Source organism: Poecilia mexicana, unplaced genomic scaffold (assembly GCF_051168715.1).
Source record: "Poecilia mexicana isolate PSO_F unplaced genomic scaffold, ASM5116871v1 scaffold_4, whole genome shotgun sequence".
Taxonomy (NCBI): Eukaryota; Metazoa; Chordata; class Actinopteri; order Cyprinodontiformes; family Poeciliidae; genus Poecilia; species Poecilia mexicana.
Window position 1 is genome coordinate 9,681,854 of NW_028263373.1, and position 72,089 is coordinate 9,753,942.

The 72,089-nt window shown below is 39.8% G+C and overlaps 1 protein-coding gene across 1 annotated transcript; it reads right to left on the bottom strand.

Annotated features, from left to right (window-relative positions):
- Nucleotides 1–2,658: 2,658 nt before the first annotated feature.
- lingo3a (leucine rich repeat and Ig domain containing 3a) lies at nt 2,659–43,206 on the bottom strand. Its single transcript, XM_088004912.1, has 2 exons — nt 42,355–43,206; nt 2,659–7,461 (listed from the first exon to the last, which is right to left on the bottom strand). Exon 2 carries the CDS (start codon nt 7,398–7,400, stop codon nt 5,568–5,570), a length of 1,833 nt encoding a protein of 610 aa, XP_087861038.1. The 5' UTR covers nt 7,401–7,461; nt 42,355–43,206; the 3' UTR covers nt 2,659–5,567.
- Between the last annotated feature and the right edge of the window lie 28,883 nt (nt 43,207–72,089).

A 72,089-nucleotide genomic window follows, 5' to 3' on the forward strand; every position in this document is an offset into this window, starting at 1 on the left:
ATTCCTCTGCGCAAACTGCTAATGCGAACATTTCATTACTGTAACAAACAAGCAAGGCGTGCATCAAAAAGTCAGATGATATTTGTGACATCAAAGGTGCGAAAGCCCTTTACGCACAGTCCTCTGAGGTGAGGACATGTCACTCAATGAGTCATTCTTTGCCGTATTTGTGGACATAAGTGTGGGGAGTGTCAGAGCAATAAACTCCAACAGAGTGGCCAAAGTGTCAGTGCCCGACCCCCAGAGCGCAGGCGTTTGAAGTTTGTCACTCACTTGTTTTTTCCCCCTTCAGTTGGAACTACGTGTGCCCTGAGGAGAAAGGGTCATCTCAGGCTCAACTCAAAGTCTTTTTAGTAGGTTACGTGTCTTTATTTGGACTGAAATAGCATCCATGTGTCTTTAAAAAGAGACGTGATGAGGATTTTTGTCTGGGCCGTTTCCTGTTTTTACATATGCAAAGGTAAAAAAAAAAGATTCTTCATTTAGCAGAGGCCAACTTTGCCATGTTTGCTGACATGCACGGGTCTGAGGAATTAGCAATACAGGCAGAAAGGATAAATTATTACTTTTTCTTTTCCAGCCACATGTTTCATATCATTAAAATATTTAGTATGTGAGCTGGAAGCTTTAGACATCCATCCCGTTCTGCAGTAAAACGGAAACCTGATAAAACTTGATAAAATATTTATAGTGATATCCTTATTAACATATGAGGAGATGGAAAATGAAATTGCTTGTGTTGGAACAACCTCAATCCAAATCATTACCATAATATGTTTGGGCCTTTCTGAATGGGTGAAAACAAAATAATTTGTTGTGGATTTCCATACATGATTTCATGCGGAGGAGTTTCTTGAGGAAAATGTCAGACAATCTGTAGGAAAAAAAAGAAAAGAAAAATAAGACAAAGCAGAACTGAATCCATCAGCATGACAATTGACCAAAACACTTTAGTAACCTTTTACATGCTTGTATGGACTCTCTCCAGTGTGAGAATGTGTCCATATGTGGACATTCTTATATGGTGTGTTTATGTAAGAAACACCATAAAATTAAATCTTGAGTAGTGAGTCGTGTCTCAAGCTCTTAGCACAAGTGCTGCTGAATATCTCATTATTTTTTCCATCAGAATTGGTTGAAATAGTCAAATTCTTGATTTGAATCATTCGAATGGTAGCATCATGCCATGGGTATCTGGTAACGTACCTTAAGATAAAGAGAGTCAAGAATGAGGACTGCCTCCAAATGTTCCGACTTGATCTCAGTCAACACCAGATAATTGAAAATTAGACGGATGCGGGTTTTTTTACAGGACAACAATGCCTACATGTCATGTTGGATTTTAGCATTGATAATGATGAATTCATGTCAGGCTTGTGGAAAGGTTGTGACCTCATCTCTGATTTATTCCACAAAATCAGCCAATATCAATTCATAACACCAGTTTTGCTAGGAGTGGTGAAATACCCAAGCGTTATGCCAGAACCTTGTGGGTGACTACAAAAAGCATGTGGTGAAAGAGTAATTTTTTTAGGGATAGTTGACCAAATGTACACCTCAGTAAGTATGACAAGAAAAAAAACAATAACTTTAAACATGTGAACCCAATTCTCATATTAGAAAAATATTTAATCTGTGTCCTTCAAACTGGTTTGGGTCATTTCATAAAAGCCCCAAATCCATTGAGGTGCATGATGTGTGTAAATAACTCACCAGATTTGTGATCTCAAAGATCCTGCAGGTTCTTCTGTCGCACCATAATACAAGCTGAGGTAACCAATCAACTACGATTCTTAAGTTGGCCTTTCAGCTTTTTGTCAGAAATGTAATGCATTTTTACATCAACTATTTTTAAAAGCTGTTAGATTTGTCCTCCTCCTACTCAAATAGGACCTCAGAGGAGATCTAGAAATCAGAACTGAAAGTTTTGTTCACAAAATTATACCCTTGTGTAATTTTTTTGGTTTATTTTCTATTCTATAGACGTAAGATGCAGTAATAAAAAGCAACAGTTTGCATTTAGAGAGCTAATTATAAACAGTTGCTTCAAGGTTTTATTTATTTCTGCACTTTCTGTATCTACGAGATATATAAACATCCTGTACACTTTTTATTCCTTCAAGTCAACTTAAGTGATGAATGCTGACTCTTGTTTAATTCGTCAATACAAATTGTTAAGACTAAGACTGGCAGTCTGGACAGGCTTTCACTAATATAGTTGTTCAGATCAACAGGGTTAGACTCTTGAATTAGAAAAGACAAGAATGAGAAATGAATTAAGAAAATAAAATATGTCTGCATTATTTGTCAACACACAACATATTAAACTCCGACAGTAGTTTAATATATTGATTTCCATGTTTGCTTCAAATAGTTTTAAAGAATAGCCATAAGTAATATTTCTCTTTCACAGTTTTGAAAGTGTTTTTAAGATGTAAAATGTGTTTTTGCATTTAATTTCTTTGAAGGTCCACCCATTAATTTGTGTACATTTATTCATTGAGGGAAAACCATACAATTAACATAATATGGCATTTTTCCTTTAACATTCCTTGAGGTTGGAGCACACAGAGAGAGTGACCTTTCATCATTCCTCCAGAGTCCTCACTCCTTTCTTATGGCTTGGGTCAGAATCTGTAAAAATGCCAAGTAAACACATTTTTAGCTGACTGGTAGTCTGACTATTTTTATTTTTTTTTTATGTTCTGGTATTTGTAAAAGTTCACAATTCAACCTTCTCTAACAAGATTCCTAAAATACCTTTGGATGAAAAGTGTCACAGTAAACTCAGTGACCATTATGCACCTCATATTCAGAGATAAAGAAACAGAATTGTGACTGTAGCAGCTGAACACAGGACAGGACAATACCAGGCATCATATTTGAAAACAGTTAATGCTTCAAAAATTGTGCTTTATCATGTCAACAGTACATGTTGCATTGCTGCCAGATGCTTTAGATGAATTTATTAAAAGGGCAAGAAATCTACTGATACTGCACTAATATATTTGAAATCTTTTGCCACATACTGGACACAATTATCAGTTTCAAACTTCAAAATTAATTTAAAAGCAAGCTTTTTTGAGCCAGTGAACATTATTTTCCCCTAGATTCTGGTCAGTCATCATCCAACTTCCTTTCTTTTTTTCTTGAGACGATGGAGTAAAGGTTGCTGAAGCAAAATCCATTAACTGTTTTGTGTCAACAGAGGGCAGCAGAGCCCTGTGTGACATTTGAAGGTAGACGAACAACGCCATACCTTAAATCCTGAGTTATTTGTTTAGATTTTTATATAATGTATTAAACTCTCCCTACATGCATTCTCTTCTCTCTCATACCTCATACATCTGACATACACAAGTCAGCGTGCAGGTGTATAATGTCCCACAGTATTGCTGCCTTCTAAATATATCTAAAGTTTTTTTTTTCTTTTTCTCACCTCAGTCTCTTAATGACCGCTGTGCAAGGTCTCTAATACATTAGCATTTTCCCTCCATGTCTCTATCGAGGTCCTTCACCCTCTGCTCAGTGAAAACTCCCCACCTCGACACTTTCAAAGCCAAAAATAGGGAACTGAACTGAAACCTGCTGCACAGTGAATGTCCTTTATGATTGACGACAGCGAGCAGCCACATTTACATGACAAACATGATACACTTAGAGTCGTGTTTACAGCTGCACTGAAGTTCACTGTTTACCGAATGATACTTTAGCAGTTTAATAACGGTAGAGCAGTAAAGTCAGATTAATCACTCAACAGTACTATTAACAGTCACATTAATTTCAATATCAGCAATACAAAATATATATTACATCTTATCATACTCCGTCTGTACAATTTTGGTGATCAAAGAACACCGACGGCTGTTTGTTTTAGAAATACAAATTTGTTAAAGTATGAACCAAAGTCTGTACATGCATTTGCTTTTAAAGTTTTCTGTTTTAGACCAAGAGGGTAAAACTCTTGTACAGATTTTCCAAAAAATAATAATGAAAAAATGTAACTAGAAAATGTGTCTTCATGACTTGTCAGTGTTCATACACGTGTTCACTTGGGTCCTTAAAAAAGTATCTTGACTCCGACGTTCGCTATGAACAGATGTTGCAGGTAGAAGTAGCTTTTCTCTTCTGCACAGGTTTTACAGTAGCTGACATGTTTCTTGGCAACCCTGGTAAAGAATAAATAACCTTAAAATGATCTTTCCTTGCAGCAGTTATTTCTCACACAGAAAAATGTGAAAAAAATAATAATCTGAGCACACTAACTTAGTGGGGAGAGGGAAATCTTATATAAGGAAATCATTGTTTTTAACAACATCATTGGTACTCCTTCTTTTACTAATTTTCTACTACTAGGTATTCATAGGTATTTGACAAGAAAGCTCAATCTTAGGCTTATCTTAACAAAGCCCTTGGTTCCTGTCCCAGTAGAGTTCAACAAACTCTATAAATTTGTGTTGGTGATTGCAGGGTAGTAATTTTGCTAATATAACTCCCAAACAATCATCTGCAGTATGTTATAGAGATTTAGTTACCCTAAGATGCCCCGCTTTGCTGCACTTCTCTAACAGGGACATTATTTAAATTAAGGCTCATCCTCATGGTAAAATAAACATGAGTCCTTGTCCATGCAGGGAGTAAAAAATGGGCCTCGTTTGTTACATTTGCACAATAGGAAAAGAGAACGTTATATATTAATAATTCGAAGGTTATACACACAATTTCTAACCTAAAAAAGTATACATTTTATTAATTTGATTAAAGGCATTTTGTTTCCCAATGAAAAAAAAAAATCAACAAAAAGATTGGATTTTTCCTAAGATGTCTGTGCGAGATCATGCTTCTGCAACTAAAGATCAATTCATTTTTGGGCATTTTACAAATCTATTAACCCTGGTGCCAATAAATGTGGCCAGTGCTGTGCATGGTGCTCTATGGTCAAATTGGCAGTGATGTAGAGACTGGTACTAAGTTGGTCTATTTTCAAAAATCCATTAGTAAAATCACAGTCAGCATAAGTGAAGGCGTTGAAACTGTATTGAGCTCTAAATATGCACCAAATAGCTGGAATTATCTAAATATATATTGGCAAGTCCTTGGCAATTACTGAGCACCACCATCTAATTATGTTTTCATCAGCTTGGAGTGCTTGAGTCAGTTCGAATGGAGCAGAGATGTGGTCCTTCAAAGGTGAGGATGACGGTTCCTTTCAGGAAAGAAGTGCGTTGGCATGACCTTCGTAAAGGTTAAAGACGTGTTGGACGTTGGGGGGCTTATGTTGCTTGTCTTTAAACAGTCTGTTCAAAGTTTTGAGACTTCCTTCTCTGGAATTAAACTTATATACACAATTATATGAACAAAGCAAAGAGCAGTAGAAATGTATCAAAGCATCATACTGTAGATTGACATTTTGCATGCACGCACAAGTTTCTTTAAACAAAACCTCGTCCTAATAAAATGTCCCGTGGGTTATTGGTTTTAATGTTTCGCACAAATTTAATTTGTTCCGTTAATTTGCGTCTTAGTTTGTAACTGAAGCAGTGAAAAACACCAGGGCTTCTGCAGAATCAAATCATTTTCATGTTGAACTTTCGTGCTCCCCCTTGTCCTCCACTGGCTGCTGGTCCGTCCACTTTTCTGAAAGAATACTCAACCGAGAAGTTGTTCTTGTGCTGTCCTCTACCCCGACTCCACACAAATAGCAGGATGAAGCAGAACAAGACCACTCCCAGAAACATGATACAGCCCATAGCTGTAGATATTAGAATGGTCTTGAGGTCAAGGGTGAACTTCAAGAACACCCTGGTGTCATTCAGATTTGTGTCGTTAAGGTCCCCGGCGTAATAGGTGCGGTTGGCCATGAGTGCTGCATCCAGCGGTAGCCCACTGACTGTGAGCGTAGCAAAGTAGGTGTCATTCCCACCAGCATTGCTAGCGATGCAGATGTAGGTTCCACTATCAGTTACCTGGGCGTAGCGTATTTCTAGAGTGCCCTCTGGTAACACAGTCAGTCGCCCACTGCTCTTTGTGGTTATGCGTCGACGCTGAGGAGAAATCCAGAATATCACCGGCGTTGGCTCACCTTGTGCTCTGCAGATAAAAGACACTACTTGCCCTTCGCGGGCTGAAATTTGCTGTAATTTCCTGTTGCGAATTTTAGGCTTCTGGCAAGTAAAGTGGTCAAAAAGAGCTGAGTCGGTGAAAGCGCTAAGAGCCCGACCTTGGACTTCAACAGGGGTCATGCACACAGGGGAGGCACCATCAAAATTAAGGGTCTTTCTACGCTGAAGGATCCAGAGCAGGCGGCAGTCACAGGCAAGAGGGTTTCTGTCCAAGCGCAGTGTCTCAAGAGTGTTGACTGACTGAAAGGCTCCCTCTTCCAAGGTCACTAAGCTGTTGGTCGAAAGATTAAGAAGGCGGATTTGCCTCAGACCACCTAATGCATAAGGTTGAACTACTGCCAGGTTGGTGTTCACCAGATGCAGCTCCTTCAGTCTGATGAGATCCCGCAGACCCCAGGACTCTAACACAGTGATTGGATTATGGGAGAGGTTGAGGCTAGTGAGGTGAGCCAAACTACGAAGGGCAGAAGTGGGCACAGAGGTGATGTTGGTGTGAGTAATGGACAGCCAAGACAAATTAAGACCTTGAAGGCTATGAGGGGAAATATATTCCAAAAAGGGCCAATGATCGATCTCCAGACCTCTAAGGTTTCCAAGTTTTCGAAAGTTCTGGTCGTCTAAGGAGGAGATGCTAAGATACCTGAGTCGCAGAGTCACCAGGCTGTGCAGATAGGATAACGATTGGCTGGACACTGACGTCAGGTTGCATCTCTCAATTGTCAGCTCCTTGAGTCCTACTAATCCCAGAAAAGCCTTGTTGGAAATGTAAACCAGATCATTGTCACCAACCTCCAGGTTCTTAAGACTTTTTAGGTCTTGGAAAGTGAAGTCCAAAAGAATTACAATCTTATTTCCACTCAAATCTAAGGAGGTGAGGTTGGAGAGACGCGAGAAAGCTCCCATGGGAACCAGTTTTAGCTGATTACCCCTCAGTGAAAGTGACTGCAAGTTCTGAAGACTGGAAAACGCGTTTGGCTCCAGGACGCTGATCATGTTATCACTGAGTTCCAGTTTCTCCAGGCGTGTATATGGAAGAAGATCATCCTGTTCTATCCAGCGAAGTCTATTCCCACTCAGGTCCAAAACTTTGGTGTCAGACGGGATTCCCTCCGGCAAGGAGGACAGACGTTTGCCAAAGCAGGACACGGTCTTCAGCTTCGCAATGCAGTCACAACGCTGGGGACATCCTTGACTTTGGGTGGAGGACACTGTGATCATAAGCAGCAAGAAGAGGAAAGGCAGCAGCCAACATACACCCTGACCCAGGCAAACCCCCATGACCCTCCTTTCTGCTTCTTCCTCTGACTCCTGTGCGAGTTTCAATCACTGGGTCTGGCACCTGAGCAAAAGGATAGAGGGAAAAGATGAAAAAATAGAAAATGTGAAGGTAGGAAAGAGGGAAAGAAGGAGAGGAAGAGACAAAAAAATAAAGATGGTGAGACCAAATTCATTTAATTGAATTCCCTTTAAGCAATCAAACATTCTATATTTTAAGCTCAAATATACCTGAAACAGAGGGGAAATTAAAGATAGAGTACAATAATCCCCTACAGGTGATTTTGCTTTACAATGGTTAACTGTGTTCTGTTGAAAGCTGCAAGAATTGTAAACTAGAGAAAAACTCTTAATAGCTTTAGATTGAGTTTCATCTCAGCTATGAGTTAGTTATACATGTGAATTACAATAGGTAATGCATCTTTCTATGTTTCCCTCTGGCTTTTGAATTGTATATTGAGAAAGGGAATTTGTGGATCTCTTTAATTTATTAAGCCTTATGTGAGACATTACACAAAAAACTAAGGCACCTGTTGGCCTTCAAACAGCAAACAGAGCAGCAAATGGACTCTGTCAACTTATCAATAACATACAGAAGGGAAAACAAGAGATTTATTGCTCTACAGAAGAAAACCATAGGCCTACAAAGTGGAAACGTGTCTATGAACAACACAACACAGTCATTCACCACAGCAGAAGGTCACAACACACAATAATTCAATCCAGCCCATCATCTGCATGAGTCTCTGAGGACATGAGGCTTATCATAAGACGAACTTGCTAAGCATGGCCCACCAATGGGTTTCCTATTAGACACACAAATGTGTGAGATTCTCCTACCCAATGCCTCAGTCTGCTGACGGATGTCAACAGCAAAGTAGTAGTCTCCCCATAAACCCAGCATGAAATGCCAGCTACCAGCATGGACAGTTACTCCGTTATAATAGACAAACTGCCTGGTGAATCTGTGTCTCACACAAGCCTCACAGACACTTTTGTTCTTAATTCACAGAAAATTAAAAGGCCAAGCAATACATCACAAAAGAATGTTTCAAGTTTTTCTTTTCTTTTCCCACTTACCATTACTTAGAAATTCCCATTAGAAACATCTATAGCCCTTTGTAATTAAGGGCTTTGTTGTAAATATCATTCTTAGACCTTTAAAATTAGTTTCCTGAGGGGTTTCTCAAAAACAATGTAAGCAGTCCACTTTAAAGTACCCAACCTTTAAACAGATACTGCAGTCACTTCACTATGTACACCTATTCAATTCATCATTGACACAGACAGCTAATCAATCAATCACATGGTAGCAACCTCAAAGCATTTAGACTTCTACACAAAGTAAAAACGACTGAAGTTCAAGCTGAGCATCAAAAAATAATTAAAGGACTTCAAATGTGGGATGGATGTTGATGTCATAGACACATGTTTAAATATTTCAGACGCAGGTGATCTGCTGGGATTTCCAGTCACAACCGTCTCTGAGGAGTAAAGAGAATGGTTAGAAAAAGAGAGAGTATTCATGACTGTGAGTTATGAGGATGAAAACGTCTTGCACACGTTGAATCTTGAGGGCAACAGTAGAAAACTTCACCATGTGTCACCGTCGACAGATCAGAAAACGAAACTGAGGCTGGAGTTCACACAGGCTCACCAAAGTTTGACAAGCTGGATAAATGTTGCAGCTGAATCTCAATTTTAGCTGCAGCTTTCCCTTGTTGAATCTTTGTCATTAAGAATTAGGAAGTTCAGATGGGGGTCCAACCTGAAATTGTTGGACCCCTATCTTCTTCATTCATTTGTATAGCCTACTCTAACCCAAAACCCAGAAACACATTAATTTAATGGCTGTGAAGTGACAAAATTATGAAAAACTTAAGAAAACTTGCAAGTCCTTTTACACTCAGAAACAAATGTATTTTTACCGGTAAAACAGTTTAAGACATATAAAGTACAGACATGATTACATCTGATATTATGGCCGGTCTTCTTTAACAAGCAGAAAGATTTGTTGCATGCTTACAGAGCAATTTGATTTGGCCTACATGATAAGATCAAACCTGCATTTGTTTGCATAAAAGTGTCACTTGTGACAGTTGTAGACAGTTGTAAATGCATTACCGTCTCGGTATTAGTTCCCAATGCACAGCTCAATATTTTAACTGCTACTGTTTGTAACTTCAAGGTAATGACAGAGGGATATGTGACTGGAGGAAAGGGATTCATCTCGGCTGTACTGATGTAAGACACTGGATTCTAATAAAAACGAAAACGGAACCTGTGGCTTAATGTAAACCACAAAAGTTCCTAAGTAAAACAAAAGACAATTTTGTAAAGAAGAATAACTATGACGGCTGTAGTGCCTTTCGGTTGACAATAAAGTTGATAAAGTGAAACCTACAATACTAAAAATGATTGATTTGGCATGAGATTAATGTATGCAAAAACCCATCCAACAAGACGTGTGACTGCCAAAACCTTCATGCCAAACAAGAAGGCTTCCGCTGTGAAACTAAGCCAGACATTGGATGAAGAAAAATAGGTGTTTAAAATTGTCACATTTCCACATGTTCTGTTTCCTTCTTTTGCCTTTGTCACGATTCAAACACACTTCTTCTTAATCTTCTGTTTTTCATAACAAGCTGTGATGCAGCTGTCCAGTGTCCCTCTGCAGGGTTTCTGCGTTTGTCTGCTGACCTCTCCTGAATGTCGGGATCATCACTCATCCTCTGCACAGACGATGTTCATTTGCGCTCGGCTCCTATGTTGCCTGGTAATGGAGGTATTCAAGACCTTTCCTTTATTTCTCACTTCTGCGTGTAATTTCCTGCCCGCCACTGCATCTCTGCCTGGTAGGCTTTGTGGCAACATTAGCATCCTGTTCCCTTTTTGCATGATGCCAAAACTGTCACAATCAGACAGATGGTGGCTGTCAGTCCCTGACACAGAGAAAAAGCAAACATTAACAGCACATTCAAGATGCACATCCAGTGAAGTCTAGTGGAGAAGTTATCTTTTACTTTTTTCTATTGCCAGGCAACAGCTCCTCGTCTTGCCCATGTTCTGAAAACAGCTTTAGTGCCTGATAGAGGTGGGCGATACTGGGAGTTTTGGTATCTATTCTATACGGAGTAATTGCAGGGCCAGTATTGTCGATATCGATACCAATACCGATACTTTTTCATGTTTAAGCTTCATAGAACCAAAGGATCCAAAAGACCAAGGATGTAATTTCATCAAACATTGTACGTGACAACAGAATACCTTAGAGGGCTGACAAATGACGATACAGAAGAATTATCACACCACAACAAGTACAGTAAACGGTTTCAAACTTATTCTGTTTTTCAAGTCGAACAATACAACAAATAATGCAAAGGATAAAGTATTTCTTTCTTTCTAACATTTTAATTCAACACTATTTTAATGGTAAAAAATGTTCTTATTTTACTAAAGTGTTAAAAAGAAAAATGGAAAATACTGTTTTAATAAAACAAAATGGCTTCAGGAAAAGAAGTAAAATTAGACGACGGACAACAGAATCTATGAATTGTGTTTTTCGTAACAACTTGGCCTCAGAGCAAATGTTCTGTGTACATTTATAGCTCTAATGGAAAATCAAAGGATAAGTGCGACGGATTGAGCGTGATGTGTGAATTGTAAATGCTTTAAATGTGGAAAACGGTTTGCTAGAGATTGCCTATTTGCAGGACACGGCGTTGGAGTTTCTCTGCGTGTGTAGCAGACAGTCCGACTTCAGTGCGCTCAGAGTGAAAGACAGACTGCAAGTGAAAATCAAAGATAAAGTCCTCCTCCTGTCCTGCCCTTACTTGCAGTGCTTGAGACTGTGGATTACACTTGTCAGGTTCTTGTCAAGCTGTACAAACCTAATTCTATATGAAGCATTGAAATACTTACAAAAGACATGTTTCCTCTGTCCAACTGAGCCACGCCGGACGATGGCTGAAATATTTATTTACCAAAATAAAGCATGAAAACACTTCATTTATACGTGACATTTAAAAGCATGAATGTAGCAAAGGGCTATTATAATTCAAGCGAATATCTCAAATGCATATTAGCCTTTTTCTAAATGTTAATGAGCATGAATAAACCGTCGCCTCCTAAAAGTCACATTACAATATTTAGTGCACATCTGTTTGATTGCATCGCAGCAGCAGAGGATAGTTTACGTTCTGGAGCTGACAAAAGCAACTGGGAATGTGATGCTGTTAAAATTTCATTAAAAAAGCTTTTGTAATGAAAATGTTGATGCCTTTTACTCTCACGATCTGTCACACAACACATGAATGCACAACATATTGGAGCCGACGATGCAAACACAAGGCTCATTGTTTCATGTTTGATTTCTCTGGTCTTATTTTAACCAGAATTATGGGCCAATTTCTCTGCTTATGAGAACAGATCAGGTACCTAATATTTTCTTAATAATTTTTTTTGTTTTGTTTTGTTTTGGTGACCACCTTATTGTATTGTATGTGTCTGCAGGAGTATCTAAAATGCCTAGCATGTATATTTTATTTATCTTTATCACAGTATATATAAATTATTTTAATACAACTACACAACTCCAATGCCTGCAGAAGATAGGCACCAACTCTCCCTTGATCCTGAATAGAAAACGGATGAACAGACCGATGGATTTCCATGGAGATGGTCACAATGACACAGAGACAGATAAAAACTGAAATTAAAAAAAGCACCACTCATCAATGTTGTAAATTTTGTAAGTCACAAGCAACACACGTGTGAGGCTGCTGACTGGAAGCTGACTATTTGGGGAAATAGCAAGACGAACTATCTAGCTAATTTTAATAAGCTTGGCTTATTGTTTTACTGTATAAAGGTCAAAACTGCAAAATGATCTAATATTTTGTGCAGAAGGAATGCCACTTGTAGCTAACTAAATTCAACCTGTTTTCCTATAAATTTGGCCTAGACTATGTGATATGTGTACCATACCATGTCCTACTTTTTTGCAGCAATAGTATATTTATCTTTTTTGTTTTGAATAATTCAACTAGATTGTTATAAATTGTTTTAATTTTTTATATATATATATTGTGAATGTACGGTGCTTTTACTCAAGGCCATAATGACGAATACAGAAGGAAATCAAGTAAAAAATAAATATCAATAAATAAAACATAGATGCCATAAAATGTAAACGTAATGTAAAAGCTGCTTAACTAATAATAAATGAGAATTATGAAAACTATAACCTACAACGTGCTAAAAGCAAGGTTTCAGTGAGGTCATTTAAAACTGTTTTTGAGTTTCTCAATCAAAGAACGAATCAGGCGTCATGGGATAACTCCCACCGTCGGTCAAAGCTAATTTGAGTACGTACACATATTTAAGTGAAAACAAGACCTGAGTGTTGCTTATTTAACTTCATCTGCCATTTCCAGATTGAATTCATTTACAATGTTTATCCTACATAATTAACGACATCTTTAAAAATTCAATACCTGTTTGAACACGTAAAGTGGTAAACAACCCTGGTTTTGACTGCCGCTCTCACTCTCTGCAGCTACAGCAAACGTGGGTCCTTTTCCAATCTCTTAAGCACAGCTGGTTAAGTAGGTGATTCGCAACTGTTGTGCTCTTTGACTGCAGCCCAATTACCATCCGAACGCCGCAGATACTTAGCAAGAGAAGGAGGTGGAGCAGGGCGGCTAAAAAAGCTTAGTGCATGTTAGATTTAACTAGAAGAGCTAGATTTAGACTGTGGAGTGGGCTGCAACAGCAGGAGGCTCCAACACATGTTCTGCTACTTTACTCTTACACAAACCCCTGCATCACTTGTTTCACTTGGCTAGACAGCAAAATTAGCTCCTGGGCATCATCTAAACACTGTGTGATATGTGGATATGTGAATATTTTCTAAATTAAGTCACCATAAACACAGCATTTAAAGCACTGTGGTGATAAATGTAGATGTACAGTTAAGTTAAAGAAAAATAAATACACTAGGGACAAATAATAGCACAAATGCTTGTTGGCTATTGCTGGAAAGAAGCCATTGTGAAAATAGTTCATAATAAATCCATCCATGATCCATCCATGTCTAAATCTACAGTACGACATGAAGTGAATCTACCAGAGAGACAATCATGCTGCAGGTGTTGGAAACAACTGACAAATGAGCAGCTAGTGTGTTGTAGTGTGTAGGTGTTGCCAGAAAAATCACACAGGCTGAAGTACAACATCCAAAGAGGCTCCTCAAATGGCTGCACTCACTCGTTTCTACCCTGCCCACTCATTACACTTTACATAAACCAGATTCTGTTTGTGCTAGAGCTTCCATGTCTCTATGTGTGCGTGTGTGTGTGTGCGTGCGTGTGGGTGTGTGTGTGTGCGTGCGTGTGTGTGTGTGTGTTTGTTGTGTATGCGTGCGCTCCACTGAAGCGTCCCTCTGTGAGAAAAAAACATTAGTCATTTACACTGAGGGAAGCCATTGTCAGTGTCCACAGGGAAACCTCGAAGCTCCAGGCGGCTCAAACACACACATACACAGGGAACATTACAAACACTCAAAATCACATTGTATGAGAGAAAGAGCCCAGGGCTAAAAGTGACTGGGATGCTTGTTCCCTTTAATGTCCCTTCCACCTTGCAGTGTAGTGATGGATCGTTGTTTCTGGCAGGGTCATGCCACCCACCACAGGCAAGGACAGCCGGTCGCTGAGTGAGGAAGGAGAAGCTGTGGGTGATAGCCATCTATGTTTTATGCAGATGTGAATAAATGTGTTGCTTGGTGGCAAAGAGGAATTAGTATTTAAATCAGGGATTGTGTATGCACAGTGCCTTGTAAAGGCAATCATGCCCCTTCAACTTCCCCACGTTTTATCATGTCACAACCACAAACTTCAGTTTACTTCGCTGGGATTTTCTGTGAAACACCCACAGAACGCAATGCATCTTAGACAGTCGAAACAAGTACTGAAATAATTTAACAGATACAAAAATTGGCATACCGTGTGCATCTTTTCAGACCCATATTCAGATATAAGGCTGGTCAAAGCATATCCTGTTTGAACATCTCTTGAAGCACTGTTCGACTCATGTGATAAAGTGAGTAAGGAAAACATTAATCAGAGAAGAACAAAAATCTGTGGAGAAGTTCAAGAGATCAGTTGTGCGTTCCTCTAATCTGGCCTTACAGAAAAGCAGCACAACAATGTATTTTGTTGAAAGTAACATGTAAGAAACCCTGCTTAGTTAGCCACAAGCCACAATGTGGGCACAGAAAACACAGTGAAGGGTGTTGTGCTCAGATAAGAACAAAATTAGGCGTTTTGGACTACTGTCTACAAAACTAATTCTGATCCTGAACACATCGTCTCGACTGTGAAACATGGTAGTGGCAGCCGAATGCTGTGGAGATCCTGTTTTTTGTATGAACAGGGATACCACATAAAATAGATTAGAGGATGGTAGAGCTAAATAGAGGTATAAAAAAACATTAAGGAAATACAAAACTGGAGAGGTTTGCCTTCCATCAGGATATGAAGCTAGACATAAAAGCAGGTCTGCAATGGGAGCCTCAGATGAAAACATGTTTATGTTCTAGCATGAGGCCAGATGTAAATCTATGAATCTGTGGCAACATTTGAAAATTGCTGTTTGCAGATGTTCTCCATCCCATGTGATTGAGGTAAAACTATTCTGCAAACATGGAAATAATTTGATCGACGTAACCATAAGGTGGACGAATGCAAATGCACATCACACTTATCAGTTTAAGTGTGATGTTTTTTAAAAACATGCATTCGTTTCCTATTGTATCACAATTTTGCCCTTTTTTCCCCTTTTATTCATCACATAAAAACCCATTACATTTCGGATGATTTGAGTTACGTGCACTGCAAACAGTCCAATCAACTCTTAGATTCTCGACAGATATATCGGAAACTTTCAGAATGCAGTTGGGTTTGGATGTTCATTACAATAAGTTACAAAGAGGCAGCAGGGGAGATTCCTGAACTGCAGTTTTGTTCTTTGGAAAGCATAAACAGTGAAACCAAAGGGCACCTAGAGGTGATTAAGAATGTGCCTCGCCATGTGTTGTGAATCTTTAATGAGAGAAAACTGTTTCGGGGCTCACGGGAGAAAAGCTTCAACGAACTGAAGCTAAATAATTGACGACGTTTTGCTACATGGTCATGACCCACTGGCATGCTGGGCTGACCTCACCTGGAGCAGTAATTGCCAAAAAAAAAAACCAAAAAAACAGACAGACAGAGAAACAAAAACAATTTGTTCCACCTACAACATCATACTCAACTGTGCTGCAAACTTTATCTCCTTCCTTGTTATTACAACTGATGAAGGTTTTCAGTCAGTTTATTATTCTGAAGCTGGAGATTAATGTTGACAATTACAAACAGTTTGCAGAGGTATAATTAAAATTTATGTCCAATGGTAAAATTTTAATTAGATAATGAGTTGTTTTTTCAACATAAAGTGGAGGTTTCGAGGCATATCCCGTGGCTCATGTGTAATATATTTAAAAAGTTACATGGGGAGCTTCTGCAGATTTACAGCCTTATTTTTGGCATTAGTCTGACACTGGAAAAGGCTACTCTTTTAGAAAGATCTGCACGTCAAAACATACGATAAAAAGCATCTAGAAACACAAGCAGCAATTACTTAGACAATTCATGACTGGACGACCTTTCAAAAACATCAGCAGAAACAAATACACAGGAAAACAGAAAAGGACTGCTTTGCATATAAATACAACAAAAATGTTACACACACATATTGCAGTTGTGAAAATAACCTAACCCTAACCCATTTACCTCATTTGTAAGGTTTTGGATTCTTGGACATTATAAAAATATCATCGGATTTTAAATAAGACCAGTGCAACATCAACATGAACAGCGGCACATTCCTCAAAGTCTGTATTGATTTAACAAGTCAGAAAAAAAAAGTACTTGGTATTTCAAATGGAAATATAGTGTTAGTAGAACCTAAGTGCTCACTTTTGTTCATTTATAGTAAATTTAACATTTTGTTTATCTGGAGAACTCAGTTCTGAGGCAAAGAGGAAACTGTTGATGTGCATTAATCTGACAAAGGGTTCAAAAAGTTTGAAATGTTCTGAATGTATTAGTAATAAAGAAAGTGCCTACTGTAAGTGTTGCTTCTGAAGTTTTGATTTTGTTAGATATTTAACTAGATAGAGTATTTTATGTGGAGAAGTTCTTCACCAAAGGTCGCATTTACCGGAAGACGTGTGCAAGACGTAAAAACATGCATAAAACTTTTTTATGAAGTGACAAATTGTACATTTTGCCAAGTTAAAGTGGGTGTGTTTTCTTTTACAACGTAGTGTGAAAATGACTGACTATAAATCTGCGTATTAAATAGACAAAGTTTATATAATTGTCAGGCTTTCTTTATCAAATGTACCATAACGCCTGCATTTATGGAGATTCTATTTGTGAAATTCAAGCACAGGCAAGCAGATGGGCCTGTTGTTCATTTTGAAGCTCAATTTTCCGACAAGGTATGAGGTGATTTTTGTTTTTATATATTAGCACTGAGGCGTGTTCACAGCTAAAGGTAAAATACATAAAAAAATAAAAATACAAGCTTCGTACAAAAACACTCCCACGCAATCTGAGCCCTCCGAGCGCAGTCGGTTTGAGTTAACACAAAGAGATCTGCGGCTTTGGAGAACATCGAGTCTGATGCCACACTCTGAGGGGCCACAGGCCATCACCGTAATGGAGGGTGAGGCGTCCTCCTACAAACACGTCCGCACGCTCTTTTGAGGCTTATTGAACAATCAGCAGCGTTAGTGCTCCGACACACAACCTTGCACACTTTCATTAGTAATGTTCTGTAACAGCGACTCACTACCGTGCTCCATTAGTTTCGGCTGATTATACGGGTGGCAGACTTATTTATCTTCTGCTTGTTTATTTCATGGCTTCATGCAAGTTGAAAGCTCAAGCTGAATGGACTAATGATGACTGAAACTCCATGCAGTAATCGCTGATGGTGCCAGTTTTTTTTTTTTTTAACCATAAGTATAATTTTTTTCAAATTCATTTTGTGAGGATAATCCCAAATTAATTTTTTGCATTGAAATTATTGCTAACAGACTGGAAAATATTAAATTTTCTCCATTCTGCTGAGGCTTCTACAAATGCTAGGACCGAGTTAGCAGACAATTGGTTTGACTTTAGCTTAAAGAGGGGAAAATGACTGCTTTCCTCTCTACACGAAGCCACATGACCAATCAAGACATAACACGGCAGGCAATTAGCTGAAGAAATGCTGGTTGAAAAGCTGCAGAACAGTTACAGTCCGTGTCCAACGATGGGCTAATTGGCCCTCTGGCTCTGGTCTCATATTTGTTGGACTGACATAAAAAATTTCTGACCAAACAAGCAAGAAAAATAAGCACATTTCCTAACATGTCAAACTTTTCCTTCATTTTTAGAGCCGCTTTTCAATTTCTCAAAAAAAAAAAAAAAAAAGCCAGTGCCATTCCTTTAATTGGAAGCCATGTCCTTTTGGTAATAAAAAAAGAAAAAAAAATGAAACTCTGCCCTCTGCGGCTCTGGAACAACATGGATGTCACAGAAGCACCACCACCGCTACTGTCAGTGACCCGTCGGTGTTTTCAGCAACTCACCGTGAGGACTGACTGCCCACTAATGGCAGCTGTCCCAGTAAATGTCCAGCCGCTCACTCTGAGACCCCATGTCCTGCGTTTGTCATTCACCCAGCAGTTTTCCACCTCAAGTCCCCCTTTCAGGCTACACACACACACACACACGCACGCACACACACACACCCACACACAAAACTTTAGCAAGGATGAAAGTGACATCCTACAAGGAAACTGAGGACATAATTGGGGGCACAAGGAGAGCGGGCAACTGTTCACGCTTAGTGAAACAAAAGAAAAAAAAAGCTTCATTTGTCCTTGTTCAAATCAGGCAGAGCTGTTTGATTAAAAACAATTAGAAACCTTGACTTTGTTTTCCTCATGCAGGGAAAGTAGTAAACCAGTTTGAATGAGGTCCATGTCTATGGGGATACTGATCAAATAAAAAATTGAGTAGACGTTTCCATCCATTACTCTGTGGCTCTGTCTTCAGAGCAAATGGCTGACAGCCATCTCCGCTGCTTTGATTGCTCAGTATGCATGGCACCTGCTCAACACATCACTGTACAACACTCTCTTCCATTCCTATTATGCTGGTCTAATAGAAAGCTGGGACCAATATAAGTAATAACTCAATTACTGGTATCCCACTTTATCAGTGAGCTCAGACGAAAGCAGGCTGGTTGCAATTTGTGCACCGACAATTAATTATCTGGCTTTATTTCTCACAGAGAAATATACAAATAATGACTTATTCGAGCAATTATTCCATAAAGAAGTAAGTGAAGTGTGATAAATTATTCTGAAGACATAATGTGAAATTACTCCTTTGTAAATGGTGTTTTTATGCATAAAGATTTGCTTAATTTGTCTTGGGAGTGGAAGCCCTAAACTGGGAATAACATCATAACCCACCAGAATGCATTAGGACTCTAAGTTGAAAAAACCTGTAGGATTTTCCACTCTTTTTCGAAACTGGAGCTTCAGACTGTTAGCATTACCTAATGGAAGAACTAAAAAACACATGCTGACAAATACCTGCTGTACAGAACAAGCTTGCCTGCTAATATAATACATTCCAGAGCTGCAACTTTTACTACATTTTATCTGCCTGACTTGAGATGGAAAATATATTCCAAGCTTATGATGGCTGCACGATCAACATCTCAATGAACTGTTTAGGCTGCCATAAATATGACAAACCTGAATAATTGCCATGCTGTCAAAAACTCCATGCTAATAATATATTTTCTATATATTCGACTACAAACTAAGTTATTTAATTGCCAAAAACAGCAGATGTGGCCAGGTGTAGAACTTCTTTAATGTGTTGAGGTGAAAACAATTGTTTTTCATAACTTATTTTTTAGTCACTGCAGACTGCAGATGAAGACTGGTGAATAGTCTTCATCTATTCACCAACATTACAGCTTATCATGTTTTCCTAGTGCTTTGCAATCCGCTTGTTGGATAAAAAAAATTAAGCTTCCTGGGAACCTGTGACTCTCCTGGTCTGAGTTTTACCTTCTCATGTTGTTCTGTATTTCTGACTCAGAAAATCTGACTTCTGTGTACAAATAAAAAAAACACCAGGAAACACGATGTAAAAGGTTGCTGAGATAATTTTTTATTTGTTTTGCAAATTAGCAGAATAAATTAACACTTGAACTAATTTGTCCTTTACTTTGATTACTCAATGTGGACCATGTGGTCAAATATGATTATCAGAAAGCTGGGACAAAAAGAGCCCTGAACTCACTTTCTTGTTTCCCACTTTATCAGTGAACTCGGATAAAGCAGCCTGTTGTAATTTGTGCAGTCACAATCCATTGCTTCCAGAAACAAATTGGCAAAAAAAAAGACAATATTTAGTAAGTTTCCAAAATCGCCTCATATATCAAATATAGGACCTATTTTTTTTTCTGCTTGAATGGGAAGCTGTTAGTAACGAGAGTCAGCAGTGGCCCTCAATTCACAACTAGAGTTGTTTATATTTACAGTAAAATATCCACTGATCTGTATCTCTGAGGTCATGTATTTCCTCCCTGAAAGACTTGTCTTCCTTGTCACCAGCCATCACTTCAAATCCTGGCTCTTTTCCTTACCAACAGGCTCGGCGCTTTTGTCTCTCTAACATTGCCTGCCATCACCATGGAGGAGACACAGGAAGGAAGCATATAAGGCAAGACAAGCCAGGATTGCCACTAATTTTACTCTGGATCATTTCACTCTAAGGCAGGCGAACACAAATGATTTACTGCATGGGTTCCAGTTTACAGGCTTCTATACTGACACACACTAACAGCAATCGGCACATGAATTTAATCCCTTTAGTGCAAAAACCTGAGTTGTTGAAGAGAAGATACAGATCTGCACAACACTGTAAAATATCAAATCTATTTTGTATTTAGAGGAAATATAATTTCTTCTTCATTTTCTTTTATATTTGGTCGATCATGTGGAAGCAAGAATTTGCTTGACCCTGACTAATCCTCCTTGAAGCCCGCAGGCTTTCCGTGTCTTTATTAAGGATCCTGTCTTTTCTGCTACTCTTTCACCGCCTGCTGTAAGCTCATCAAGTGGTCCAATTACAGACAGTTAGCATGAGTCAAAAAGACGGGCCTCACATATACGTCGCAGCTGCCCTTTTATTCAAGACGCAAAGTAAAAAATCTGCTATGTTTAGCAGCGGATTAAATTAATGTTGCAGACAGAGTGCGCATGGAGGCCTCATTTCCTAACCTTTTTTTTTTTTTATACATGACTGTCAGGGTTACAGTTTCAGGTGGTAATCTAATACCGTCATGGAGGTCCCTTGAGGAAGAGGTCTGTCTAGTGGTGCAAGTCGGCGAGTCGGGAGCAAGTGAGGCAGTGTGCAAATTGAAAGTAATCTTCAGGCCTGGCCTGCGGAGCCTGTAAATTCACATCTATCCATAATTCATCACTCAACAGCCAGGAGGGGGATAACATTCTGTGTAATAAGGCAAGAAGAGACATCTTTAAAAAGGGACAGAGGAAATCAGGCAGAATCAACCGCAACGCCGCTGAGGGTCTGAGGTGAGAATGGAGCTTGTTATAAGTTGGGGACAGACTTTTACGGACGTGGCAGCTTTAAGTCTGAGGATTTCACATTGTTTCACACTGAACTATTGGACACCAAGAAAGGGGATTAGCTGGCTCAGCCATGGTCAGTCGAGTTTGAACTGCCTACAGCCCAATCAGATAACTTTTAAAGTGTACCATGTGTTGGAAAACTTGTTTTTATTTGTTTATTTAATCTTGGCTTGGTCGAGGACCGATGGTGGAGGGTTCTGTGGGTGTGGAAATGTCTGGATTGTCACACAGAAAAGTTTGGAAGTTGCTTTGGCAAAGAAGATGGAGCCATCCTTGAAAACAACATTAAGGACATGTCAATGAGCATTATGCAAGTTAGAGAATACTTAATGCAACCAGATAGATAGCTTAATTGCATGGAAAGTCCCTGTTATTGTTGTTCCTCCCTACCTATTTTGTACACATTTCTATGAGATTTGTTTGCAAATCTGCATTGTAGGCTCTGCTCTAGTTGGTGCAATAATTTCTGAACATCATCCAACCGACTTATCAGAAAGGGAACACATGGGGGGAAAAGGAAAAACAAGCAAGAACTGCTTCTATGAGTTCACTTGACAGAAACGTAAGTCATACATTTTGTGTAAGTTACAATTTGAATGGTCAATATTGAAAAATTAATAAGACTAGTTTGACAAGATTCAGTATCCACCGTATAAAATATTGGAGTACAAATGGATGGTGATTCTTTTTGCATCTTACAGCAAAAATACTATAGCTTCAACCAAAGAAGAGAGATTTGATAAATTACAATCAGATATGGGAAATGGGCAGATGATGGATGGATGGATGGATGGATGGATGGATGGATGGATGGATGGATGGATGGATGGATGGATGGATGGATGGATGGATGGATGGATGGATAGACAGATGGATGGATGGATGGATGGATGGATGGATGGATGGATGGATGGATGGATGGATGGATGGATGGATGGATGGATGGATGGATGGATGGATGGATGGATGGATGGATGGATGGATGGATGGATGGATGGATGGATGGATGGACCGGACTGACCTGATTTTTCCATAAATGAGTTTCAAACAACAGTCTCTGGCTCTGATAATTTTGAATTCATAGGCTTTGGATTTGAACCAAATGTACCCAGGACTAAAACACGAGAAGTGGAGTTGAATGCATCTAATAAAAAGTCACAAAGGATCTGAAGAGCCGAATGAAAGGAAATCAATGCCTTAAAATAAGGTTTTCCCATTGTACCACACTGCGCTGCTATCAAACAGCTCTTTCTCATCAGCACCTAAAATCAAATTGTTCTCTTAAAGTCACCAGATCTCCCTTGAGAGCATAAAATGTATAACTCTGGTGCCTCTCACAATGGTTATTTCTTTTACTGGCTTTGGTGTTTTCATAAATCAGGTCAGACCAGTAACAACTAGGTTCTTTTAAAACCTCACATTTTTAAGAGAATAGTCTGATTTTGTTTTTGGTAAGTCCTAAAAAAAATGTCACCTTCACTTCTAAATGAAGTTTCCCCAAAAGACACTAAACTAGTGTTTCTGCTGCTTTATGGGCGTTGATATAAAAGAAGCTTTGTCAGGCTCAGAGGGTGTTCAAAGATGTGTTACAAATCTCTTTATTTTGTTTTCTCAAACTTTGAGAGACCTTTTTCATATTCCTAAGGCTCATTTGATCCCTTCCTGTCGTGAAAACACGAGTTAAATCCACTTTGTCACTTTCATAACTCTAAATCCAGCTTGAAAAACTGTTTTTTTTTTTTTTTACTGCACTCCAATAAAATGTCTTGTCTTTTCAGAGCTACATTCGTAACAAACTGCAAAAGAAATTGATGTATTCACCGTATCCAAAATTAAACCCACTGCCTCACAGTAACTGGAGCAGAAAAGCCAGCTCACACTTTGGACCTTTTTTTCTGCAGAAGCCCCTCAGCAGCTTGAAGCTGACATTGTTAGATGACGGCAACAGCAATTCAAGATGATTGACACTGACAGACAGACAGACCCTATGTTATTCTGGGTTGCTTGACAAAAATAGACAAAAAAAGTGACTCTTTAAAGTAAAATGTACTTCGTGGAAACGGGAAAAGAATTACACACCAAAACCATATTCCTTATCCTTCACCAGGTATATAAAGGACATACTGTGTGGCGTCACCTTGAACACTCAGTGAAACGCCCTAATGCAGAGGCACGCACAGCTTGTCTACTGACACCACCTACTGTATACCGAGGAGGCGACTGAGGCTGTCAAGGACCTTAGCCGGTCATGCAAAAGCTGGTCACCTAAAGCTGGGACATGACACTGACTCCAGAGCCAGGGAGGAAACGGTAGACTGGAAGAAACATGGCAAAACAAATCCCACTGTGTGGGATTTGTTTTGGGATTTGTTTTGCCATGTAACCTCTACTGTTACCTTTTCATGTAACCTCTACTGTTACATGAAAAGGTTTACAAAGTCATATGAGCATTAGTGTTAACACTCTTCAAAAATTAAAATACCTTTATATGCTGAATCACCTCATTTCATAAAACAATAGTGTAAAACTGTTGGACTGGTATGGTGGGGTTTTTGTTGTAAAATGCTCACCCCTCTGTCCGATTAGCTGCTCCTATCTTACAAACATGTTTTTGAGTCCAAATGGGAGTAAATTAAATGTTTATGGATCCCTTAAGCTCTTTGAATTGTGTGTGTATACTGGGATCAGGGGTGTGAAATTCAAAAAGTGTTCAACTGCATCAACACCAGGTTTGTTACTTTTGTGTCGATGTTGATTTTAAATCAGAGGATCCACTGACTACTGAAAATTACATTTAAACAGACTACGAGTGCCTGCAAGCGATGAAATTATAATTATACAAATTAATCAGCGACATACATGCTGAGGTAAGTGAAGTGTCATAGTCAAACTGTCCATGCGACGGTCTCAAAAGTGTAGAACGACATTGCCGGAGTGTTATTTCCTGTTATTATCAAGGATAAATCCAGTACTTCTTCACAATGAAAACATTTTACTACAACACTTTGAATGCCCAATTTTATAAAACACACCATTTCTACATGGAGGATTTTGTCTGTTTATGGCCAGTGAGGACCTTTAATGACATGTAGGTGGGAAGAATAGGTCTAGGACTTTGTCAGAAGTCATAAAAACTCAAAATTTGGTAATATCACAGTATGACTTATTTTACGTTTAGTCATTGGTTGATAATATTTAGGAAGTAGAGCTGGATCAGAAGATTTTACATCTTTCATCACTTATTTGCAATGGTAAAATTTGGTTTCCAAATAGGGATTTAGAAACAGCAACAAGTATCAAAGAACATATCTTTCAACACGAGTTCTCTTCTTTGGTAGCTACTATTAATTGGCATATCTGGGACATTAACTGGTGAGCCAGACATTTAATTTTAATGCGAATCAGACTGAAATCAGTTACATCATATGACATCAGGCATGAAATGCAAATGGTTAATCAAGTCTGCAAAGAAGCAAATTTAAATTTTTAAAACAGGAACAACCTCTTTTGAATAAGTGCAATATTCCATTTTTATTATTTGCACTGATTCTTTTCGTAATTTCTAATTGACATCTTTTCTTAAATCTGGCAGTGACGACAAAGTGTTGTCTGTGACTCTCCCTGAAGTGTTTACTAGATTTTACATTTTGTGTTTATGCTACTCTAAATTAATATAAACTAAACTAGCAAAGCTACAGATATTTAATATTTAAACCATGACTCTAAATTACACCAGTTAGTTAACACATAAAATGTAAAACCCTCAAACATAAACAACAGTTTGGGTTATTGTGTAGTTATTTTGAAGCAAAGGTAATTGTTTCTGCTTGTGTTTGAAATAAAATAAGAAAACGCTGTTTCCCGACTTGGAGGCAACAGTCATTGTGACTTCTTGTATGCTTCTTAAAGTTAAGGGCTAAACTAAGCTTAAGAAAACTAAGCTAACAAAATTCAATGAAAATATTTAGGTCACATTTTCAGGTTCAAAATCTGTATGAGGAAGGCAGCATGGTGATGCAACACACAAACACACACACACACCCACACAAACACACAAACACACACACACACACACACATGTTTGCATGGCTATCTTCGAGGGGACTTTCCATTGACTTCCATTCATTTCTACAGCCTAACCTTTACCCTTATCGTAACCCAAACCCTAACCTTAACCAAAACTCAATTCACAACTTAGTCCTAAATCTAACCTCAGACCCAAAAACAGCGTTTCCCTTTGTGGGGACCAGGCTTTGAACCCCACAGTATGTCCCCACAACGTAGTGTCAGGAAAATGGTTCCCACAAGGTATTAAAAACAAACGCACACACACTAAAAATTGAATGAAGAAAGTTAATTTGCTTTTCTAAAAATGTTTCAAGTGTTTTTTTGGTCACTCTCATGACATTATTCCTCTCTACTTCAGCATCTACAATTACATGCATAATTCACCAATTCTACATAGTTGGCAATGACATTTTTCTTAACAAGAAGCTAGCAACACTAAGGAACATTGACCAGGTATCCCTTTTAAATCCACAGAAGATTAATAAAGTAGTATTGAAATTGTGTCCTAAAATGTTGAATCCAATAAAAAATCAATTTCTGTAGGAAAAAGACAGACCATTATAGAAACCCAGCTTGCAGTAAACATGCAGACGCAGTTTAATACCTCCTGAGTTCTTGTAAGCACTCACTGCAACATGTGCTGCTTTGTCAGACCCTTGGAGCGTATCTTTGGAAAGGCTAATTGCATTTTGTGTCATCAGGCTAAAATAACTAAAGTGTAATAAGGCATTATGGAGCAGAAATGTGAAACATGAAGCAAGCTGTTTCCCCAGCTTTTTGCCTTGTAACCAAAAGCTGGAAGGAATTTTTGACCTCTTCTTCACTCTCAATTTTCTGCTCCCACGAGTGACTCTGAACTGCATCGTTTCCACTAAGAGAGAAGAAATCAGTGATGATGTGTTGTTCTTTTATGCCGTGTCACTTCCTGTTCAAAGTCCCACTAGTTCCCAGGAGGAGAGACTCATCATCACCAATAAAATCAGCAAATAGAATTTAAAACGAGTCCTGTTTTTGAAAGACTAATTTATAAGCTTCAAGAATCATTGAGGGGAATTATTGGAATAATTGAATGGTAAAACGAGCAAGAACAGAAAAAAGTGTATGTTCCTATCTAGAATAACCAATTAAACTTGGGTAAAGTTAGAAAGTTTGAGAAGCTCTAATGAGTTCTTCCATTTTTATATTCTATTTTCTGTCACTTTGTGCCAAACAAAAAGTTAATTCTCCATTATTTTACCCCAGAATCTGTATCTGACAAATGATTCTCAGAAAAAAAATACTCGCATATGGGAATATGTTGCTCCCTGCTTCTTTTTTTATATTTCAACAGTGAATGCAACATATATCAGTTGCCAAGATTCTCATGGTTTAGTCACCCTTATGGTTTTACTGTATCATGATATTTGAAAAAATAACAATAAAACGAAAATGTATGACATAACTTATTTAATGGAGAGAATTTTAAAGTGTGATTGTGGAGAGGAGGCTGTCTGGTTTGGAAACATTTATGTAGATCAAAGTTTTAGAGTACTCAGGTCACCACCTTCACTGGAGTGGTTCACACCTGAGTAGTTACAAGCCTGTGACTACTTCCTGTGGTACATCAGTCATGTAAAACTGGTGGGATGACCTCAAACCGCCAATCGGTGTTGGGGCAGTTCATTTGATCTCATTCACATGTAGATCATCAAATGAAAGGAGGACCAGGAGGAGGTAAGTTAGGTCAGAGGCTGTAGCTCTGGACTGGAAAAAGAGGTGTTTTGGTATTTAGTGTCTTATTTAATGGCAGGATAAAGGATGATGTGGATAAATGTCCTCATCTGCCATAAAGTTGAAGTCCGTCACGCTGGTCAGTTTGTGTTCAGATCCAAAGAGGAGATTTGGATCATGACTGAAAGAACAAGATCCCGGGTAGAAGTGGCTGAAATGAGGGTGGCAAGCGTTAAAGACAGTAGTAAGGAGCCCTGCTGATGCTCATCTGCATGGAAAGAAGTCAGCTAAGTTGGTTTTCAGGTGGTTTATGACCAGGATGCTTTATGAGCATTAAAGATTATTCACAGGAATAATCCTTAATTCCACATACATGAGGCAAAGTCTTCATGTTCCGACATTATTTCTCAGACAGGGAGGTGTGACAAAAACTAAAGCAAGGTTGCAAAAAAAAAAAAAAAAAAAAAAAAAAACATAATCTCTTATAATCTCTGATAAAAAAGAAAAAATAGGGCACATCTGACATCAGAGCCTTGTGTGTCAAGTTGAAAATAGCAATATCCACAAGTGTCCCTGGGTAGTAATTATCCCTGTCTGACACAAATCCAGTCGGGGTAGTGGCTGGGCTAGGATTACTGCATAATGACATGGTGATGAAATGTACTGGGCAATCCAGCGATGTCAACGCTCCAGTCTGTTGTCCGTATTTCAGCTCAGCCTGTTTGACTGGCCTACTTCAGTGTCCCACCCTCTAATCCTACATGTGCCTCTGGGAACATGCCTTTGGGAAATGCTCCACTGCCCGGTCCACTTTCAGTCTCTTCTCCGCTTGGCTTTAATCTCTCTGCAGTCAAGACAGCGCAGCGAATGCAATGACAGTGGCTCTTTGAAAAAAGACAAGAAAACCCCCCCCCGAAAAAAATCCAAACCAGCCGAATGCAATAACGACACTAAAGTTAAATCAGCTTAAAATATCCTTATTTGTTAATAACTCACCAAAGTCTAATTTAGCCAAATGCATGCTGAGCCTAACAATGTGAGAGCAGGGTGGTTTGGGAGTCGGCTGTAATTATCCGACAGTGTTAATTACAGGAAGATTTCAGAGGCAATTACAGGATCTCATGCAACAGCGCTGGCAGTGGAGCGGCCGCTCCAACGGCACAGAGTCCCAGGAAGAGTCTCGCAGCAACTAACTGTTGATTAATCTTCAAACACCACATTCGCAATAATGTTTTCACAAAATCTGTGGAGAAAATCTTTCATTTGGCAATTCCCAAACTTACTCATTCCGCCTTTCATTCCCCATTTGTGCTGCTTGCATAGTAACGGGATGTTTTGTCTGGGAAGCAAGATGCAGCTTATGGCTTTGAGCCGAAGCAGAGAAAAGTAGAAGAATCCGTATCTGTGCCACGTCTTCCGAGGGATTCATTAATGCAACAACAACGAGCCTCGTGCTGGAAGAAGGCAAAGAGCCCAGGCGTTTGAAGACAGGAAGAGGGCGCGGGAAAGAGAGGGAAAGATGAAAGTGCTGACCATGTGAATGAAATAAAGAGGCATCAACAAAATGAAGAAAAATAAGACGGGGACAAGAACAAGAGTGCCTTTATTCAGCACAAGAATGGAAAATTAAATTGCAAAAAGCAGTTAAAGATAGATGAAGACAAAGCAAAAGATGTGAAATGAATTTGGGAAGCCGGCAAGCGATTATTCAACTGAGCCAGTGAAGAAGGCAGAGCTTTAGAGAAGGATTTGTCAAAAGTTAGGCGCTGGAGAGGAACATGGACTGTAACCATGAGAGTTATCTGGGATGGGCTGAGATGGTTGACAGCAACACTTTTATCTCTGAGGCGTAAAGAGGGTTTCTATCATCGAGAGCGCTGCTGCAGCTGCAACAACCCTGACTAATATGAGAGCCTAAAAGAGCACACGCATGTTAACAGCAAAACAGCAAACGCACTTGAACAAAATCTGAGAAATGTAAAAACTTTGTAGTGCACTTAGAGTGCCTTGGAAAAAGTATTCATGCCCCTAGAAACCGAAGATGTAAGTATTTTATTGTGAATTTCTGAGATGCCAAAGTATAAGGAAGATCATTACATTAAATAAATATATTAATTTTTGCCATTGTTTCATCTCCATGTCAGCCAGCGTGTGCCACAACCAGCTTTGGAAATCTATAAACTAAAATGGGGAGCATCTGGGAACAACAATGTTTAACTCTTTCCACAATTTTTTATTTGGATTTAGGGCTGGGCTTTGACAGTAGCACAAACATTTGTCTTGTTATGAACTATTTATTCTACACTTCAGTTTTGTCTTTGTCTCTGTTTGCGGTGGTTGTTGTGCTGGAAGGTAAATCTCTGCACCATTCCCAAGTGCTTTGCGGGATCTAATAAGTTTACTTTCAGGAATGCTCTTTAATTCAAATCTATTTTAAGAAGCAAAGTTCCTGGAGGTGCAGCTTGGTGTTGACAGCACCATGTTTTATCCTGGGGTGGATGAAACAAAACACCTTCTTCACCACTCAAACAAAACTCTTTATAATTGTTCTTCAAAAAATAACTCTTCTTGGCTTTCTTCTATAAAAGTCTAGATTTGTGAATAAGTTCCACCTCTCAATAATTCACGCTGAACTTTGTGGTTGCACTGAGCCAAAATGTGAAAATAAAGCTCAAAGTGTTTTACAGGGGACTGCAAAGGTGGCAAATGACTCAAGCTGTCAAGAGCGGTTAATATAGTCCTGCGATAAAGAACGAGGGAAGGTAGGAGAAGGAGGAGCAGGAGCAGAGTGAGCATGAGAGGAGGAGGAGAGAGACTCAGCTGCTCTCCCTTTCAGCCTCTTAAGGGAAGAGGCCGAAAAGGGGGATGAAGAGCCACCAAAAAGAAGGGGGGTGGTCAGTGTTTCCCTTGCTGCTGATGGAGTCATCTCGAATCCTCAGGGTTGAAAAATAGGAAGGGAAAAAAACAAAAACAAAAACAGGCCTCAGCCTAAAGGAAGAAAAGTCCAAAGAGCAGAGAAGATGAGCCATCAGTGCTCCTATAAAGGGGATCACCAAGCCACGGCATCGCAAAAATACTCCCGGAGGAGAATTACAACACTGCGTTATTTATTTATTTTTTCTTCCTGTCTTGTTAAGAGGCCTTTTTTAAGTCTCTGGTTTCAGCAACCAAGTAACTGGGCCATGTCGGTGTATTAAACATAAATATGTCCTGACATCACATAGAAGCTCAGCATTGGATTCAGTGGGATGAAACGGCATGCGGGATAGAGAAAGACTGCGCCACACCAAAAGTAAAACAAAAAAAAAGAGAGAAGAAAGAACCCTCACCCATGCATGCAGAACCACAGAAACTGACACACAAATTATTTACAGGCTCTTTTCCCACAGTGTTTACTCTGACATGTGCACGTCGCCCCTTGTTGCTCGCAGAGCCGAGAAATCTCCTTAAAGTGGTTCTGATGAGGCGTTTCACGGCGGGAGCAAAAGCCCAAATGCAAACGAAAGGATGACGAGCACATTGTTTGAAAGAGAGCTGCTATGCGTGTTTATTTAAAAGTCTAAGGGACAGAGAGAAAGGGAAGCAGGCGGGGTTGTCTTAAGAGATGAGGTGAGCTGACAGTCCGCTGTCATACAGGCGGATTGATCCAAGAGTGTCTGATCAATGTCTTTTTTTCTTCTTCTTCTTCTTCTTCTTTTTTTACTAAGACAGCAGAAAAGAAATAATAAAAGATGAAAAAAAAAATCATCCCGCAGTAGTGACAAGCAGCTTCATGGAATGCCGTCTCCCTGAGACTCATTATATATTCATAACCTTCCCCTGATGTCCAGAAGCGGCTCGTCCTCTTCACCTCAAAGTGCGACAAGCAGCACAGGCAAGAAGGCGCACCTGTCAAACTAAGAATACGTAGCAGGAGGAGGATTAAACGATTGTGTACATATGTGCGTATGCAAAGTGACATAGGGAGGAGATATTTATAGCCTCGCACATCTATAAAGGCGATCTATTCTGACAAATGTAACCCCGTCCTTCTCGGAAGTAGCGAGCAATCCTCCTCCGCGGGTAAAAATGGAGCCAAGCGCGGCACACCGAGTGCTGCGTGCTATTCTGTGAGCAGCCTCTACAGAGCGTTGGTCCAAACAGCAGAGGGAGGGAAGCCACTACAGCTGTGAGTCAGTTCAAAGCGGAGAGCACTTCTGATCAAACAGTTCTGACAGGCAAACCAAATCCGTATGCTCCCAAAGAGCAAGCCGGCAGGACGTGACGGAAAAAAAAAGGAAGGAGAGGGAGGAAGAAGTCTGTTATGAGCAATCTCATCACTCCCATCTGTCATGGTTACCCGTGGACACATACAGCTGCAGATTAAACAGATCAAATCAGGCAGAAACAGAAGCAGGGAGTGTTGTTCCTGCGAGCTTTGACGCATTCTCAATTGACAGGAGGAGGGATGTGGGGGGGGAGAAATAGTATTTCTAGAGCTGCTTTTCTTCAGAGCATCCAGAAGAAATTAATTCTTCATCAGCTTTGCATACCACTTAGACATTCGGCACAGATTTAGAGCAGACACTTACACTTTGACAGACGGATACTGATTACTGAGAGATCAGCAACTTCTCATACTGCTTAAGTCAAATTTTAATGGATACAAAGATGTAGAAATTATCATCAAAGGGCACCCATGAATGTGACAAACGCTGCAATTCAAAGCACTAAACCTCTGGGAGCGTTCAAGTAAGTGTTGAAATTTCTGCGCCACTTTTGACCAGCATTGCCTCCCTTACTCCCAGTAGTGTCAGCCCTCTCATTATCCCAAGCCCCTGCAATCAGAAAACTTTATATGAGAGAGCCACTCGTTGATTGTGCAAGTCTCACTCCGTTACACATAACCGGTCTTTGTTTAACTCGTGAAGGAGTTGGAGCGTAGCTGCTAAAACTACATCAGTCATGCCACTCAAACTCTAGGAGTCTGTCCAGATTTAGTTTCCTCACATCATTTAGCCCAAAAAAGTCTCGACCAGCTAATGGTAGACTTGAGGTGGATAAAAGGGCCAGTAAAGCTGCAGTAGATAACTTTTATAAAATGTTTTTTTTTTTTTACACATATTCATTAAAACTTTGCTGCTTAGTGACATAATAATTACAGATGATTAAAAGCAGAGTTTTCAATTTAAAACAAAAATGGGTATTCTCGGTTTTATCCAATGTATTCCAAAATCAGATCGACCTTTTCTCCAGTTTAACCACCTACTTCAGAAATAAAACCCAAACGAGAACAAAAAGACAGGATGGACGAGTTAATTAAAAGGAAAGAGCAGCTCAAGTTCATCTGCCTGTTCCACTGACCTTCACTCTGAGAAAGTGATGAGATCGACTGATTACCTGATTCATGTTCAGTGACTGACAAACAGATAAAAGTTTACTTCAGTTTATCGTGTTAACCGGGACAACCTGCGTCTACCGGCTGAAAGGAGAACTGAGGGTTGTGAACTGATGCGGGAACTCAAAGACAAACGGGGCTTTAATCTTAAATCTGGAGAGAAGCAGAGGACATTTGCTACTTAATTAAAAAAACTAAACTTGAAGAAGGACAGAAAGTCAAAGACAATGTTGAGGAAAGCTTAAGTTAGAAAAAGGGGAACAAGAAAGACCCGACAGAGAGCTATACAGAGGGTAGATAATTACCGACGTAAAGCAGCTAACAAGATTAGCAAGTCAGGATCAGTGGAGCAAACTAGGGAACAGACCAAGGGACAGGAGCAACAACATTTCAACACTAACAAACATACAACAATAAAATCATGGAGAAACAGAGCGAGAAACCATCCAAAAGTAATGCCAAGAAACAACAGAGGCGGGAAACAGGAGAGGGAGCTTTAGAAAACCAAAAGAGGCGCAGACTGAAGAGCAGGACTTGGTCTAAATGCCTCATCAGCTCAGGAATAAACGGCCGGTTCAGAGTTCAGAAGAGTCGAAGAGCCATTAGATGTTGTCAGCGACAGGAACCGTTTAAGAGTGATTCATTAATCGTGTACTTAATACCCTCAGATGGTGTTAATTGCGTTTGACCCCCAACAAAAAGATCATCAGGTGGATCAAGACAGCAAAGAAAATAATATTTTAAAACAGGATTTAAGATTTCTTGGTTTGGGAGAATGGAAAGTTGTGAGCTTGTGCTTTGCTGATCGGGTCCTTAGAAGCAGCCTTACAGCATGAAACCCCATGTAACACACTGTCACATGTGTTAATCTTATCTTGCTCATGGTTGCATAATTGAAGAGAGCTGATTACAAAGCTATCTGATGTGCAGGGGCGCGCTGGATGAAAGGAGCGTGTAACCCGAGTCAGCGCGCGGGGACGCAGCTGGCTCGACACGGTGAAGTAAGTCACGACTTTGTGGCTCAGCTCCTGCGAAATGTGCTTCATGGCAGATGAAGGGACTGATACGCCTGTAAGACTGAACAGATATTGTCCCTGGAATCTGTCACTCGGTCTTCACAAAGCAAAGAAAGTGTGAATAAGCCATTTTCCACATTCGCTCCACTGAGGGACTCACAATGATCAATAGCAAAAACGTCAGTGTAGTAACGATGCTGGATCAATGGGGGACAAAGGGAAAAAAAAAAGATGCATTTACATATATTTGCCAAAAGCTTCCAGCTACTTTTGACAGGGTTTTTTTTTAATTATTATTATTTGGGGGAAACCAAACAATGCTTGTGCAATGATCTGGAAAATATTCATGTATGAAGTTGAAAACAGCTTCAAATGTTTTTCAAGCTTATTTTCCTTCAGTTAAAATTGCTAGCTTAAGGAAATAATTAAGTTGTTTACTTAGTAGTAACAATGTTAAATAAAGACTTTTTAATCTTCTGATATTAAAATGGCCATATGTACATCCCCTTAATGCACAACTTTATAATTAAAATAATAACAAAAACAAAAACAGGATTCTAAACATTCATTTTCAATACAGGATTTCAGCATACGGGGCTCCCAGAATAATTGTTATTGTAGGCTTAGTGTGAGATTAACTTGTTTGCATCATTAAACAATATACTGGACATGGAACGAAGTACAGAACTGAATTTAGAAGCATTTTCATCCAATCTTACTGCCTGTTTCCTGAGAAATATGGGAAGAGCAGATGAGGACAATAATCCTCTACAGAACTTTAATAGGTACAAATCTCTTCATATTCCTTCCTGAAATGATCCTTTTCACTGGTTTCTTTCCATTGACATTCTGCTGTAGTCGACTCGATTATGTGGCACGCCTGCATATATCACATACGCACATCACACACTCTACAAAGCGCATAAACGAAGCAGAGGACTTAATTTGTGACGTGCAGGAATGAAATAGGTGCTGCATTCGCTACGAGGACACGCGCCAGGGATCACGTTTCACATGGAGCCGCAGCGGAGCTAATTGGTTTGAGCGGACCCAGCTGGCATGATTGGCAATCATTCTTAGCAATTGGGGCAAAGTGATGCAACCTGCGTTCAGCTGGCCATGGGAGGATAAATAGTTTGTACATTACAATGAAATCTTTGCATGAAATGCTTTCATGTGTCTTTCATTGCCAAGTTAAAAGCAAAAAGCAACATTAGTTTGATTGGTTTCGAAGTTTGGCGCATTACACTTGAAGTGGTCAAAGAAATCTGCGAGGTCCGGGTATGTTTTAATCTGGAGAAGCCACATAAGGCTTACAGTGATGTGGAATATCATGTGTAGTGTTAAAAACAACCATATTAATTTAACTGAACTGTATTTTTTTTATTTATTTCATTGATATGCACCATAGAAAATCACTGCATTGTTCATTAAGCAGCAGCCTCAAATGCTACCGTCCTAAACTGCGCCTTGGCAGGAGCCCCAGGCTGCATTTCTTCATGAATCTGAAGGCGGTTGATCTGTATTGAAGGATATTGTTTTATAGCTGTCCATTTTCCATACTTTAAGCTGCCAGCAGCAGTAAGTAGAAATAAAAATAAATGAGGCGGAGAGCTTGACAAGAGTATAAACTCCCAGATACCCAGCTCTTTATCTCATGGTCCAACTCAATCTTTGAGGCACACGGCACTCTCAGTTTCAAGCATCAACACAGGCGTAAATTTACAACCTCTTAGCGACCTTACACTCACAGAGCTGTGCTGTCTAGAGCCGTTTCATCTGTAATTCAAGCTGGTGCGAAGCTGAAGGTTTTACAGGTTATTTTGCCCATCGTATCCCTGGGAAGCTGAGAGCCAGCGTTTGCTGCAAACGCTGATCTCTGAACTCCTCTTGAGTGCGCCTGCCCCTACACTCGGCTTGCTCTGCTTTCCTTTTTTTTTTAAACTTATGTAACACTACGACTATCTCATCACACGTCCTTTCATCCAGAGACCTGAAAAACATGAAATATGCAACATCCAAAGAGCAACAAAAAAACAAAAAGTTTTCTCACTCCAGCACTTCCTCTGCCTGAGCTCTGCTGCTCTTTAGCCAATCCAGCCGTCACACAGGGACCCGTCATGGCAAAATGAGCTTGTTTTGCTCGCTGACATATTAAAAGGTTGACAGACACTTTTAGAGCGTGCAAAGATTAAACACAAAAACGTAAGAGGTAAGTGAAATGGTGAGCTTTGCAGACTATTTCTACAGAGTGATTCTGGTGGAATATAAATAGGTTGAGCACTAAAGAAAAGGAGCAGTACAGCCTGAAAATTGACAAGATGATTTACTTTACAATTTCCGTCTAGGGAATCAGGATTCTTTGCAATCCTTTAAAGTGGTCTCCAGATTATTTAGAAGCTCTTTCAAACTTGTTTTTTTTTTTTCAAACATATTCTATCGATTTCTGTCCTGTCCAGTCATTGTCACTGAGCATAATAGCTTTCTGTTCAATGTGTAACTAAAAGAGTAGAGAACAAAACAAAAAAGTGTCTGGTTCTCAAAAAAATGCATCAGAACAGCATCTGATGAAGATCTGCTAAAGTCTGTAGAAAGAAAAATAAAGACCAAAGAAGTTAGAGACGTATTCAGATGGTCGTTTGATGTTTACCACGTTTCCTGCTGACAGCTCTTCAGCACCTTGCTGCTGCAAAAAAGCTACTTAATCAGAAATCTATGTTATTTTTGGGGCATTTTTGCATTGATTGTTCTTTTAGTGTGTGAAAAAGTTGTGTCTTTGTGACAGGTTTTTGTTCATAAGCTACACCAAGGATTGTAAAAGTTATGGCTTCGATCCAGATCAAGTTTCCCATCTGTCAATTTCTACGGTTCAAACTGAGATGCCAGAAAGTGAGTCTGAGTGACTGAAGTTTTCTTATCGCTGTAATGAACACAGAGAAACCCAGAGCTGACCCTCCCCAATGTGTTACTGCACACTGCCAGTCAGCTGGCCGAAAGTTGGCTTCTACATGTTTTGCTTGCTTACAAGAAAAAATAAATGTGTCGGTTTGGGAATATTTCTGGTTGTAAAAAAAACGCAGGTACAGTAGTAGTTACGGTTTGGAAACCAATCGTATCGTACAGATTGTATTAAAAGTCGGTTCTTTGACAAGTTGACTATTTTATCTAGTTCTTGTCCATTAGTTTAGTTCAGGATACTTTTACACACATCTTATTAGTCATTAGAAAAGCCAAATGGAAATTGGTCAGGTACTGAAAACAAGCAACAAAATGAAATGAAAGAAAAGCTCTAAAATATCACATTGGACAGCCTGGAGAAATATAGATTCAGATTATTTTAAATAAAAGTTTGACTTCATGAAAGCGAAGCAGAAATAAATGATTGAAGACTTTGGTGTAGTGCAGAAAGCTCATATAAATTTAGGTCACAAGCATCTGCGGACGGTTTCATTGCTTGCATCTGTCCCATGCTGCTCTGCGTTTTTGCCTTGATCAAATTCTGTTCCAGCTGTTATAATACAATCTAGTTTCCTGTATCTCAATTAACGTCACATGAATAACGAGCACTGCAGTGTGCTGAGAAATTGCAGAATGCGGCACTTTATTGCTGCTACTCTGCCTTATTTAATTTATCTGCGGCTTCAGCTTATTTTTCACCGGAGAGACAGCTCAACAGAAACTCGAAAGGAAATTCTTACGTTTGGCCTCAATTAGGCCCAAACGCACAGGGGTCCAATCTGACAAAATGTCACTTAGAGATGTGCTTTAAGCATTACTCACTAAGGTCACTAATTAAAAGCTAGTCTAAAGGTGGAGATGGCCACACGGGGACAATGAAGTTTCCATTCCTGAGGAAGGAAAGAGAAGCAACTCTGGTATCTGTAACGAGAATGCTGATTGTTATTGACTAAATGAGAACATTTACACAGGTATGCTAGAAAGACTGTGATGCAAAAAAAAATTAAAATCAAAATTATCATTTGACAAAAATGAGTAAAATGAAAGTAAAAAGAAATACTGTCCTGGCAGTGTCGGTGTCTGTGGGGATACATTTTCTCAGTGCTGAAAGGAAAGCTGGTCAAAGGATGTTAAATGCTGCTAAAAGGGTTTGCATCGGGTGGATAGTCGTCTTCCAGCAGGACAATGATCACAAACAAAATCTACAAAAACAATTTAAAACCAAAACATAACTGTGTGCTAAAATGGTCCATGCAAAGTTCAGACCTTATTCCAACCAAGAATCTGTGACAAATCTTCAGAACAATATACACAGATATTATTCACCCAACCTGACTGAAGATATCTGAGAAGAAGAATAAAAGCTTAATTTTTTTTTAATGTGCAAAGCTGATAGAAGTACTCCAAGCAAAACTTCAAACTGCACCTGCAGCAAAATATGCTATTAGGTTATTTATTGACTCAGCAGCAACAAAGAAAACACAGAACACACAGTTTCCAAATGATTATTTGTAAAAAAAAAAAAAATGTTTAAAGCCATGTAACTTTTACTTCCAACTCACATTTGCTTTTTGTCTTTTACATAGAATACCTAAAAATAAAACAAATTAAAGTGTGTGTGTGTGTAGGTGTGTGTGCGTGTGTGTGTGTGTGTGTGTGTGCGTGTGTGTCCGTGCATGCGTGTGTGTGTGCAAAAAATGTGGATATGTCCCACACTATGATTAGTTAAATTTCATGACTATGTGAAGTGGAGTAGAAAGGTTCTTATACATTGTAACTGGTCTGATAAAAGTGCTTGGTGACTCCAAGGTCAGCCAACCACATTTATCAGAGCAAATGTCAAATAAAGCAATCATCTCTGGAAAAAACAAAACAAAAAAAAACATGTAAGGTTCAGATGCTCTCTAAGCTCTGCATTTAGGTTGCAGCCCCATCTATAATAGCATTACAGCAGTCAGAGAGTGGGAGGACAGCCAGCACACACACACACACACGGGGCCATCATTGTTCCAGTTGGACTTCTTAACAGCGACAGATGACATGCCAGCCTGCCCGCAGGTATCCGAGCCCCCTGCTCTACCACTGTATCCCCTCATTCCTCGTCCTCTGCGCTATTCTTCCCTGGAGAGCGGCGGTGCTGCCGTCTCGCTGACAGAGGATGCATCTCCGCTTTACTGCCTTCATAAATACTGCGAAATTGAAAACAATGAGGTTGTCTGGGCATTGGCAGTGTTAAGCTGCCGTAATGTCACTACTGAGCACAGATGACAGCTTTATGCACATCAGAAAGGCTCGAAATGGGAAGGTAAGAGTGGGCGTCGTAATGGACAGAACTAACAGGCCCGATTCAACAATGCTCTCTGAAGGGACACATAGACCTGTCGGTGCGCATTTCATTACTGACGCATAAATCTGTCAAAGAAGGAGGCTAAGTGGCACCTCGGGATCCATTAGAGCTGTTGCATAATTGCTTTCGCTTCAGTCCTTTATTTTTTATTTTTTCCCTTTTTGATGTCGGATCATAACTGCTCTTGACAAGTAGGTATAGGAATCCATGAGCTGAGGCGCTACGGGAAGCACATCCAGAGATATAGAAAAGGCCACACTAAGAAATGCTGAGAATTGGAAAAGACATATGTTTTGATTTCTAGTTAGAGATTACATATTGTTTTGGAGACAAATATGAGTTATATCTTAATCTAAATACCTCACCTTATTCCATCTGAGGAAGAACAAAAGATTATTTTTCCCCCCCCCCCTACTGTAACTTGCATATTTCAGCAGATATTTATCCACAGCCTAACAGAGGATCACAAGTCCAGAGTCTGCCAAGTCATACTGAAAGTTTTTGCAGTCAAGCTAAGCCAAAATGCAACTCAATTTCCAATATTCTGACTCACAGTCCTACAGTTTTCCTGGTCATTCACGGGTCAGTTCAGTTCCTCCTCAATATATTTTTTATTATTATGTAAGCAAACGAAGCACACTGAAAAGATTTTTGTATTCAATATTATGATCTTATTGTGTTTTATCTCGCAGATTTAAAACTGCAGAGATCCCGTGGCAGTGACACTTGGGAAGGATTTGTGAATGTGTGAAATGTGCAGAACCAAAGATAAAACTACAGACTTAACAAGTCAGTTAGACAAAAGCATGAAAAAAAAAAAATTCCTCCCGTGTGGCCCTTTTATCATTTTAGTAAAACAACATCACTTTTAGTGCTTACAATGTCAAAAAGGATTATCAAAGCTAAAGTATTTTTAGTAAGGAACGTAGTTATGACGATGATACTGTGATTGAATATCGAGTAAAGCTTTGCGAGTTATGTGACTTCATCATCAGAACATGCAATATTAAATTTAAGACAATAATATTGTCGGCATGAATGATGTGCTTTTTGAACCCAAGAGTCAATTTAGTCACACTTAAATCTTCAATTAAGGCCATGACCTTTAACATTTTGTTTCTTGTAAAATATAATGTGCAAACATGTAAAGATATTAGACATAAATTATTCCAAAGATAAATTTTGTCCGTTGTGAGAGAAAATTTGTCTCCGACCTGTTCCACACCATTCGACACCATGTCATTTCCATACATTATGATTTTAGCAGCATTACACACCAGTAATACAAACTGAACAATAAAAAGTCACAAATATCCATCCTTGTGATGCCTTATAGTACATGGATTGAATTTTCTTTGTCTTATTTTTCCAATTAAGTAAGCTGTTTGACATATTATGTTTTGTCATAAAAGAATCAAAAGAACAACCTTAAAATAAAATAAATTAACTCAAGCTGTTAACTCAAAATTCTAAAATACAAATTTATAACATAATCTAATAGTTTTTGTTTATTAAAATCTTGCTACTCATTTATATTTTTTAGGGTTCCTTATCTTTTTAGACCTTTGTTTTTTTCACAACTAGACATATTAGCAAACTGCCAAATTAATCTTTTATATAAATATGAGAAAATCCACCTGACCGGCAGTGTGCAGCAAAAAGGTGAGGGAGGATCAGAGCAGCACTGGGATATCCAGTAACGTAACAATACACCTGAAATGACTCATAAAAAGGACTAACTTTAGTAGTTTTGAAACCATAACTTTTACTGTTAACTGGGCCGTAGTGAAGTCTCATTACTGCCGCCCAGGCATGTGTGCTTTCACAGCCTCCCTCATCCTCCTCTCAATCTTTTCAGAGTCCTAATAGGAGCATTAACACCTGTAACTGGGAGTCCATTCATTTTTTGGATTGAATTTTCTGTCCGACTTGTCTGGCACGACTCTTTTCAGCAACAAATCACACCGTCTGGCATCTTTATCGCATAATGTGACAGGAATTGCTATCAAAAACGAGTTTTTTATATCTTGTGACTTTTTTTTGTTTTTTTGTTTAATTCCCAGCATGCGATGAAACCTTCGTCCTTGACAGATTAAAGGCATAAGTACTGGGATATTAAGGGAACAATACAACAAGGCTGACTGGGAAAAATTCTTTAAGCCTCAAAACAATGAATAAGAATGAGGTCACTGCAGCATAAATGACTGATGGAAACCTTGTTTACTTGCATAAATTTAAAATAAGTCTTAGACAAGAGTATTGCTGGGATGTGAGTGGAGAAGAGCTATAGCGTTCTGTTGGAAAGACTGACCTATATAACCAGAGGGATGAGTGAGGGGATTTGAGGAGGAAGTCTGGAAGTCCTAAGTGACTCCTAGGATGTCAAGAAGCAGTATATTATTATTATTATGCTGTTTTGGTGTTCTGTATTTTTGTGGTAGGAGCCTTTTAAACTGTCATTTCATGTCACCCACAGTTGTCCAATGGGACAAAATGAGCCAGTGAGTGAACAGTTGCCGTCTAATCTCCTACTTACAAGAAAATCCAACACATCCACCCCTGGAATGAGACCTACATCAAATTCATGAAGTCAGAGAGAAGGGCTGAACTTCCTGCAAAACCTGTATATGTTAAAAAAAAAAAAAAAAAAAAAAAAGTCTGAACACCTGAGTGATCAAGCAAACATAATCATTCAGTCACAGCGCGCAAGTATGCAGTGGGGGGGCTTGCTGGGTGAGGCGAGTTGTGACAGTTTTGTCGGTTCTTGAAAAATGTGTCAGATCTTCACGTCATTATTTATTGAATGCTGGCCACGTTAATAGAGAAAGCATGCAGTGACACTGCAGTGCAGAAACCTTGGAAGAGGTCAGAGCGTCTATCAATAAATCAAAGCAGCTGAAAAGCTGGAATTGTGAGAAAACAAGGGGACAGCTGCTGATTTATGGAGTTGAGGGCCACAGGTTAGAGTTGTTTGGTGCCTTTATCTTCTCTCTCTCTCCTTTCTGTATAACTTCTTAGGGGAGAGATGAACTCCAAAGCCATTAGAGGGAAGGACAACTGCACTCCTTGGAATAATCATCTGATTTGTTGCTGCACTCAGAACTACAGGCACACACACCAATAAAAGAAGCTGGGAGCCGAGCCGGAGATGGGCTCAGAGAGCACACGGGATTAGATGTGTCACCTGGTCACACCGATACGGCTGCAGGATCGATCGTGGGCCGCCTTCCCTTTCCTGCCCACGCCGTTTACATTATTAAATCCTAATTGAAACCTGATCACCAGAGGACTCGCACAGGCACGCACATACCGATGGAGATGAGTTGTGCACGGATGCACAAACACACTGCCTCAGCGGTGACAATAGAAAAGAACAGATGATGAGAGCTGATGTCCGTCTAAGTTACGGAGCAAATCGATCAGTGGTGGGGGGGCTGGGGGGTGGATGCTGCACCATCAGAAAGGAGCTGAAGGGGTAAAATAGTGTCACAGTGATCACAAGTTGCATCTTCTGCTCATCAGCAGCAAGGCAGAGGAAAAAAAGCAGGACGTAACACACACACACACACACACCACGTGTGTACAGTCTGTTTTTGTGAAGATGGATGCAGACAGTTACAGACAGCACATGGAGTACGCAGATGAGATAGTGTGTGCGTGTGTGTGTGTGTGTGTGTGTGTGTGTGTGTGTTTATTGGAAGTTGACTCACCCAGGACTGGAAGCTGCACCGTGCTGCTTGTTCATCTATAAGGCTGAAGATGCTCTGATCACTTGTGGCCGTTCGGGCTGCCTGTGCAGGATGCCGGAGCTGCTCCAGTCTCTCCAAGCTCACAGCCTCCTCCTCCTCCTCTTCCTTTTCCTCTTCCTCCTCCTCCTCCAGCAGCAGCAGCAGGAGCCAGTAGCTGGACTGGAGCGTATTCACTCGCCTTCCCCCGCTTTCTCTCTCGGCTCTCCCCCGCTTCGCTGGTTAATTGTCTGCCGTCTCAAGCAGAGACCCGCGGCTCTCCTCTGTTGCCTGTGAGGGCAGCAGGAACTCCTCTCACGGCTTCGAGGTGCGGAGAAGCGGAGAGGGCTGCCACCGGCAGCGGCGGGCAGAGAGGGCTGATGCCGCTCGGGTTTTCGGGCTGCTTGCGTGCGTGAGTGTGCGGCTGTCGTGTGTGTGTGTGTGTGAGAGAGAGAGAGAGAGGGATACGGAGCGTGTGGTGCTTTGTGTTTGAAAGAGGAGCCGGCTGTTGTTCATTGGGGCTCATCTGCGCTGTTGCCTCTCTCTCCTTGTCTCTCTCTCTCTGGATCTCATTCTCGAAATGCTTTATGCTGCATTCGCTTCCTGTGGGATAAATGCGAAATGTGTGGCATATGTTAAAAAAAAAAAAAAAAGAAAAATTCAGACAGCTTCAGTTTTCCAGTGGGTGGATGTACTCAGAGTTCTGTTCTGGAAGAGAAAATAGCAGAGACTGGGTAGATGTGCCGTCATCTGGGACCAAGAGGAACAAGTAAATAAAAACAGCTGAAAACAAGTGAATCAAAACAAACATCAGCAGAAGATGTAGCACCTTTAGCTCCCCACCAAAATGATAAAGTAACACCTTTAGAAAGACATGGAAAGACTCAATTTTAAGATGCGACTGTAACAGTAAAAGTAAATAATTTCATCAGTTTAAAAAGTTCATCTTAAATGGATTTAGTAAAATTTTGTGTCACTATTTCAAGCTTTTATTTATGTTAGTTTTGTGGATTATAGCTTCCAGATGATGACAAAATAACTTTTTTTTTTATTATTATCATTTAAGGTCAGTAAAAATGGATTTATAATACAGCAATGTTACATCATGGGTATTATGTGTCCTAAGCAATCATGGAGAGTTCAGCTGATTTGGACAGATGAAAGTAAATTGTGTATTTTATACTGTTTACTGAACTCACTTAACCTCTGGCACAGCATTGCTCAGCTGACAAAAACGTATAACAACAGAACCTGTCTGCAAACAAGAGCTATCACTTCAACATTAACTGTGCAAGTTGGTTAAAATGTATTCTTCTTAGCCAGAAATTGTACTCAAGTAAAAGGAGCTTTACTGAAAAATTATACTTAAATGGAAGCAAAAATAAGTAAAGGGCAAAAAAAAAGAAGAAAAACTACATATCTAATAAAAAAGATTACTCAAGTAAGTTTAAATGAGTGAATGTGACAAGTTACTATCCACCTCTTGACTCTAAAATGAAGATTGGAAACACCAGCGCCAGCAACCACCTAGCCTGATAGCCTCCATGAAACGTTGCATGGATGCAGTAATTTATCTTTACACAGGAAAAAAAAATCTTTAAGATAAAATGGAACCTTGATGCTTCAGCCAAAACTTGTCTTCATAGGCAGTGGTAGTTTCCCATAATACACTGAAGCAAAAGGTAAAGAGATTTTTCTTCAGTGACTCCAAAACTCTGAAAGTCTTTTTCCTGTGTACTGAGATCAGCGTCCAGTACCATAAGTTAAAAACCTGTTATATTAAATCTGCTTTTGTGTAACATGTCTTGTGTTAATGTTGATTTTGAGGCAGTTTATGATCTTTATATCTTCAAAGGTGTTATATATAAAAATAATGACTTGCTTTCTTCCTGCATGCCCAAGTATATAGTGCATGTAATGTAGGACTTGGACATACATTTTTAGTGTTCATTTTAAATATTGGTCCTATCTAATACTAGTTTCCAATAAACTAACTTTTTAGTTTCAATTAGCTGTAAACCAGAATGGTTATAATAAATTGAAATAAATGTCTGAAATACATCACTCGTTCTAAAAGATGCCTCATAGGCTTACTGGTACATCTAAATGAAACCTCGCCATTTCTGAAATAGAAATATTTCTGTATTAACAGCATAATATAAACAAGCTTTTGTTAGAAGTATTCCTTTAAAAGCTACATATCTCAGCTGCGTACTAAAATCCTTCAAGATGCAGAATTTGTGGGTGACAGCGGGAAGCCCAAAGTCCATATTGTCTAGCCAAAGTATTCATGTCCCTTGAACTTTTTCATGTTTTACTGCAAAACAACCACAAACCTCAACATGTTTTATTGGAATTTTATGACAGAACAACAAAAAGTGGCTCATAACTGTGACGGGGAAGAAAAATTATCCATTTGGACGTGGTTTTTCATAACGTGTATGAATAAAAATCAGAAGAAGAAATATAGATACCCCTTAATAAAATCAAATGCTCTGGTCTTTAAACTTACCCGAAATTCTTCATCTCCTAAAATGATTCAGTGCACTGAGCAGTAGATCTCATTTTTGTGGCCCTTTTAAAATATTATAGGATTTTATTGTTTTTCCAAGGCTGGAGGAAATCCAACCGAGTAACAAAACCACATCTGTTCCCATTTTTGCAGTTTCTGCCTCAAAGTGGTGTATTTTTTAATTTATTTTAAAATACAAAACATCATAAGCTAGGATATTATTAAAATAATGCAAATATACTGAAAGTTAAATGGCTTTTTTTCCCCTTAAACCTAACATATTTACATTTTGAATAATCCTTTACCTTGTCTAACATTTTATTTCTGATGGGAACGGATGTATAATGAGAAATATGATACATGGTGACATATGGTTCTGTCATGAATTGCAACTGTGTTTGAGAACATTGAACTTATGGGATGCAAATGTTCCAGCTATTGATGGGACTAATCTGCAGTCGTCCTGAAAAAGAAACCAGTGATCAGTCAGCATGTGGATATTAATGAGACTAATCAGATGTGCATCGCTACTTTGCTATTTGATTTCAAATGTGTAAAAGCTACCAGTTAAACTCATTGAGCTTTCAAAGTGCGGCGAGATGGAGCATGTTTTAGCCTGAGGCCTGCAGACCTTTCTGTGTGGAGGTCCAGTGCTCTCTTTGCCTCTGTGTCGGGTTGCTGTGTCCTATTTTTCTGGACACTTCAGCTTCCTCCCACAGCCTACAACAAACAAGTCAAGTTAACTCGTGTTTCTGAAATGAGTAATTTTATTCGGTTTGACCTGGCTGTCGGCAAACAACCAGCACTGGTACTTTTACAGTGCTTTGCAAAACTTTTCAAACTCTTAAAAAGTTATTTAATTGTAAAGTGGAAGGAAAGTGAAAGAAAAAAAGTTGTCTAAACATTTCTCGCTGCATTTTCAGCTGTCACTTTTGCGGGTTCTCTTTACCAGCATTCAACACTTAGACACTAAATGTTAGACACTAACCCAGTCAGATTACATTTCAGTTAATGTAAGAGCCCAGATTCAATATTCTGCTTTACATCATCCATCATCAGGTTTTATGCATAAATTCCTACAGGTGAGCAAACTGATGATGAAACGTTATTCCATTCTCCTGGCTGGCTTATAAAAATCCCCTGCTTCAGCATCCGGGGTCTAGATGAAACCACGATCTCTGCAGCCAACATCCAACCTATTACAGCAACCGAACAACATCTGCTGCACCCTTGTACCACAGTGAGGCTGCGGGGAGAGGGGTATGGTGTGCCAGGTGGCTGCAGATATAATACAGCATTAAGGTTGGAACTGGATCCCTTTCCATGGATAGTGCAGGATAAGTTTTTTTTTTGTTTTTTTTAATCTCAGGAGGGCTAGAGCCAAAACATGATGACATGAAGCTTTACAGGCAACTGTGCAACACTGTGCAACCTTCTGCAACATTGTGCAACCCACGTTTATGAACATCTGGGTTAATCTTCAAATCTGTTGAGCATTTTGCAAAAATCCCAATAAAAAATAAAATCTTTGTGTAAAATAAGCAATGCTGAATGAACAAAGAAAAAAAATGTGTATTTTGAGGATTTTAATCATGCTAGGCACATTCCATCTCATTCCTGACTAAAATAGTTACTCTTTAATGGGCCCAGATGGTGACAAGCATGTCAGGTAGATTTGCATTACTGCCCCAGTCATCCACGCAGATTTTTCACACCGTGAGCTTTTTTTTCAAAGAGCGTGGAATGGAGGCAGCGCAGCAGTGTCACATCCTGTTAAAAATTGGAAAGCTGTGCCATCTGCAGTCTGAGCCGCGGTCCTCAGCAGACACAACGGGGATCTCCTGAGCCGGATTCGTACGAGCTGCAGTCTCTCTGCATGATACAGTGTTTCCTTTTTCTTTTTTTTTTCTTTTTTACTGTAAAGTGAATAATAAAGAGGAGTGTCATCATTCCTGCTGGTGGCTGCACTTTTAAGACCGAGCCACAGTTCTGCAGCAGGGCTGTAGTATGTTGACCTTCATGACTGTAATTTCCACAGGAGGTTGAGGGGCTTTGTTGTGAAGTCGAGGATCTGTTTCCATCACCACGGCACACTAATAATCACCGCCTCATCAGCTGTGGTCAGGCCAAATCCTCTCGGAGTTCCAGGAGCTTTCCAGTCTGAATGTTTTTCATACTTCCTGCCGCACTGACGTAAATATGTTATACATAAAACATGAAGCCACCATACCTGCAGGCGCTGAAGGAACAGCAGACCACAGACTTTACGCTCATTTGTCAAACTGAAAGGTCTGCTTACCCTCAGTCGCGGTCCTGGGATCCAAACTGTGTTACTCCCACTGAAACATGTGTACAACATTTGTTCATCATTATGCAGTAAATGCAACTCTAAAACTGAGCTTTGAAGTACAGTGATTTGCTGATATAGTTATCTCTTGTCAGCATTTCATCACATAATCATAAACTTCTGTGTTTTCAGCTGGGATTGTGTTGTCATAAACACAGTCGTAAAATGAAAAGAATACACAGATTAAGTGGGTGGGATTGGTTTTTTTTTGTTTTCTTTTACAATTAAAAACATGAAACTTTGTATGTTTATGTTTACTGTTAATTTCTGAATTTCACATCAACCCCTTACCTTTCATGATGACACAGAACAAAATGCTATTTTTCAGTTTTTCTGATGTCAGTTTAATCCTCTTTTACTATACAGCTTTAGAAAACAAGATTTTTTAATATAAAGTTGTTGCATTTTGAAAAATAAAGAGAGCATCCTTTTCCATAATATTCCTTCAGATATCTCTGATAACATCAATATCAACTAAACAAACAGCAGTGCATCGTCAGATATATGAGCTGCCTCATCTACAGTCAAAAATACATCTTCATCCAGATGTTTAGTACATCTACAGGTTAATGTTTAAGCTAACAAGGGTATTTGTGTTAGCCTTTCACACACGTCTTGTACTCCTTAATAATAGTTGAGTCAGTAAAGGTTTTTTTATTATTATTATTATTATTATTATTTATTTTTTGGCCCCAAATCCAAACATCCCTAAAGGCCAGTTCATTTGCATGCTGCCGAACCGTCAAGGACTCTGTCATGATACCCCATGATTAATGGAGAAAGAAAAAAAAATAAAAATAGCCCCCCTTGATGATATACTTTATTGAAGCATATTTGATTTTAATTTCAACTTTCCTTCTATTAAAAGTGCTCAGACAGCATGATGCTGCCACCACTCTGTTTTGCTTGTGAGTAATGCTCATCAGTCTGGGAATATAGAAAATATACATAGATTGTTTCTGCAGAACACGACCAGCACCTAGCAGAAATCCCTGCAGCCCTGCCATTTCCAATTTCCCCTTTGTACCTGCTCTGTAAACTATCTCTAAAAGAAAGGAATGGGCAAATGTCAGGAAAATCCTATCAGGACGCCAAAGCTTCATTTCACCTTAATCAGATTTACTGTAGTTGTCTGCATGTGTGACAATAAGAAAGTTGGATGATGAAGTGACTATAAAAGTTCCACATTTAGTAATCTAGATTATACTTCTTTTTTTATTATTATTTTTCTTTGTTGTCCAACTAAACAATTATGGTCTCAAGTTTTTTTTACATCAGAAAATTTACTGGAGTTTGGGTAATGTTGATGCCCTCTGTGCTCGTGACAATAAACTAGACCTTTCTCATTAATATGCAAAATTTTTTAATGTGTATTCAAAAATTTTACCTGATGGTGGAATCCATAGTTTGCACTTTTTGAACCGCTTTAATTACTTTCAACACTTTTTTGCCCGATTGTTTACCAATTTCTCACTTTTTTTTGTGTCTCCCTAAAATTTCAGCAGTTGAGGGTTTCCTTCTACCCACTACCCGATTCGAATACAGAAAAAGTCCAAACAAACAAAAACACCGCCTATGAAAATCCAACACACACACACAAACAGGTGGGTAACAAGCTGGATAAACTCGACTGCAGAAAACAAACAACCACGATCCAAGAAACTGGCAGCTGACAAGGGAGAAGGCTGGGATACAGAGAGACAAACAAGACGCATGTGAACACAAACATTCAAAGAGATGAGAGTAAAAAGCAGGAGCAAAGGAGCTAGAAACAAACTTTGAACATGGAAAGGGGGAGAATTAAAACAGGCAGCAACTGAATAATCAATCAAGTCTCAATAAACCCAATGCAGATCAGACGCCACTTCAGTCTCAATGCAATACCAAACGAAGAAAAGCTGAAAGTGAAGCACAACATTTATGGTGCACAGCACCAACAGCTCCAGTAAAGAGTGGCTGTATCACAAAGGAAATGGGAGAGACGAAGTGTTTGGCTCCGGATGCACACTGCCAGGCAGTACGTTACAGAAAGTGTCATGCTGAGCCCATCTGGCCACTAGTTGCTATTGGATTGGGCAGGCAGTCAGCAAAACACCAGTCGCTGAAGAAGCCTTGGATTTAATGTGAAAAACTTGCATTAGCATTAGCTCCTGCCTCTGTTGGCTGCCTGCTTTAGACAGCCTGAAGGCACATAAGGCTGTAGCATTCAGGGCCCTCAGAAATCTGACTGCTTGCTTCCCTTTGCACACCGCTTCATGTTTTTAATCTTACGCAGAAAGATCTTGATTACATTAGATTAGCTGAAATAATACGCAACTCCAAAATCAATGCTCCTGGGATCTGCAAAATGTTTATGACCCTGAAGCTTTTATGAAGAAGCTTTTTAATAAGATTCGTGCCTGTTCACGTGATATAGTGCCCTTTAATGTAATTTTCTATTCTTGATTTTGATTTTCTATTCTTGACATATTAAGTTTTTTTTTTTACTTATTTTTGAAAATAATGCCTCATGCTTAAAATGCAACAAATATGCAAAATAAGCAGAAAAACATATGAAACTATGAAGGCTTTGTTGAATTTTAGAGCTTTGTTTTTCTTTTTGCTGCGCATCCTCCTCGTCCTTTTCTTAGCACAAGATTTTTGAAAGCACTTGTGAACAACAGCAGGTGCTAACCAGAGCGCTCTGAACCGTGTTGTTTCCACAGTCTAGGGTGCAAAGGCCCGGTGACCTCTGTGTGAAAGCTTAGACCATCTAGGAGGACATGATCCCTGACCTACGTGATCCTAAAAGACATTTGGTAGGCAGAGAGGGATCTCTCATTGGTCGCTGGAGATTTGACCAATGAGAGCTTTCTATCACAGCAGGAAAGTCTTGATCCTGGTAGAGAGGAAATGGTGGGATGTACGACGTAACATATGATCACGTTTCCTAGCCTAAAGTCTTCTGGACCAACTTGAGAGGTGAAAGCGAGGTTTGACACCAACATTCAAAACACATGCAAGCATCCATCTGGAAAGTAATAGTAGCAGGAATCACTCTTTCAACATCAACAGAACATGACCTCTGACAACAAAGGTCTCACTTTCAAGAAATATTAACTGTTCACATTTGATTTAACAAAAGTCACCAGGTTCATCCAAATTCAAAGTTATCATTCTGGACATGTGTGACAAAAACATGATTGATCCGTTTGATTTTTGCTGAAATTAAGGAAATTTGTGGCAGTGTCATTTCTACAGTAACTTAATTGTTACGCTTTGACTGAAAGTTGACTGGAATATCCTCCACACAGCCATAAAAAGAGACGTTTCCTTAAACAAAGCCAGGGAGAATCATGTAGAGTGAGATAACATGGGTCCAAGTACAGAGCCTTGATGCACCCTAAAAGAGAGGAGGATCTCTGAAGCACGGCAGCAAAAAACCTCTACCAACAAAAAATGTCCATGCGGAACATCAGTGTTCTGGTCCAGGTGATTGTGGTGCACCTAAAAATGGCACCACAGTATTTTGTTGTTTTTTTTCTATTATTTACAGCTCATTTTGCATGTTCATCTGTCTTTATTTATAGTGCTTTTCGGGGAAGGGGACAGGAGCGGTAATGGCGACGCGGAACCTTTGTTTGGGGGGGGTGTTGCTTCCAGGTTAGTTTTGGTATGGACTTCCGGTTTGTCTCAAATACAATCTGGATGTTAACAGCAACAGTGGTCGTCATTGCTGACTCCTTGTTTATTTCCTCTTCAGGTCAGTATGTGGTTGGAGAAAAGCACCAAGGCTATCGTGTGGGATATTTAGCATCTTATTTAGCATCTCGATTTAACCAGAATAAGTAGTGTAGTAGAATAAGTTAGGTTTTGTGGACCGTTTGGCTGATTTTCTGGGGCGGGTTTTGGCGTTGGCTCGCTCTGAGGGCCGTTGGATCTTAACGTCTCCATGGAGGACCGTTATGTCCCAACATCCCCATGTTAAATACGTGTTATTTTGATCTGTTCTTTTTATTGTTGGCTGTTAAAGCAAATTGAGTGTCCTTTTCCCAAAATATGGGTTGTATTGTAGGCCAAATTCAGGTAATACAGTAAGAGGTTCAAAGTGGGTTAAAAGTTTACTTTTTAAAAGTGCAAAGAATAATATTCATTGTTTGATTTTAGAGTTACCACAGTTATAATCAGAGGTTTAGCCCTTTCTTTTAGTCATTTCCTTGTATTTCAACTCAGATGGTTTACTAATACAAGTCAGCGAATAAAAATACAATCTGGATGTTAACAGCAACAGTGGTCGTCATTGCTGACTCCTTGTTTATTTCCTCTTCAGATTGTGTCAACTCTGTTACAGCAGTTCTGACACCCGGGACCTGTAACATGATGCATGTTCACAAATTTCTCATCACATTTCAAATTATGACGGGATGACAGAAATGTTTTACATAGCAAGGCGAGGCAGGGTGAATAATAAGACGGAGCTTCACCGTTTCTGTGTGCGTCGAGAGTGTGTGCGTGGGCTGGACGGTCCCACAGCCGTAGGCTTGGACAGCAGCAGGTGACTCACCGTGCCTCAGCTGCAAGCAGGAAGAAAATCAAAGCTATATACTGAACACACAGGACTGAATTAGGGGCGGTTCAGAGGAAAGGAGAGGAGTTTTGAGGAGAGGAGTCGGCAAAGGATGGAGCAAATGGGGGATAAGGGAGGGATACAGAAAGTGTGTAAGTACGGGAGAGGCCAAAAGAGAAGGATAAGCAGCCCCACGGAGGATGCTGAAGGAAGAATCACATAAGAAGAGAATAGACACCTCCGGGGAGACTCTGGAGACTAAAGACAAACAAAGAAATTCCTCCAGGTTGTGGGCAGGAGAGCATATTTGCCTGGGTAAACACTGAGACAACTGTTAGGCTCTGTGTGGATGTGTGCGTGACTACACAGTTTCTTTTCTTGTAACAGTTTACATAAACAGGAACTGGGGACTGCAGTAGCCATGGGCCTCGAGTATCTTTAGACTTCACACATTATGCCACACAGCCTGGAAAATAAATAACAAAAAAATGTTAAATATCACTGCAGCCAGAAGCTGAAAGGTGTGCGGCTTAACGGTTTTCTCAGAGAATGATTGGTATTTAAATGAAAGACCTCTCCCTTCATTGATGCCTGGGCGGGGAAACTTCCTCGTAAAGCCCCCTGCGGAGACCTTGACCTTCAGAAGAGCTGAGCTTTAATGAGCGACTGTCTGACAGGAGGGAGATCGTCGAAAACAAGTTAGCCAGTGTAAAAAAGAATTTGCTAAACACTTTCAAAAATAGCTGCACAAAGAACAGTTACATACTAAATGTGTACATATTTATTTGCTTAAAATGAGAAAGTAATGAAATGAGCTTAAAGATAAGAAGCATACAACTTGTTTCAAAATTTGCACAAGTGCTTGAGATTTTATTTTGAATAATTTTTAACTAGCTCCCTGCTCACCGAGATGCCATCAAAAATTTCACTCCACGTTGCATTTTCCTGTCTTCCTGTGCGAAAAAAAACAAAAAAAAAAAAACTCTCACTTGCAGCACAACCTGGGAATTTCTTCAATTGACTCGGATTATCTCCAGTAGATTTTTCACCAAGCCGATCGACGAACAGAAGGAGAAGTACATTTTATGGACTGTAATAGAATTGTAGTCTGCCTGTAGTTTAAACAATTGTAGCAGAGGAAGTGTACAAAACTGTTCAGTCCATGTTGGTCACTCTTCTAAATACTGAATTAGCATTAGTAGCTGCCCTCATCGACTCAGTTCTTCCCTCTTCGCAGTGGAAGATGGTTTACAGCTCAGGCAACTTCCTGTAATTAGGGGCGGTTCAGAGGAAATCAAAGTGGCATCAAAGTGTTGCATTACATACATCTCGGGCAAACATTACCAATTTGGTAAAATGTAAAACTTCAGCATGGTCCTCCACGAAGCAATCATTTCTCAACAGCCGAGAGTCCAAACCCTCTGAAGCAAATAGTGTAGGACCAGGGGCTGGTTTTTACCTGGCTACCTTTTCCTTACCAATTTTTTTTAAGACAGTGATCCACAATGGTGGGACAGTGGAAAGAGGGAGAAGCAAATTCAATTTCTGATGAAAATTTTAAGAAGCACACATACTTCCACGGGATAAGGGTTTAAAAATAAACATCCATTTTATGCTGAAAATATTTTTTTCAAGCATTTTTACTCTGAATTTGTATTCGCAAAGTTGCTCAGGCGTGAGATGTTGGCGTGTGGTCTTTGTTCTTATTTAGCATACTGATGATTACAAATGACACCTTCTTCTTGAGATTAGTCATCCATCTCCTTGTCAAGGTACTGAAAAGCATTCTGGAAACAAAAAAAAAAAAAAACAAAAAAAAAAGATCTCCACGGATGACGTCCAACCTCTACTACAGCAATAAATACAAATACAGTGAAACAAAACTCTGCACCCCGAGTGTTTCTGGGTCAGCGCGAGTCCTGCCGTGACGTGAAGCCGGCTCTCTACTTGACACGCAGTCCCTGGCTTTTCGTGTCGAGGGTCAGTGCCTTCTGAAAGGGATGTGGAATATCTCTGCACACATCACTGCGTCGCATGAATAACCCTCGCAGCTTCATGCCAGCGTCAGGCACTGATGAGACGTTTCAGCACCCAGGGAGAGCGAGCAGGAGACGGATGTGACAGATCTCTCATTAAACACGCAGACATACAAATATTAAATTTAATATCCTTCTGCACAGGCGCAAAAGTCTGTGCAGCAAACGTAGCGACTAAGGGCCCAGCATGACAGATGCAGAGCCACGAAGGCATCTTCAATGAAATGTTGAATTATTGATTAGAGCCCAACTAAAATATGGCAGGTGTGTGTGCATGTGTGTGAATGCAGGACTACTGCTCCTGGTGTATAACTCCAACCAAAGCCGCATGAGTTCATTAATTAAATCAGGACTACATGGGACTAAATTCCCCTGCTAGGTTAGCTAATTAAATCCCAGCAATTATTTATATCGCAGCCATAAAGTTAAAATAATCTTTAATCGTATATCAAATTGCCTGAGTTGTGTGAGCAGATGCAGGAGAGAAAAAGTTCCTGAAAAAAACAACAACTTTGGAGTGACAAAACAGCAGCAGTCACTAAGTTGGTAATTTGTTAGAATAGCAAAAAAACAAAAAAAGCACACAAAAAAAAACAAGAGTGACAGCACATGAATGAAGTGAGAGCATGCAGCTAAAGGCCAGGATGCAGCCTCCGAGATCGTCCATCAAATAAAAGCTTTAAGCTCCAAATGAGCTGAGGCAGCAAATGAAGCTGCAGGTGAAAATCAGTCACATATCCGCGCCTGGATGAAGCTGAGGTTGGCAGAAATGAGGTGAGCAACAGAGGAAGGAGGATGCAACACGGAGCAGCTGCAGGAACACGGCAGGCTGAGTAACCTGAACAGTAAGATGGATTATTTCAAATAGATTTCTGTTTGTCATCTCTAGTGTTCCACTTCCAGTTTATTCTTTAGCTTTGATTTTTCTAGTGTTTAATCATGCTTTGTGTTTTGTTTTTCCTTTGTCTTTGCTATGTTTTTATTTAGGTCTCCCTATTTGCTACAGCTCCATAAAAGTGAGCTTTGGGGATATATATATATATATATATATATATATATATATATATATATATATATACACATACTACTGAATAAAAAAAATAGATCACTGTGTCATGTCACAATTGTTCTCCAGGGAAATAAACAAAAACTTCAACATAAAACTATAAATATTGAGGCATTAGGAAACCAAGGGAGTGAGAAAAATCACTTAAACACACAAACTGCCAGTTGGATTCGTTATGACGGTTATAGTGGATGTCGTTTTGCGTATAACCAAGGAAATGTAAAATAAATACGTCTTGGCTTTATTATTCCTCATTCACATTTGCAGATAATACATAAAACGATGCGTATCTTACCTGTGGCAACACACGCTGCTGCCTTTATTAAAACAACAAGCTTGACATTAAGCTAAAAGGGACTCGAGTTGGGTGGTCCATAACTGACCGCCTCCAGAAATTGAATATTAAAGGCTAGAGTCAGGAGGAGAAGCTCTGAATACAAATTAGGTGTTGCTTATAGATTTGGTATTCCTCACGTTCGGGGCGAGTTCAGCTTCTCCACAACTGGTCTGTTGACTTCTGCTTTCTCTCTGTGAAATTGAAATGCTTAACTCCCTCTAAATGCAAATCTAGGAAATATGTTTCCGTGGCAATTGAACCACGCGCTCTTGCTGACACACAAGGCTCTCAGAGACCCCCGCAGCTCTCCAGGTACAAAAACAAAACTCAAATCAAAAACCTCCTTTATCCTCAGTAAGAAATGTTTTAGTCAAGTGGAGATTCTTGTTTCCTTGCCTTAAAAAAAGATGCGACTCATGATTAACTGATGGGGGTAAAATTTTATAAATTTTCTCAAGTTTTGTCAGTCTGTTCACACATCCTGTGGCCTCAAACACCAAACAGCCTTAACAGGAAGCAACGCAGGAAATCAGAGTGTGCAGCAGCACAGAACAGAGGAAGTTACTAATATTGAGCTCCAACTTTTAGACCTTTATGAAACTGGATTTTTTTTTTTAATTCTCCAGTCTTCCACTCAAACTGGAAACAATTTCTGCATTGATTTCATCTTACTTATATTTAAGTAATTGTCTGTATTTAACATTTACAGTCACCACTGAGATTCAAATGAGTCAATTAAGTTTATCTGTATAGCACATTTCAGCAATAACAGTCCAAAGTGCTTTATATTAAAACAAAAAACATAATCAATGGATGTGAAAACTAATGAGACATTACATTTTGTCATTATAATAATCAATACACATCAAATATGTTGGTCAATGCTCCATTTATTGTAGTTCAAAGGCAGCTTTAAACATGTGGTCTTGATTTAGCTTCGACTTAAAGGAACTCAGTGTTTCAGGTGTTTTGCAGTTTTCTGAAAGTTTGTTCCAGATTTGCAGAACATAGAAGTTGAATGTTGCTTCACCGCGTTTGGTTCTGGGGATGCAGAGCAGACCAGAACCAGTATATGCCCCTTTCTCTCTACACTACAGCTGGTTCACCTCAGCAGAGCCTGCTATGAAAGCTCAAGCAAGTTAGCATGGCCACCGATGACCCCAGGTAAACGGTTGTTTGCCAAAAAAATAATTTTGGTAACCCCAACGGACTTGAAACTGGAAAAGTTAAGTAATGTCTTATATATAAATGTATCTGAATATTCTGGTTTTAATGCCAACTACAGGTCAATATCCAATAATCATCTCCTTACACGTATTCTACTGTTGCTCATAGTGAGCCCACTAATTAAAAAGCGGGTATGAGTCTCGCTCAAACAAAAACCTTCTCAGAGGCAGACGGTCCTGATGAGTGTGTGTGCAGGAAATTAGCCTTGGACCTGATCTTGGGCTCTTATCTGCTTCACACACCCGCTGGGTTACATCTGTGCCGCTAACAGGCAACGTAAAGTCCATCCAGGTTCTGGACGAGCTGGGCACGAGGCCAGGCACGCCAGCTAAGCGCAGGACTGCCAGAGACTCTCTGGCTACAGGCTCACAGGGGGTGGCCGTTCTGTTTTCAATTCACGAACAAGGACAAGACCACAGGTGACATTTTGGTGGTGATTGTGTGTCTGTTGGACTGCGCCGAGGCAATCTGTTGTGAACCAAACTGTGAGTAAACAAGAAAAAGAGAGGCATTGATTTTTTTTTTTTTTTTGCTCTGTCTATTGTTTGGATTTGGTTGTTAGTGCAATAAAAAAGTGTATTAATGTGTGTGTGCGGTGTTGTGCTTGATACGCTGCTTTTCCAACAAATACTACATTGTGGGGACCGACTGCTTGTGGGGCCCAAAGAGGTTCTGTTTTTGGGTTAAGGAATAGGTTAAGGGCTGAGATGTGAATTGAGTTTAGGTTAAGGTCAGGAGTAGGCATGTACTGTTGATGTTTAGGTTTGGGGTAAGGACCCAAATCCTTATCCTCACTTGTTTTTCACACTTCTGCTGTGATTTACCAGCATAGAGACAAGATATGAATTAAATTTTGGTCAACAGACAAGTACTGGAGAGGGTTACGGGAAATGTCTGGGTTAGGCAGAAATGTAGCTTCTAAAATGAAGCAGTCAAAACAACGACCTCGGTTTGTATTCAGGTACAAAGATGTGCGTTTGTATTTAGATTGACAATCAAGTCCATATGCTTAACTTGTGGAACGTTTTTCATGTTTGCACCAGAGTTGCCTCTTCAGTTGAATTATTTTGCCAGTGATGGGCTTCCTTACTGGAGGCTGTGCTTCTGCGTGTGAGCAGCAGGAGTGTGATATTTTTCAGACAAACAGCGGATATTTGCTCAGCAGACATAGGTCTTTGCTCCCATCCCATCAGACGGTAATGACAGAACTGTCTATAGCTGTCACAGAGAGAAACACACTTGCTGTGATTAATCCACCCCTTATCTCCTCTGTTCTGCTAATCCAATCTCAAGTCATCTGTCTGTCGGGTCTTCAGTCTTAACTAATGGACTGCCCAGTCCACCGAGAGACGGAGGGGAGGCTAGAGGACTAGCGGAAAATAAAACAATGTCAGGGTCAACTATTGATGGCTCCCCCGAGGATCTGCTGCTAAGCCAGAAGAAAAAAAAAGAGAGAGAGATATATCAGGAGGGAAGGGCACAGAGAGAGACAAGAGAAGAAAAACTCTCTTCCCCCTGCAGTGCGAAGCTGACCGGCTCTAAAACTGAGCGTGACTCTGGAACGGTGTGGAAAATGTGATCACAGTTTCAATTTGAAGCCGTCGGGAGTAAATAAGAAGTACGTGTCCGAGAGCCATATAGGGCAGGATTGCTGAGCCCTGCGGTGCTGCAGCTCATTTAGACTTTTACTACAAAAAGAAAATGTTGGAGATAAATAAATAACTATTACAGTGAAAGACCTTCAATTACCTTATGGCAGCAGACAGGAGATAAGCCCAAAAAAATCTCTATATCTCTATATATACACAGCTGCTAATGCTTCATGAAAACTAGTGAGTTGCTGGAGCATTAATCTTTTTAAGATTATAGATCATTTTTTTCTCTTTCCAGAGAAAGTGTCTTAACTAGTGGTAAAAAAACAAGGTTTGAATGTTTACTAGTAATAATTATAGCAGGAATGTCCCATCTTGCGCTTTAAATGGATCATTCAAGCTCTTCTTTTTCAGTTTGAGTAAACTGTGGTCTACAAACATTGTACATGTACATGCATCACCACCGATACTGGATGAAATGCCCCTTTGTAATTTGGATCTGTACCACAAACTATTTATAGCCATCAGGTTTCTGGCTCTTCTTGGCAGAAATATCAGAGTTCATTTAAAATGCTTTTTATTCTGCACAGCTGTTCAGCATAGTACATAAATTCAGGATAATCTGTTTATTTACAATAGGTTTAAAGATCAGGGCTATTCCGGACATTTGATGTTCAGCCTGCCGTTTCCAGTTTTTGTGTTGTGCGTTTGGGATGTCTTCACTGTTGGAACGTCCAGTTGTGTCCAAATTTCTGACTCAAACTATAACCCTTAGATGAAAGAAAATTGGTTAGGATGTTTGAAGCCAACCCAAACACCATCAAGGCTCAAGTATTATATGAAATGAAGTACTGCTCAACTACGTTCCCCCTTTCAGTGATATTTAAAACAGGATCCTTTATGTGGAGGGGTTAAACTCAGTTTAAAATTCAGATTAGCCGACACATACACACATCTTCAGTGATGACCATGTTTATTTGGGCGAATGACCTACTAAATGGGAGGGGAAAGAGCAATGGGAGGGGAAAGAGCCTGAGGCTTCTGGTACAACACGGGGGGGGGGGTTGGAAGTGGGTCAGGCGGGGCCGAACTTGCAGGAGAGGGCTTGAAACCCGTTCATCACTGCTTGCAATTCAAGTTGTCTTTTGAATTTATATTTTAAATGTATTTTAAGCACCCAGTTTATTTTTTTTTTATCATGAAAGTTTCATAATCCTATCCTGGAAGAAAAAGGGTTTGAGTTCATAATTTGAAAAAAAGCCCTAAAATAATATTACATTAATGCAAATGATAACATACGCAGGTATCTTAACAAAACTCTGCAGAACGAACTATTGCCACTACACTGCTCGATATCTGTTATAATCAAGAAAAACAATAAGTAAAAGTATCAAGCCAATAAAGAAAGTTCGAAAGAAACATGCACCATCTCCCTTTGCATCTGTCTTCATTTAATCTAAAAGTGTCATAACCAACGCATTTAAAACCAGAAATCAGCATGAAGCCGACACAAAACTGCAAACAGCAGCAGCTTATGAAGAATCCTCTGACATATGTGTAGCATCTAGTCATTCTTGCTCAGAAAAGCAGCATCACAAGAAAGCCAAATAAATATTTGCCTCGACTAGATCCAACTCAGTATTTTCATCCTCAGGCCCTCCTGAAAGCCAAATTATGCTCTTTCCATTTTCTGTTTAATACCAAACGTTTAAATGTCAATCTAGTTTCAGCAGACAGAGAGGTTTTAGCCATCAAAACAATTTTTTCACAGCCTTTTATTAAAGTCATGATAGCTTTTTTAAATGATTGGTGAGCATAAATGTTAGATGTGTGTCTGCGTGTGTGTGTGTGCTCTCCATATCAAATGAGTGAGTTCAGACAATTGCCTCATATGCAGACATCATATGCAGACTGAAGTGGTGCAGAGGATAGTGGGTGGATTAAAAAGCTCTGGGGTTGCGTTTCTCTTCTGCTGTGGGTTTTCAGCCGGTTTTACCCGCTCAGACATGAGGGGGTCTAAATCACTGCAGATGATACAAGAGAATGAGGCATGGCGGATATAATACAAACCAATTAGATGCGGACAAAAGCAGACATTTTTCCATGCTTGGGGCTTTTGCCGAAGTGGAAAAATAGCTGCCATCAGTAAGTGCACGTTTCAGAAATTGGATTTTAAAGATTAGGTTGAGAGGAAGGCGATATCATGTTCCCCCTCTGGGCCTCTTGCACATTGTACTGCATCAGCTGATATATACAGTGCATGGCAAAAATAGTTACACCCATTGAACTTTTTTTTTTTCACATTTAGTCAGAATAGAACCACAAAGCTTTTCTATGTCCTAAAACAAAGTAAAGTAATACGACTGATGTGAAGGAAAACGATACATGACTCTTTATCTTCTCTTCCCTCTGGTGAAGAGAAGCACCTTTAAAGTATCGCCGAGTCGCCAAAGCACTGGTAATCATAGGCAGGGTAAAAAAATACTTTTGACAGGCAGATGATATTCGTTGCTGACCGCTGCCCCGCTTTGCTGTAAGCTTGTTAGCTCTCAGGGCCTGCGAGCCGATTAAAACGGGTGGCCGGTTAAGTTAAGCTGAGCTCTGCGATGCACACAACTCGCATAAAAACCCCTCGCAAATGTCAGAAACAGTGGAGAGAGATGGAGAGTTCACACAGAGAGGAGTGGGGGGTTGCAGTGTGGCAGCTGGTGGGAGTGGAAATGAACTGGAAGCCCACTACTATAAATCAAAAACGATGTAATCGCTAAAGGTGGATGACAGTGAGCTACAGAAACAAACCAAGCTTGATGAGTCAACCAGGAGCCAGCTTTTTGTTTTTGTTTGGGGTTTTTTGGCCTCCTCCCATTCAATACATTTCAGACAAATCCCAGACAAGGAGCATAAAGGTCTCTATTGTTCGCGTGTTCTCCCCTTCTGTTTATTTTTAAACCCGTCAAATGGCCTTCCTTCGTCCCGGTGCCACCAGGTATCGGAGGGGAGGCGAGCTTCTGGCCTGGCAGTTTATCGGTCGTGCTCGCACCGCCTCCGGCTGCCGTCAAGCGAAGCAGCACGGCCGCATTCGTCAGGTCCCGTCCCCGCAACAAAGGCCACGCTGACACGCAGGGGCGGATCTACTGGGGTGGCATAGGGTGGCAGTTGCCACCCCAACAGAGAGCCTTGCCACCCCTGTTGCCACCCCAGCTGGCGACTGTGAATTTAATGAATAGTTATGGAAAATCGGACATTAAGCGCATGGAACTCTTTTTTCCGTTAAAATTGAATGCAACACATCGTAACCCGACACCTACTGTTGTTAGCCAGCTATTGACTTTAATAACCTTAACATGTGCTGCGCAGTTCGGTGTGTTTTGGTTCCTTTAGCACTAAAACAGGACAACCCGCCCACCAAGTCAACAGTAGAGCAGCTGTTTAAATCAGTTAATCAACCACTGCTGTGTTCAGGCGAAAATGTATTAACATCAAGCCTGACAACATAATGTAACAGACTAGATGTAATGTTTTGGTGTTTTTGCTACTTTTTTTGTATGTGGGAAATGTTTGACTTTGGTGTTGATTCCTCAGATCGGTAATCTCTGCTCTATCTGCTCGTTGAGCTGTTGTCTGTCCGTTTCCATGGCAACGGGTCCGCCTGTAGGGTAAAGCCCAGAGCAAGAAAAAGCAGAATACAGTATAAGTGGTTTTATCTAGCGTTGTTCTTCACCTGTTTATCAGCTTTATTGTGTCTTTATTGCGGCGCTCTGCAGCCGCTACAATTCCTAAAAGTTAAATTGGCGACAAAAACTGAACTAATTCCCTCTGTTCGTAAAACGTGGCGATATTTATAACAGTCATCAAACTACGGCTCCTACAGCATATTTAAAATAAAATGATTTACCAATATAAGAGAAATTTGCCATTTCTTGCATCTTGACAGAACTAACAGAAACCAAACTGTTTATAGGTTTGTTTCAGGGAAAATGTATGCAGCAAACATCAATTTTCTCAGCTTTATTTTAAGCCGTATTTAATAGATATCTGATAAATGATGGCGCTACTAATATTTTTGTGACAGATTTCTGCTCGTCCTGCATTGTAATATGTAGCCCAGTTATACAGTTCTAAAGTAGGTACGGGCCCCTGAGTTCGTTAAACCCAGTAACTTAGGAATAATAACTTAATACACTCTCGTGTTTAAAACATATGTTGAGTTTCACTCACCTTAAAGTAACAACATTCCAGTACTTTTATGTAGCACTGATTAAGGATAATAAACTTCACATACCATCATATAAAAAAAAAATCAAACACACACACCTTTATGAGATTTGAACTTTTGAACATATATTAAACAATAATAGATTCACAAAATGCAAATATTTCAGTCTTTAGTTTCACAAACCCTATATTAATAAATGTGGGCCCACACTTCAATGTCCACCTAAGCCGGCAATGATTAACTAAAATATAGTCCCAAACAAAAACCCATTGCAGGCCTGATGTGATGAAGCGTGGAATTGCAATACCTTATTCGAAGGAAAATCTCGAACCTTCTTCGAATTTAACCTGTCGTTGGTCCCAGTCGGCAAGATGTCTTCAGCTCCTTCACCAGTCCCTCGGTCCACAGGATTAAGGAACAGCAGGAAAGTCCAACGCAGACACAGTCCTCCAGCAGTCATAGAAACTCTCAGTGTAAGCTCATCTCTCTGCACTAGGTTAACTCTTGAACGCTCCCACGACGGAAACATTAGTTGAGTCTTCTGTTAGCCGAGTTAGCTCACAGTATTCAAGTCCATTCAATGTGCTAATGAATGCTAATGCGTTAGCAAGCATTACATATGACTTTCGCCTACTGTACAGTGAATTCCAGTCTGAAATTATCACAGTAGCTGCAAACAAATAGTGTAGAGTCGATATCATTTAAAGACTGTCGAGTTGAAAGTCTAAATATCTGCAAGACACTCGTTCATTAATCTATCCGCCACGTTTTTTCAGCGCGGTTAATCTCTCTTTTTTCTTTCCCTCTTCTTCTCTCCTTCACGTTTTTTCTGGGTCTCCCGCTACTCTCCTAACCCTTCCTGATCCTCAGCCAACCACGAACCAGAAAAGTTGCTTTGCTCTACACAACTTCCTCTTTCAAACATGAGCCCTTCAAAATAAAATATGTTGAAGATTACTTTTCTATGAAACAGTTTTAACTACATTTTTCCAAATTCTTTTAACTTAACCATATCACTTAAAGTACCTGTAAGTACAGCTTTTTGTTAACACTTATTCATAACAACATGTTTAATACATTCTAAATTATTACACCTTCCATGAACTTAACTCAATACAAAATACCTTTATTTTGGACTGGGTTACAAATAGAATGGTTTTCTGGACATAACTCAAAGCATCACATAGCGACTAATAGGCGCTGTCCAATCCAGGAATACATATCAATTAGCAGCAGTATGAAAGACGTAAAATAATTAACTATACTACATTACGAAATGATATTTAATCCTCAGTGTGACATGAAGCTCATTTTGAAACAATGCAAGTTTAAAATATTTTTGCAACAAGTAAATCATCAAGTAAATTAAGTCCAATGTTGGGTCTATGCACGCTAAACGTGAGAATGAGACATTATATTGATAGTTTGATAGATCGATAGATAGATGCTGCCACACCTGAAAAAAATCATTGCCCCCCCCTCTTGCCACACCATAGATATTTTTCTAGATCCGCCCCTGCTGACACGGTTCTCCGTCCGTTCCTGTCCCTCTGCAAGCAAGCCGGCTTTTATGGGCACACACTCAGCTTTAACAAGTGTCAGCTCGCAGTGGGAGCCTCGGTATTATTTTTTCTGTGCCTCGCCTCACTGCTGCTCCTGTGTCCACCGCAAAAAAATATTTTAATTCAATTGGGAAGCGCAGCAGTAGTCCTGGCACCCTTTGATAAAGCTCCATCAGAGCTCCATTAGAAGCCCAATCAGGCTGTTGCTCCTCATGCTTCATAACAGTGCGATCAATCATACATCAGAAAAACCCTTTTAAAAAGACTGAAGGCATAAACTCGATGCTGCCCATAACCAGTGTCCAGACAGCCAAGGTGAGGTGAAATGAAAACCTATTAAATGCTGCGGTCTCCAGACGGCTCTTAGAGATGTATGTTGCAAAAGACAAACTGCAGACATGTCATGAATTGTTATTTTCTGCGGTCTGCAGATGCCTTGGGTTGCATCAACCTTGGGATCACGGCAATGTTAGCTGATACAATTTCCCGTTCCATCGTAAATCACATAATTGACGCCACCCAGAGCTTGAAGGCCACAAGGGGAACTTAAATCACTTACACATCAGCACATGTACGTTTACCAGCTATTCATATGTACGCAAAATAAAGGACAGAGGATAAAATATCCCAAACTCTTCACAGTGTTTTTATTAATAATAGAGAAGCAAAAATTAGCAGGAAGTTGCTAGACAAAACTACATCTAGTCAGTCTGCACCCAACAATGTAAATACAGATAAAATACCAAATAGCCTTTGTTTAAATTCTTACAAAGATGACGAATTTCCACTGCTCCTGCTGCCGGCCAAGTGCCCTTGTAAGAAATGGGATGCTCAGTGGTTATACTGCGCTTTGCAGGCACAGCCATTCATCTTACCTACCTCAAAAAGTTCAGGGCAAAGAAAAGCAAAACCAAACGACAGGACACAAGCAGACGCTGAGTCACACTCAACTTGGCGCCAATTTCTAGGACATGTAAATAAAATAAACTGCTTTGCAAAAGAATTTTTCAATTTGTCACATTAAAACCACAAAATGCAACATACTCTATCCTGATTTCAACCGAGACAAATAGTCATGAATACACGAAGAAGCCACCATTTTCTGGATTTATTATTTGGGGGGAGGATGAATGCAACTGAAGTGGTATGAATTTGCAGTTCACCTTCACATAAGTTTCTAGAGCTTTTTATTATTAATAAAAGGTTAATCCTTCAGGCTGGATGTTCTGCTTCCACCAACAAAAAGTCTGTTCCAGAGCTCCACCATTTTTTTCCATTTGTCTGTCCTACTTCTGCAGTCAGCATCACCACATAACTCTCCTGCAACAGGAGAGTTTTTCCACTGCATCAAAAACGGCGTATAAAAAATAAAAAAAAAGTGGGTTAATTGGGGAGCTTGTAGTTGAAGCGTATTATTCAGGAGGCTCCAACAGATCTTCTACAGTGGAAAACTAGAAAGTGGGGCACAGGGGAGACACGCTAGCTGATGAGATCTTGAAACATCCTGGTCTGTTTTCACAGTAAAAACAAGTGGGGAGTGTAGCCTTAAGAATGAGGGAAGAATATTAAAATCTAAACATGACATCAAAGAAGCAGCTCTGCCCTTGAATTTATTACACATGAAGCAGGATGTCACAGTCAAGCTGAATTTCAACATTGCACATCATGTTGAATTTTTTTTTTCTCCCCACAGAGAAATGTTCCAACATCCGAGTTGGAAATTTTTACATTTCTCTCCAAATCTTAAAGATGTGAGATAAAAGAAAAATACATACCCAAAGAGAAGAGATGGTTGATCATTTGAAAACAAAAAAACAACAATAATAATCAAAATGATATGCATATCTTTTTTCCAGGGCTTGCATGTGGGTCTCATTTTTGTTCATCTCTCTAGGCTGGAAGAAACAACCAAGCCTTGAACAAATCATATTTGTCAGAATGTATATGCATTTTATTTAAGTTAGACTTTAATCTTTCTAGTTATTTTCCAACAGGAGGACCATCTGTTGTGGGTTTCTGCACGAACCGCTTCGGTGTTTGATGGCATTCTGCATGCCTCGGCTCCTAACAGCGGCTATATGAGCATGTTTTCTTGAGGCAGCCGTCCTAATCTAACCTCTGACATCAAGAGGCATTTTCCTGCACACACCTGCTGCTCACTGTTTTTCTCAGGCTGCATACATGATTGTGTATGAAAATCTAATTAGGTATTTAGACCAACAACCAATCTACATTCTCTTAAATCTCCTCTCCATAATTTTTCTCATGTTCAGTTATAACTTCGGTGATCGCCGCCACGTGTATGTGACAAAATGCTTGCAACTGTTCATCCTTGACAGCTGCTGTCAAGGATGAACATCCAGTTTATGAGGTTGACAGTGATCAGAAACAAGCATTGCTATAATACTGACTTTCACACACTCCTTATTTTCTTCTTTTGCTATTACATCTTTAAATCTCAATTAGGAATCACTGTGTTTTTGGCTCTGTTCAGATCTGCAGGACTGCTGCCAACATCGTTTTCTAATTTTCTGTCAGTTTTCAGCAAAGTTTGGCTGCAAAGGGTTGATTCATGTAACCAGCTTAGTCCAGAATAATGGCTGCATTATGAATGCCATCAAGTGACATTTAAAAGTTGGTCACAGAGGATGAGCAAGCACTAAAATCATTACACGGATGACCCGAGCTGCCCTCCATCCTCAGCCCACACATTAATTCACCATTAGAGAATCAGAGAGAAACTTGGCGCTTTCACTTATCTTTTAACAATGTGCAATTTAATTCCACTTCCAAATAGCAAACGTATACCTTACGTGTAACTTTGTAGAGATGGACGACGTGTAAAAAAAAAAAAAAAAAAATTGTGCTTTAGCACAATTAAATTCTCAAGAACAAAAAAAGACTGATTATGTGCAGAAAAGTTCAACTTTAAGAGTCTTCGATTCCCCGCTTCTCTTCTATGGTTTAAATAACTAATGGCTGTCACTGCTTGGCTCATTTAGGGAAACTATTCTGGGGACAGAGTTGTTCAGAGAAATGGGAGTGCTGGCACATGGATGAGAGGAACAATGCTTATGAAGAACATGTCAAACTCAAGCCTACAAGAATTTCTTCAACTTCATTACAGTTTTTGCCACTGAAGTGCTGGAAAGTGCTAGGTCTCCTGTTTCTGCGTGTTAAACAGCATTTCTTCTGACTCATGCAAAGCACTATTCACATCTTCCCTTTAACTCGCATTTGGTCTAAGGACCTTACCATCACTACTATCTTCTGTTACAGATACTATGATTCCTCTGCAACTTTAAAAATCTGTCCTCAGTTGCATTTTGCTAGCTTCTTTTCATGCTTTTTCGCATATTTTCTCAGTTTCGAACATGGAAATGAATGAAAATATCTTGAGCAACAAGCCCACCCAGAGCTAAAAAAAATAAAGACCAAAATACCAAAGGGATCAGCTATTGTCGTGAACCGAAGAGCAAAGCCCGCCGTCAGAAAATAAATTAGGCGGTGAACTCATAGTCTAAGCATATAGTCAGAGAAAGGGTACACACTGTGTGAGCAGCTGGGTGCCGCATCAGAGGAAGCAGCTGCCTCTCATCATCACATGAGAAAAATAAAATTCGCCCCCTCCCACATACCCCCAAGTCTGTGTCTTGAAACCAGAAAAAGCTGCAGCTACGGCTGACTGGCTGCAGCGTGCCTCGATGGTGAAAGAGAGATTCCAGGGGCAGCTTTACTGGAAGCCACGTGGAATATAATCAGCTGCGCTGAACAATGGCAGCACATCCTCAAACATTCACAAGAGAAAACAGAATGCCTGAAATTTCACTGAGATATTTTCCTTTGGAGTAAAGGAATGTGATGCTGCTGAGGAGTAAAAAAAAAAAAAACCTGAGAAGCAAAGTGAGCTTGCAGGGGCACAACCTCTGCTGCAGAGGAAGATAACCAACAGAGGAAGGTGCCAAAGCATATTTATTCAAGCGCTCTCCTCACAGTCTGAGGAGCTGACACCAACAATGTTGGGCTTTGACTTTCTGAGTCTCGCTGAATACCTGTTACATTCCTTTTTAACAGCCTGAAATACTTCCATGGCATTGGCGTCTGTAGCAGTATGAGGAATGCATGATGACATGTAACTTCATGAAAATAAAGCCGTCCGTCAAGATCGACCCACGTAATAATACAAACATCAAATCTATTACATTTGCAACATTTAGCAGATGTTCTTAAGTAAAGAGGCTTAGGGAGCTGCTCAGTATTCAGGATGAAGACGCCGACGGTAAACGTGAGTCATCCGAGTTGATTCATCTCTCTTTAGTGAAAGAGCTACTTCAAGAGTTGCGAGATGGGCAACATACACTGCCAGAAAGAACGCAGAGTGCATTAAAATGTTCAAATGTATTTTTATCCACCGAGTCGAGGTAAAAAGCCGAGCATATTTTTCTTGCTTTGGCTCTTTTTTTCAGACATTGCATTGTTTGTTACATATTTCCTGCTGCAGTGGGCTTGAGGCAAATTGATTTCTTTTTTTTCCTACCCCCAAGAGTATTCACTGAATCAGAAGTAAATCTTTAACAGAACAACGAGGGAACCTGAAATTAGAGCCATCATCCTTCTAGTATTTTATGCAAAAAGACAAAAAAAAAAAAAAAAACCCATACTTCAGTTGAAGTGTCAGGCAGGATTCTGGTCACTTTTAAATAAGGATTTAACTGCAACAAAGTGGTCTAGATTATATTTACTCACTTTTCCTTTAAATAAATTCATAACTTCATTTTATTTTACTTATTCGTAGTAATTTAGCTTAAACATTGCTGTTGTGATTTCGCTTCACATCCTATGCAGGGATTATTTGTGGTAGCATTTATGTTTCATTTTACATCCAGACATGTTTATAAAGCAAAGACTAGTGAAAAAAAAAAAAAAAAAAAAAATCAGTGAATTTGAGTCTTCTTTCCAAAACAGGTGTATAGGGGGAGGGCGGGGAGGGAGGGGCGGGGGGCAGGTCTAGCACTTCCTGTTTGCAAAGGTTTATGATGTCATTGATTGCATCGCCAGATTCAACCCAATGAAGGGTTTTCTATTTTTCTACATTTTATTTCTTCACTGTAAAGTAACCTTTTGAACTGTACTGTATGAAGTGTTTTACTTTGAAGCAATTTAGTTGTGCAGACAAGATTGTAAATGAGATTAGTATTTTTTTTTATTTAGATTGTATTCTTCATTAAACTTATTCTCCAATGGTGCAGACTGATTAGGTTGAGTTCTGAGTAAAACCAGTAAGATTTTTGGCAACTGGGAGCTTAAAATGGCAGAAATGAGGATGGCATTAAATAAAATACACCAAGAAGAAATTCAAAATATCCTCCGATACCTTCCTTGACACTTGTACTACGTTAGTTCTTAAATTTTTCAATCATGCACTTAATTGTTCTGTGTTAGATCTTCAAAACTTGGGATGTTGCTTTAATACAAGCCGAGACGGTTAAGCTTGTATTAAACATATCAGCTTTATTCCTGACTGCTGCGTTTCTCTTCATGACTTTGTTCTGTGATGAACCTCTGCATTCATCACAGAACAGCTGCAGTCATGGGTGAATCTATTGACAAATTGCTGGTAAACTGCACTGCATTTCACTTAGGCCTATCAGAGTAAAATAGGCTGAATGCAAATTGTGTCCATGCCTAAAATCCATTTATGGTTTTCTTTCATCTCGCAGACAAAAATATTTCACTATAAACACAATAGTAAAATTATTAAATAGACATGGACATGAAAAATTCATCAAAAAAAAAAAAAAGACAATAGAGCTGACAGTAATGCTCAAATGCAATGCTTGTCTGAATAAAAGCACATTCAGCTGCTTTTTAAATATGATAATGTTTATGGAGTGAATAAAAAGAGGAAATGTGACAAAATGTGAAAAGGTTTAAGAGGTAGAAATGCTCCTTCCGGGGCTCCGTGTTGTTGATAAAGTCAAATCCTTTTGGTATTCTAGATTGTTGTCCACTAGACGCTGACCGCCCTGCAAACACAGAAGGTGTTGGCAGTCCTTCAGCTGGTGCTAACAAATTGAATAAAGGGGAGCCAAAGGTCACCGAGATCAAAGCAAGATTGCCTCGTCACAGCACCGGCGCCCAGACTCCAAACTCCAGACCTCGACTGCCACTGTCCTGCAGCTTTCGGATGCGTCCCTGCTACAATGCATCTTTATCAAATTAATGGTTAATGAGAAGGCTTGTTTAAAACTTGCCAACATACCAGGGAGGTAATTCATCCTTTGGAGCAGGGATGCATCCAAAAGTTGCAGGACAGTGGCATTTATGGGCTGGAGTTCCACCGATCTGGAACATGAAGGTGTTTTTACACACTTCTGACAGCTGCACAGTTTGCTGGTTGTGGAAGTTGAGTAGTTGCTAGCTCTACTTATGAGAACAGGACCTTAAAGGCTCTTGGGTTGGGCAAGAAAGTGAGAAAGATGTGACGTCTCTCAAACCTTTCAGACTGTCATATTTGATGGGATTTAAAGCAGCGCTAAGGGTTTCGGAATAAATGCCATGCCGCATTATCTTCATGGGTGAGTAAGGTTGATTTTGATTTCCTCCAAAAACTTGACATCATTAAGGACAGCCTGCCCTGAGGTGACAGCTGTCCACCTGGTAACACGTCTTCTTCAGCTTCCTGTGTCAGCGCTTGCATTATCATAATTCGCATAATGTCTTCACACTTTTCTTCGCTTCTGAAAACTTTGAGACCCATCACTATCCAGTGCCTCAAAGTGTGCAACGAACGGAGGGGCTGCTTGTGTCTGCTTTACTTTTCATGCCTCCTTTTCCTGCTCCACTTCTCTGAAGGTGATGGATGCTCTTGAAATCCGCAGGGACAGCCAGTCATTTGGCCCTCAGGTAAAGTGAATCACCCTGCATGACTGTGCTTAGGGGCCGGGGAGTGTTACGATTAGAAAGTAAGCGGTATGGCAGTGAGTTTGGGCCGTGTTCGTGGCGGACGTTTCAGGGTCGCATTGTCATGCAGCACGTAAAGCAGCCTGCAGGTCACACTGTGGGCCGGGGAGCAGCCGGCGACTGCCGCTATCCATTTGAGGTGACAATACGCCGATGTCACAAAGTCCTGGCTGTGAATCTGCGGCGCTGCGCCTCTAGGTGTGCATTTGTTGGTGTCAGGAAGGTTTTACAGCCATCTGCACTCCATCAACTCTGGTGCTGCTCACATAGATCAGGTAAGAGGTCCAAAAATATAACCGTGTAGCGTCACAAGGAAGTGCTGTTTGTTGTTTATCCAATGCTTCGCAAAAGTATTTCTAGCACTTTGTACTTACTGGGATGTTGCAACTGCTAACTTTACTGGATTTTAGGAGGATTTTATGCGAGACGTCTACAGAGTAGTGCATAATTAGGAAAGGGAAAGAAAACAAATTTTTACAATTAAAAATCTGGAGGAAAAAAAAAGTAAACCAATTTGACATTCAGTGCAACCAATTTCTTTCAGAAGCCACCTAATTTAGGAATACAATCCACCTGTGTGTGACACAGCTGTTAGGTTTCTTGTTCTTATGGCACATCCGCAAACTACTGGCAGGTTTGACGATGAGAGCAGAAAACAAAGAAGCAGCCGAGAAGTTCACAGCAACTCTGCAGGAGCCGCAGAGATCTACAATTCATGTGGAGAAAAAAATAAAATAAAAAAACTGACAAGTCCTCCAGCTCGCAAATCTGATCTTAAAAGCACTGCTAAAAATAAAAAAAAAATAAAAAATTAAGTCTTGTTTGCCACAAACATGTGAAAGAAGGGGATCTGACCAGGTGATACAAAGAAAAGCATCATGTTGTGATGGAAACTGATCCAAGGCAAAAATAAATTGAACTAAATAAAGACAAATCAGTAGAACCTGTGAAAATGTTGGAGGAAAACTTGAAAAGAATAAATTATTCAGCAGAACAACAAGCATGAACCCAATGCCAGCAATGTAATATATTAGTAGACATTATGAGTTAGAAGTTTTTAAAGTCCAGACTGAAATCCAACTCACCAAAAAAGGAGAGAGGAGAGGAAAAGATTTGCAAAGCTTGTGGAGAGATTACCTAAAACACTCGGAGCTGTAACTGCAGGACTGAGCGAATACAACAGCAGGAGACTCCTCAAATTTTTATTTGTAAAAAGAAAATATCTTTTCAGCCACATCTCCTTTGGCTTTCACTTCACATTAATACAAAATTTGGGGTATAAATACTTTAGCAAGGCACAGTAACCGCAAATGTCA

What these genes read in the sequence shown, in the direction of transcription:
- lingo3a (XM_088004912.1), bottom strand. Translation starts at nt 7,400, where the DNA reads ATGGGGGTTTGCCTGGGTCAGGGTGTATGTTGGCTGCTGCCTTTCCTC.